Source organism: Mustela nivalis, assembly GCF_964662115.1.
Source record: "Mustela nivalis genome assembly, chromosome: 9".
Taxonomy (NCBI): Eukaryota; Metazoa; Chordata; class Mammalia; order Carnivora; family Mustelidae; genus Mustela; species Mustela nivalis.
Window position 1 is genome coordinate 1,949,756 of NC_139028.1, and position 72,089 is coordinate 2,021,844.

The window sequence follows — 72,089 nt, forward strand, 5'->3', positions numbered from 1 at the left end:
AGCTGGGCTCTAGGGTCCGAGTCAACTGTGCTGTGTTTTGGAATGGGTGAATTTAACATATTCTCATTTAGGCTTCAGTTCAGAGTTTGGGAATTTTGAAAGTCACATCTCCCTGCATAATCCTTTTAAAGCCCATACATTTCCCAGAATGTCATAAGGGTTTCCAGCCCCAGATGGCTGTTTTCCATTCAATTAGCTCTTTAAGAATTGTACATACCCAGAGCTCTGGTTTGGCAGACTTGATGCTGTGAGTGCTGTGATCCAGTTTTTGATCTTGGAACATGAGAGACATGTCCACTTGTTTCCCTCCCTCTCTGGGGAAAATAGGGGAATCGTGTTAGCTTAAGCCTGGTTATGACTAAGAGCCCATGAGTGTTGGTCTGAGAAGGATGAGCGCACCTAAATACATTTTCAAGCAATATTATGTTTCTCAGTAACCTATACTTGGGAGAAATTCTGCATCAGAGCAATTTAGTCTAGCCACTGTGGCACTTAAATGGTCATGAAGTTCAGGATCATTTGTCATTTTAGCATCAGGTTCAAATTCTGCTGCCTTTGGATGTGCACTGAGCTCACATCTGGACCTGAGAATCACAGGCAGGCAGGTGCTTTAACCAAAGACATTTAGTGGTTATTGGGTGGTATTTATACCCAATTTTGTTTTCTGTTTTTTGTGGAAGCTTGCTTTTAAAATCCAGCCCTAATGAAGAATTTCCTTTTCTTCTTGAAACAGTCTTTCCCTGTGGGAAATTCGGGGTGGTGGCGGAAGGGTGAGGTGGATGGTTTATTAAGCATGAGTTCAGATGGCCTGGAACAATGGGATATGATTTATGGGGCCTGGAAATAGATGCCGGGCAGAGAAAACCCTTGTGCCCCGTGGTGGGGGGAGGAGAGATGGATGGGTTTGGTAAGAGTGAGAGCTGCACCCTGGCCAGTCTGAGAGCAGAGAGGCTCAGGCTCTGAGGTTTATTAAAGTGTCAAATATAACCCCACTTTAGGAAGGCAGCTTGGGCCTGTGTTCCATCTTTGTTCCCTGGTTCACTGACAGACGTCAGCGGGCCGGTGGGGTAGGAAAGGGTGGCAAACTGGATGGTGGCATTTGGATCTGTGATCAACCCTCGAATAGGAAAATCCGTAGCAGAAATGGCTGTTGCTGCTAGAAGCGGATGAGGAAAGCAAAGGACTTAGGGAAAAGGTTTCATGCCTGCCTTCTGCTGCAAAAGCGTGTGTGTGTGTGTGTGTGTGTGTGTGTGTGTAGATAAGTGAATGTGTATGTGTGCATAGGTGTCTTACACATAAATATGTATTGCTTGTGCTGGATTGGGCTGGTTGGGGATTTTGGTTTTGATTTTAAATTAGAGATCACAGGTGCTGTCTAGGAGTCCCGCTGATGCCCTAGAGTCCCTGCGCCGGAGAGAGGCATCGGCACTGGGCACCCCTGAGCTTGGATCTGCATCTGGAGTGCAGTAGGGAGGCACCTGGTGCCCAGCCGAGGGGAGGAGGGCAGGGAGGCAAAGGTGTTTCTGTGGTTCAGGTTGAGACTAGTCCACGAACAGCTCTTCTAGTCTTCCAGTCTTCCCAGATTCTTCCTTCTGTTCTGTCCACACATTTAGCTTCCTGGATCAGGCGCTCCAGAAGTGCAGCCAGCAGATAGGAGTGGAGGTACCCTCTCCCTCTCCCCCTTCCCTCTCCTCCCTGGCTTCTGGTTGTGCCTGGAGATATGGGCCCCCTTGAGGTGATTTAAATACAAAGACCATGCTTGCCCTGCTGCCTCTTAAACCCTGTCTGAAGGGAGGGTCAGCTTGGAAGCTGGAGATGCGTGCTGGGACCCCAGGGTCCAGAACCTTCTCCTGATCAGACTTACAGCTCTCCCTCTAAAATAACCCCTTCAAGCTGTCAGCCTCACCTGCCCACTCTGTAAATAACTGACACAGCAGCACAGCAGGCGGGCTCACTCCTTGGAAGCAGCACGAAATTCAGGACGCGCTGGTTTCCGGGCTTCTGCCCTTCTCATTTCCCATTCTGAGCAGTCTTGTGACTCGTTTCCTCTGAGGAGGCAAAGGAACAGGCAGATTCCCAGATGCTCAGGGGCTCCTCTGTGTTTGGCTTTGTCGGTGGTTCCTTTGCCGTGGCTGGCTGCATTCTGAGCTGTTTGCTTTTTCTCTTAGAGGCTGGACATCCTAAGAGGTTTTTTTTTTTTTTCTGTGTACCATGTCAGCAACCCTCGGTAATCATTCAGCAGGGAGGTGTGACCTTGAGAAGCTGAAGACAACCGTAGGCCTTAGGAAATTAACACGGTTAAATGTTTTATCTTAGGGTTTGTTGTTGGTTTACTCGGCTTAAAGTCTTTTTTGACTGAGAAGTAAGAGGAGAAACATCTTAAAGCTAGAGTTAAATGTATATGCTTGTAATGGGTTTGTGAGCTGAGGTACCTGAGCCCTCATCATTGGTGTCCACGGTGAGCCACTGCTCCCAGCTTTAGCTCTGTATGGCATTCGGTGGCTCCGGGAGGAGCTGGGCGTCTGGGCAAGCGACAGGGTACGCCTTATGCAGTGCTCCCTAATAGTCAGCCACGTGCCCCTACCACACAGAATTCAGAGAAGGGAGCTTCCTGGAGGGAGGTGGTGTTCAGGCTGTGGGCATGACGGTGACCACAACCAGCGGACCCTGGTCATAGTGTTTCGTTTCATAAACACGCCAAACCTTTGCGAGTACTCCGAGAGAGCTGCGATCACTTCCACTTCACAGAGAAACATGGTTTCGTCTGAGGCGATGAGATTACCTGGGGAAGTGGTAGCCTTCTCTCGAGGGAGACTTGATTAATCAGGGAAGGTCGTGCCTTTTTAGTTTTTTTTTTCTTTACAGCATCTGAAAACTTTTGCTGTCAGAAATACTTTTGTATTTTTACAGGGAATTGCTTTACAGGGTCTTTTTCTCAGGATGTATGCAGTTCAGTGAGATCTAATGCATGTATGGATTTGGATTTGTGTAACCAATCTGCACAGTCGGATAAGAGACAGGAAATCTGCAATGTTATCTCTTTATTTAATCTGTCTCAGCCACTGTGATGAGCGTCGATAGAGCGCTTCTGCAGGCAGCAGGGCTCTGAATCCATGGGGAATCTGGGAGTTGTGTGGGGTCTGGTACTCAGTTTTATTTTATTTATTTAAAGATTTTATTTATTTTATTTGACAGATAGAGATCACAAGTAGGCAGAGAGGCAGGCAGAGAGAGGGACGAGGAAGCAGACTCCCTGCTGAGCAGAGAGCCCGATGCGGGGCTGGATCCCAGGACCCTGAGATCATGACCTGAGCCGAAGGCAGAGGCTTTAACCCACTGAACCACCCAGGCGCCCCTGGTACTCAGTTTTAGAGTTGAAAACTCACCTTTATTTTTAAGAAGTGTGATTGTGTATTTTTTCTTATTAATAAGTAATATATGTACATTTTAGGGAAAAATGATAAAATTTTAAGAAATCCCATAACCCCTCATGACCTTAGCTAATCATCATTAATCATATTGAGTATATTCTTCATATATCTTAGGTGTCAGCTTGTTGGGTGACCTGCTCTTTAATTGTAATTAATATATTGTAGTCGTTTTCCATTTACATTTTTAAATGTCGATTTTAATGAGTCCGCGGTATCACACAGTTTCCTCTGGGTCCGTGTTGTTGCTGCCTCCCTCTTTTATTTGTTCTGCTGTGATAAATATTCTTGAAACCTAAGTCTGTGTGCACATCTGTAGCACAATCCTTAGCAGAAAATGACCGAAGCAGAATTGAATCAAGGACCCACTGTAAGGTTTTTGGTGTCTGTGGTGAAATAGGTCTCCATAAACATATCTACAATGCTCCTGCCGGCTGTGCACCGAAATCCTTAGAAAGTCATGCTCGGAGGACCTGCTCCAGTGTGTGAATCCTGCCCGCCGGGGCTCTGGGAGGACCGTTGCCTTTGGTAAAGCTTGCTGAGGTGTAATACACACACACAGCACATGAGTCCTAGCATGCGGCACGCTGTGTGTAACTACTACCCAGATGAGGATCAGGAACATTCTGAGCACACCAGAGGTTCCCTCCTGCTCCTTCCCAGTCAGTCACTCCCTGCCCCCTGCTTCTCTTCCATCACCAGCGATCAAGTTTGCCTGTTACCTTGCTCTGGTGGTTCGGTTCCTCAGGACATCTGTGGATTCCTTCTTGTTGTCGCGTATGTGGCATCTTAAATTTCATTATCGTCTGTTGTCTTTCATCACGTAGGTACTGTAGTCGGTTATCCGTTCTCCTGTTAATGGTCTTTTACATGGCATCCAGTTTGGGGCTTCCGAGGATAAGCTGCTTTAGACATTCTTGTGGTTTTGATGGACAGATACATTTCCCTTGATCATGTAAACCTAGGAAAAGGTTTTCCAGGTCCTAGATTAGATGCGGGTCTCCCCTGTCGACCTCGTGGACTGGGTGATGTTTTGCTGAGGCCTGTCTTGTGCATGGCCAGATGTTGGCCACCTCCAATTTGGCCTCTCCCCACCAAATGCCCAGTGGCGCCCTTTCCTCCAATTACATCAACCAAACGTTTCTCCAGGCATTGCCATATGTCCCCTGGGGAGCCAAATCACCTGCAGCTGAGAACAACTGCTTAATTTTTTTCAAATTTATTTTAAATTTTATTTTTTGAAAACATTTTATGTATTTATTTGAGAGGGAGGGGAGAAGCAGAGGGAGAGGGAGAAGCCAACTCCCTGTTGAGTAGGGATCCCGGTGCAGGCCTGGATCCCAGGACCTTAGGATCATGACCTGAGCGGAAGGCAGATGCTTCACAGACTGAATCCCCTGGTGCTCTGAGAACCCCTGCTTCAGTACAGGCTGCCACACTGTGTTCCAGTTCATCCAGCTGCCAGCGATGTGCGGGACATGCCATGTGTTAATTCAGCAACATACTGAACCCTGCTGGGATAAAATGATGAGTGAGACCTGTCTCCTGGGGTCCAGCAGGAGAGACAAAGTAAAGACAAGGAGAAAGAGCCTCTGGGAAGCAGTGGGATCAACGTTAACAGGGATTTATATGGAATTCTGGGGAGGGTCACCTGGTCCAGCGGGGTTGGGGAGGAGGTGGCCCCCTGAGCTGCTTCTGGAAGCAGAGATAATGATTACTCAGGTGAAGAGGAAGGAACAGGGCATCTCCAACTCGGGCAAAGGCCAGGAGGAGAGAGAAGGTATGCCACTCTGCCCAGGGGCGAACCCACCCTTTTCCTACCCTGAGCATCCCGACCCGAGGCCTTATATACGAAAATGTCCTGAAACGCGACATGATGTCCTTGTAACCACAGCACAAGTAACTGTAGCTGGGATCCAAGGTCCCATGTTCAGGTGCAGATACAGATGTTTCCGGCGTTTCCTGGCGCCCACAGGGAGGGGAATATGGTCGGCTCGGTGAGATCTATGAACTTAGGATGGAATCTCTGGAGAAGCCCTGAGCTCTGCCCTCGAAAGAAGGAAGAGGGAAAGGGAAAAACTCAACTTCTGTTGGCGGAAAGAGGCACGGTGTTGTCTCGGGGTGGGAGGGATGTCGTACTAAAAGGATAACAGGCTCTGAAAACACCCTGTAATGTGACGATGATGTTCCGCCCCGACTGGCACGTGGTGCAGAGAGCCCCTCTCCCCTTTTTGAGTTTCAGAAAAAACTTATTACAAAAGTAGGAACCCCGGGCAATAGTTAGCTGTGTGTTTAATAAGCCACTTTACTAAAAAGTTTAGAACTGCAAATCTTGACACTCTCACTGCGACAGACTCACTCCTTGGCCAGGGTATTGGAAACTTCATCTGCTTCCATTTCCAGCTTCTAGGCTCGTGGACACCCCCACCCCATCCCCATTTCTTCTGTGGAAGAGGAGTGATCTTTTACAAATATAGGCTAATCTGATGATTCCCCGCTTAAACCTTCATGTAGCTTCCGGCTGAAACCAAAGGGAATTCCAGAGTCCTTCGCAAGGCCTCCAATGCCGACAGCTGCTCCGCAGCCTTCCTTTCAAGTGTCCCCCTAGTCCCCTGTCCTGCTGTCTGCACATAACTTATTCATTTCCGCCTTCATGCCTATGGGGCCCATACCTGGAATGTTCTTCATGGCAGGCTCTGCTTGTTAGTTTGATCTTGATTCAGATGTCACTGCCTTACCCCATCCCTCTTTGCTGCCACATTTGCTAATATGTTTCCTTTGTGGGATGAGATGCTGGATGTCTTGGTCACAGTTAGGACACGGTGAGTCCTCTATGTTTGTTGAATAAAGGAACTAACAGAAGACCAGATGAACACACAGCTAGATTGTTAAAAATGAGGATGGAATGAGCACCAATGGAGAAATGTCTAAACATTTTCTACATCCCAAATAGTGGAAGAGAGGTTGGACCACTCTTGAGGGAACGGATTCCCTACTAGGAAGGCAGCGAAGCAAGTCTGGGATGTGTTTTACAGGTTTTCTGTCCTGCATAGAAAACTGAACTTGGCCTCGGAGGAACTCTACAATCTTGGGCTTCTGCGGCCTCCCCACTTCCTAAGAGCTAGAGACCCCCAGACAGGAGCCTATTAGAAATCTGAAGGGAAGCCAGCCTCTTGTACCCTTTTATCTGTTTAACCAGTGCTTATGTGTCCTGTACTATGTGCATATAGTGTTCTAAGAACTTCGTATTTTTTAAAGATTTTATTTATATATTTGAGAGAGAGAGAGAGAAGGCAGGAAGTGAAGAGGGAGGGAGAGGGACATGCAGACTCCTCGCTGAGCAAGGAGCCTGACACGGCCCTCTCCCAGGACCATGAGATCATGACCTAAGCTGAAGTCAGATGCTTACCCACTCAGCCACCCAGGTGCCTCTAAACACTTTGTAACGTGTGTGCTCCTCAAAACAATCTTGTGATGTATTGTTATCCTCATTTTTAGTATAAGGAAACTGAGTCACCGATTGGTCAAGTGATCTCAGGTGAAAGAGTTCCTTTGATTAGGGCTCAAGGAAACCCCATCCTTACGGCGTGAATGTGGAACACAGTATATCTGTTCAGATCTGCTACTTAATGGTATTTCCCTTGTGAGGGGCCCTTGAAGGCCAGTGTCATTCTCCAGATCTGTCTGACCTGCTGCCTCTCTTCCTGGTGGCGGCACCTCATTACTCAGCACCCTTTGTAGTGAGACGGGGCCGCTGCCTGGATTCAGCGTGGTGGAAAATGAGCCCAAGGTTGGGCTCCACTCTCAGGCCTGGCCGCGGGGAAGCCCTTGGGAGCCACACGTCAGGGATGTTGGGGGCTGGCAGGCAAAACGACCTCGTATCGAAATCACCATTTGGAGAAAAGCTGCTCCTGCATCAGCCACAGCTCTCAGGGATTAAAGGCTAGTCGGCCAGAAATGAACTTCTTCCCCCGTTGGCTCTTGGTACGTTTGGTGGGGGGTGTTAGAGGAGCCGGGTTTGCAGACACAGACGCTGAAGAAAAGCGGATTCCTCCAGGGAAGTGGATTCAGAGCAGTAGGGCCCACGCGGCATTGCTGCGTGGGGACTCCTGAGGGGCTACGAGGGAAGACAACCCAGAGGATAAAAATCGATTCCCTGTCTCCTTGCTGCGACATTCCCACGGTGATTTTGGGAGCGGCCACGGAAGGGTGCCGGGAAGCCACGTGCATCCTGCGCTCTGGAGATGGGTGCTGAACCACACGTCAGTGGTTTGAGGCTGTAGACGGTTTGGAAGGGGCTAGGGGGTCAGTTTATGGCTGGAGAGGACCTGGGGCAGGAGGCCTGGGCTGTGCGTGGGCTCCCCCTGTGACTTTGCACCAAGGGGCTCCTTCCCAGGGTTCTGAGGGTCAGGAAAGATGTGCGGGGAAGCCCAGAGCTGCTGGCTCATTCTGGGGAGCTTTATCTTTCTTCCTTTAAACTCCCTCTGTCCCGTGTGGCCAAAATGCACATGATGGCTTTTGTGCTACTTAGGAGATTTTCAGACCTTTGCAGCAACCAGGAACCTTAAAGAGGGCAAACCCAGGGTACCTATATGAGGCAGGGGAAAGCAGGCGCTGTCTTTGAAGTTGGGAGTGGGAGGGCCCCAGAGCCCCCCACCCCACCCCAGGGTGCTTCCACACCCCATCCCGCTCAGTTCCTCATACTCTAATGTGAAGGACCTTTGGCTGGGACCTGGGTCAGGAGGGGAGAGAGGCCTCTGAGAGGCACCCAGTCCTTTTCTGAGATGGTGAAGAGGACACTGATAAGTCAATGAGATTCTGGTGTTTTTTTTTTTTTTTTAAAGATTTTTATTTATTTATTTTACAGAGAGCAATCACAAGTAGGCAGAGAGGCAGGCAGAGAGAGAGAGGGGAGGAAGCAGGCTCCCTGCTGAGCAGAGAGCCCGATGCGGGACTCGATCCCAGAACCCTGAGATCATGACCCGAGCCAAAGGCAGCGGCTTAACCCACTGAGCCACCCAGGCGCCTGATTCTGGTCTTTCAAAGCCACCCAAAAGTGTCTATGGCAAAGTGATTAAAAATTGAATTATTTTGGGGATTCCTGGGTGCCTCAGTTGGTTAAGCATCTGCCTTCGTTCAGGTCATGGTCTCAGGGTCCTGGGATCGAGCCCCAAATCGGGCTTCCTGCTCAGTGGGAGAGTCTGCTTGTCCCTCTGCATATGTGCTCTGTCTCAACAAATCACAATTTTTTTTTTAATTTTAAAGATTTTTATTTTATTATTTTGGATGGAACTGGAATGGGAGGACACCTGTTTCCTTCTTTAGGAAACTGTTACAAAAAGAAGATCATGGATTGGGAGAGAGGATGATTTTCTAGGAAGAAAAAAGGTAAATAAGTGTAATTGCCTAAAAGTGGTGACAGTCTTGCTTGTAGATGTTCCTCCTGCATTTTGGGAAGTTGGAGAATCCGTAATACTTTCAATTAAAGTTTTCCTGAGAATCCCCAGCTGACTTTGGGGGTGGGGGGCATTGTCCTTTGTGAAGATTTTGAGCTTGTGTGAGTGAGCAGACCTCCACTCCAGAGTGACATAAAAAGCAATCTGCACCTCCTTCCTGATTTGTCTGTAATGAAACTTGCTTTCCTCAGGTCCCAGCATTCGAGGCAGATAAATATGTTCCCTTTCGTTGGCTCTTACTCATACTTCAGCAAGATTTCCCATGTGCTTTCCTTGGCTGGCTGGGAAACTGGACCACAATTTATGGGATCTTAGGGGACAGGCGCATAGAATTCCAGTGGGATCCCAGAACAGAAACTAATTGGAGATTAGAGACCATTGTGGTGTGGAGCTTTTCTTTGAGATCGAAAGAAGTGCATGTTATGCAAATATTAGCAAGTGTAAGTTCACACTGTCTATTGAAAATTTATAGACTCATTATGGTCACGAAGGCAGGAAGATAAGTAGATTTTGGGAAAGATGCAGGTAAATTCAGGGAGGTGGCAAATTACCCCAGGGAAAGTAGAATGGCTAAAGAGTATGGCCCACACTTTTTTTTTTTTAAAGATTTTATTTATTTGCCAGAGATAGAGAGAGAGAGTACACGCAAGCAGGCAGAGAGGCAGGCAGAGGCAGCGAGAGAAGCAGGCTTTCTGCCGAGCAAGGAGCCCGATGTGGAACTCGATCCCAGGACCTTGGAATCATGACCCGAGCCGAAGGCAGCGGCTTAACCAACTGAGCCACCCAGGCATCCCTGGCCCAAACTTTTTTTTTTTTTTTTTAAGATTTTATTTACTTATTTGACAGAGAAAAATCACAAGTAGATGGAAAGGCAGTCAGAGAGAGAGAGAGAGGGAAGCAGGCTCCCTCCCGAGCAGAGAGCCCGATGCGGGACTCGATCCCAGGACCCTGAGATCATGACCTGAGCTGAAGGCAGCGGCTTAACCCACTGAGCCACCCAGGCGCCCCCTGGCCCAAACTTTTTAAAAATATTTTATTCACTTATTTGACACACAGAGAGCCAGAAAGCACAAGTTGGGGGAATGGCAGAGGGAGAAGGAGAAGCAGGCTCAGGGGAGCTGAGCAGGGAGGCAAATGTGTGGGACTCCATCCCAGGAGCCTGGGATCATAACCTGAGCTGAAGAAAGACACTTAACCAACTGAGCCACCCAGGCGCCCCCTGGCTCCAACTTCCAATTATGGTGTATGAGATACCTTTGGTAGGAAGGAATGAAGATCAGCAACTGTCCTTGATTCTGCTTCTCAGGAAGGCATTGTGATGTGGTGCCCAGGACTTTGGAGACACACACATGCTTGGTGCCCTCCGGCTCTGCCACTAAAGCAACACCTTCCAGAGGGCAGCTGCAGGCACTGGGTGGCGTCACACAGGGTCAGACCCGGGAGGCACTCAGCCGTGTACCCCTTCCACCATCCTTCTGGGGTTAAAAAAATTACCTCTATATATATATAAAAAAGGACCAGAATAGTGGGAATGAATGAAAGATAAAAGTTTCCTATGTAGTAGTGGTAGTTCTCTTGTAGTACTTTCTCTCTCTCTCTCTCTCTCTCTCTCTCTTTTTTTTTTTTTTTCTTTCTTGGTTTGTTTTCTGGGGAAGGGGCCTGCCATGTGGGTTTTCAGTCAATGATGTTCCCTGACTTAAGTCCTACCGCCCCCCTCAAAGGGGTGGGCTCTGAGGAAACTTTTTTTTTTTCAGGCTTTTGTTCTCTGGCGGTTTTTTGTTTGTTCACTTTTTTTTTCTCACTTTGACCGCTTTTGATGGTTTTTGTAGTTTTAGAGGAAAACAAACCGCACCCTGATCTCCCTCTCAGAGAGAAGCCTCAGTCTGGCTGCAGAGCCCAAATAAGTTCCCCCTTGGCCGCTGGCAGAGCAGGTTCCAAGTCGCTGTCCCTGGGGATGGAGGATCTTTTGCTTGTACCCAAAAGCACGGCAGCAGCAGCTTTGGGCACCTCTAGACCGCTAGAGAGGTTCCAAGCATCAATCGCACACTGAGATTTTCCCGCTGTCCCGGGCTGGGAGTGCCCGGTCTTTCTGGGTCTAAGAGCGCCCACCTTACATGCACCAATTTCAGAGAAGGCAGAGGTTCGCGCGCGGGTCTCAGGCTCTGAGAATGGGGCACAGGTCCGAGAGCACCAGGCTGGGCCTTCGCGCACCTCTCTGGGGCGAGAGTTTGGTGCAGGCTCTGAAACAAGGGCGTTTATCAAAGGGCACCGGCTGGGCCTTTATACCTCTCTCAGGGGAGTATCTCAGGCTCTATAGCAGGACTCTTGCATTCTGCCGCCTGGTGTGGCTCCCATTCCCTCACAGGAAACGGACCCCATGCATTCTCCTTGCACTGGCAGCTTAGGGACCAAGAGCTGGTTTCTCTGCCGCACTCTCTCTGACTCAGTGCCAAGGGAGGCTGTCCTGGGACCAGGGACTTAAGCCCCTGTCCCTAGCCGCCCCGATTCCCACTATTTCCCCAGAGATGCTTTGCTCTTTTGGAGTGCTTTCAACCAGTCTCCGAGTTAATGCTGGTCCCCAGACGCAGGGCACTCTCGCTTGTATTGGGGTATTACTTTCCAACTGGTTGCCTCTGGTAGCTCCCTCCCCCTTTTGTTTATTTTCTGATATCAGTTCACAGTTCCCACTCCGCTTTACCTGCCCACTGGCTTCTTCTCCCCCTGTAGAGATCCACACGTGTATAATTCTGATCTCAGGCTGATTTCATGGGTGATTGGAGTTCATGGGTGATTGGTAGGTAATCAGCTCATTTTGGGGTGCAAGTTGAAAAGAACCTCCTACTTCGGTGCCATTTTGTCCCCCCTCTTAACTTTTTTTTTTTTTTTTTTTTTTTTGACAGCACAAGTAGAGGGAGAGGATGAAAGAGAAGCAGGATCTGCACTGAGGAGGGAGCCAGATGCAGGGCTGGATCCCAGGACCCTGGACAGATGCTGCACTGAGGGAGCCACCCAGACACCCTTTTAGACCTAGGATGCAGGCAGGAGAAGCAAGCCAGGGGTTCCTTGGCCCAACACTAATGACCATGGCTCAGACAAATCCATCTTCCACTTCAGGCTTCCAGATACTCTGCGAAGGAGACATTCCCCTTCCTGTCCCTGAATGCTCTGCCAGTTCAAGGCAGATGCATGTTTCTGAGGGTTCCTCTTTGGTCATTCTGTCAGGGACAGCCAAGAGGGCTCCAAGCCTGTGTGGACCCCAGGCCTGGGGATCCCAGCCCTGAACTCTTTGCTCTGCCCTTGATGACCCCAGAATAGATCAATTCAGCAACTGTCAATCCATGCCAGGCCAGGGAACAAGCACAGCAGTACACAAGATCAACTCGCCTTGGTCCCAGGAGCCTGGATTCCCCAAGGAGGGCTTCACCTGGTCTCTGAAGGGGATTCCAGGGGTTCCAAGATGGCCATGGGTGGAGCCCACCAGGCAGAGAGGCCCCTGGAGAGTGTCCACTGGCACTGAGCAGACGGAAGATCCCCTCAGGCCTTCCCTCGCGGCTCCACTGTGCCCTGGGGAGAGAAAAGGGCCAGCCACACCGCACCGGGGCCGCAGCTCGGCCGCCCAGGAGCAGCAGCGGGCCTAGCCTGGAGCTCAAGCAGCGGCAGGGAGCGGCAGGGAGGCCGGGACTGGGCAGGGCCTGGGGTCCTGGAGTCAGCAGAAGAGCAGCGGGAACCAGCAGGGGGCGCAGCCTGCCCCCTCACCGGACAGGACAGAACAGGAGGCTGGGCGAGGGCGCCCAGGCCTGCAGAGGCCTGCACTGCTGTTTGCCGCCCCCCCCCACCCCCCCGCCACAGCTCGCCCACACCTGCCTGCCCCGCCCACCGCCTTCTGTGGGCCCAGCAAACTCACTGCGCAAGTAGCGCCTCCCGGGAAGGCAGGGGTTCTGGGCTGGCTGGGCAAGGCGCGGGGGAGTGCATCGGTGCCCCGCTGACTCAGGTACTGAGGGGCTGGGGAGGGGTAGGGGCGCTAGGCAGAGAGGGAGACTGGGGCCCTGCTGCCCGCTGCCACCTGCTGCTTCGTCCAAGGGAGCGGGAGGGGGGCCTGGCGGACAGGTTCCTGGCGGCCTGGTGCTCCTACACCCCATAGCCCTTGCCCCACAGCCCTCGCTCCACTTCTCGGTATCCAGGGAACCCGTGGGGCCCTACTGACATCAAGGGGCCCAGCACCACTGGGCTCGTCTGGACCCCAGAGAGACGCCTGTGCTGACAGGCTTCTTTTCCAGAACTTGATGGAAAATTTTGTCCCTCAGAATCGCCGGGCTCCCCAGCCTGAGAGGCGCTGGCTCTGCCCGCGCAGCCTTGGCCCCACTGGGCCCCCTCCACCTCAAGTGCCTCTTACCAGGAGCCCCAGGATACCATTTTTTTCTGGCCCATGGACCCCTTTCCCCCACCCCCACCCCCACACCTCTACTTTGGGCCTGCAACCACCCTGGGATCACTTCCATCTCCGGCCCCCTACCCCTTGTTGGTGGTCCTTGTCCACCTCCAGGCCTGACCCCTGGCCCCTCTCACCTCTGGAGTTACTGAAACCCTTCCACTTGGGGGCCACTGGCATCTGTGATCCCAGACTCCCGGGACTCCCCTCCACCTTGGAGCTCCCTACCCTGTTTCCTCTAGGAACTGCTGTGCCTAGAGCACCGAAACCCCACATTCTCAAGCCAGCTGTCTTTGGGCCAAGGACTCAGGTATCCTCAGGGACCCTCCTTTCCGGGACACATACTCCTCTCTGTGCAGGAGAGACCAGAGAGAACAGGCTTGAGGATCCTTCACTCCAGCTGGATGGAGGGGCAGAAGCTGGGGTGTGTGTGAGGGGGTGCTCACAGGTGGCCTCCCTGGGTAAGGAACTTCCAGGAGGAAACTTCAGAGTGAGGCTATGATGTGGAAGCCTCAGGAAGCACTGGCTGCACAGACTCCAGGCTCCTGGCTTGGGAAGTGGGCATTTAGTGGCCAGAGCCCTACAGGACCAACCCTGTCCAAACCCACCCCACCATGGCCGGCTTTTTTGTCTTGAATTTGCACAGCAACCTTTTCTCCAGTATGAAATTGAAAGCTTTGCTTTGGAAAGTTTTGTGTCCAGGAGGCTCCTGGGCATCCACTTACTTTATTTCCGGAGGCTAGTTGAGGAGGGTGGAGTCTTTGGGACCTTAACAGCAGGTCTCCTGATCCTTCCTGACTTCCTTTTTTTTTTTTTTTTGATTTATTTATTTGAGAGAGAGAGAGAGAGAGAGAGAGATAAAGAGCACACCACAGAACACATGCAGGCACAGGTGAATGGGCCAGGTGAATGGACCTGTGCCAAAACAAAGAGTCAGATGCTCAACCAGCTGCAACCACCACCCCCCGTCCACCTTTTACAGATGGGTTACATCTATACACTGTTAGGCGCTTTACCTGGACCCGGCTAGTCTTACAGCAGTCCTAGGACACTGTCTCTTGCCCAGTGTCTCTGGTCAGTACCAACCCATGCCTCAAGTGTGGGAATGACTTCTTCCTGACTCCTTTTTTTTTTTAAGATTTTTTATTTTATTTTATTTATTTGACAGAGAGAGATCACAAGTAGGCAGAGAGGCAGGCGGAGAGAGAGAGAGGAGGAAGCAGGCTCGCTGCTGAGCAGAGAGCCTGATGCGGGACTCGATCCCAGGACCCTGAGATCATGACCTGAGCCGAAGGCAGCGGCTTAACCCACTGAGCCACCCAGGCGCCCTTCCTGACTCCTTCTTAACTCCCTGTCCAGCCTGGGTTGCCCACCCCCCTCCAGGCTGTCCTAGTTGTATATATTGGATCTCTGTAGATAGTGGGCACCATCAGATCCTCACCTGTCGTGGCCGGCGCAACAAATCAACCAGGAACATGAGGCATTGTTAAGCATGTAGTTTATTGATCATCACAAAGCTTAGGTTCTGAAGCATTGCAGCAAGCTGGGGTGGGCTTTGATGTCAGAACTGGTTGGAATCCAGTTTCTGGTGCTGCATGATCTTAGGTGACTTACTCAGCCTCAGTTTCTGCACTGAGTTTGGCAGCCTTGTGATGAGTAGAGCGTGTGACAGTGCCTAGCGGGTTTGGTGCCTGGCGAGTGTTTAATAAATGGTTTTCTCTTCTTAATAATGAAAATTCTAAGTTGTGTTGGTTTTGTTAAGCAGTCCGAATACCTTCCTCATCGGTCAGTTGCCTGTCAGTCACCTTGTAGGTACTTGTGATGAGTCACTTTGGTAAGTCACTATATATAGCTGAAACATTTGGGGGTAGTTGGGGGACACCCCCCCCGCCCCCACTGCCCCTGCATTGAAAGTCTGTAATTTAAAATGTTCCACCTGTGCCCCCTTTTTTTTTTTTTTAAACATAACCACTTTGGGACAGTGAAAGTTATATGTCTTCTCCTTAGGGTTGTGACGGAGCCTTTGGGGACCTGCAACAGGTTACTTCCAGTTTCTGTCTGGCATACTGATGGGCCAGAACTTATTTTAACAACATTCCATCACATTCCAGGCACCTGGAAGGAGGAATATGTTGAACTTCTTGGAAATTATTTTTTGGAACTGTTTTTATCCTGAGGAATAACCCATTTAAAAATTGAATGACCTTTATGGTTGACTTTTCCACTCTACATAATGCAAACTGAAAAACTCGTTGTTTTCAGCTGCTTCTGCAGCAGTGGGAAGAGCAAGCCTGTGGGAGTCCTCCCCCGGTTGGCCCCAGCACAGAGCTGCATCATTCTACACACCCCTCATGCCTTGTCTCCTTGTCTGTGAGGTGGTAATGATGGTGCAGGGAGCTCCAGGTGTTGTCGTGAAGGTTACAGAGATGGGGGGTGTAAACTTTGAACAGTGTGCCCCACATAAAATGCAGATCTGGTGAGCAGAGGCAGCTGCTCACATTAATTGTTGATGCCAAGGCACTGGAGTTCCACAACAGCCTATGCCTTTCTTTCCTGGGTCATTTTTGTCTCAGCCACCACCTTAGAGAAAGTGACTCAGCAAGGCTGGTGCTTGTGGAGCCCTCTACAAATCCAGCTAATTCACACGGGCGATGCCCTGGAGATAAGGGGGTTTTCCTGGGTGGTAGGACCCCATTTCAGAGGCTTAACTAGCCGGTTTCTCCTAACTGGTCCTGTCCTCCAGGGTCAAGTTGAAGGCCTGCCAGGAGACTGGTGGTCTCACCAGAGTTTTCCACTGGAAGCATGAAGGACCCCATGGGGCCTCGTGCAGAATGACATGGGTGTTGGGGGGAGAACAGAGGGGACATCGCCTGTACCATCATGGGCAGGTCACTATATCTGGCTCATGCCGGCTTTCTTCCCATCTGGGAAATGGCAGAAGACCATGCTTTTTCACAGGAGAGATGAGAGTTTAGGGAGGTATTTGATGACTGTGTTGGGGCTGCATGAGTAACAGAGTTGACGGAGGGGCCTTGGAGTCACAGACTTGGGTTCAGGCCCCTGCTGCTGCCACATAAAAGTAGATCGCTTGGGTAAGCCATGGACCTCAGTGTCCTCCTCTGTGCACTGTGGATAATACCTAGCATGTAGGTCTGTGAGGGGTACAAAATAGAAGGCCATATTAGGAGCTTAGAGCAGAGCCTGGTACTCACTAGATTGTAGTTTTATGGAGATACTCTGGCATCACTGGTGTTGCAGACCTGGTCCTACCCTCTGGAAACTTTGGCTGTGTGACAGATGGCTTATGAGGCCGTGGCTGACAGAAAGAAGCGGTGTCTGTCTTTTCTTAAGATTAAGGGTACAGAGGGGTGCCTGGTGGCTCAGTCGTTGAGGCATCCAACTCTTGGTTTCAGCTAAGGTCATGATCTCAGGGTGGTGGGATTGAGCCCTGAGGTGTGCTCTGCTCTCAGTGTAGAATCTGCTGGAGGTTCTATCACCCTGTATTTGTGTGTGTGTGCTCTCTCTGTATCTCTCTCTCTGTCTATCTCTCCCTAAAATAAATGAAGCTGTAAAAATAAATAAATACATACATGCATAAGTTAATTAATTATGGGTACAGAAATCAGTGATGGAGCTGGGCTGATGGGACGCTTGGCAGCAAAGACAGGTGCACCCTGCTTGAAGGCTCGGGGGTAGCTGCGGTGTCACCAGTGGTGATGGGGGTGTGAGGAAGTTGCCTCGTGCAGCATCCAGAGAGGAACTTAGATGGGGGGGTTCCAGGGAGTAAATGCCCATGGGTAGGAAGCATCTTCAGATGAATGTCAGAGGGTGTCCTCATGGATGGGGAGGCACCCTTTCTCCCTGAAGCTGCCCACGAGTGGAGGTGTGCCTGCTGGGGACATAACTAAATCATTGGGGTTTAGCCTCCTAAGCTGTTAATTTATGAAGATGTGGCCAAGACCTTGTCTCACTGCTTTTTAAAGAGAAGTAAATTAAACTGTTGTTTGGGATGGTGTTGTCTTCCAAAGGCTCATTCAGAGTCAGTGGCAGAGCTGCTGTGGGCTTTCCAACTTGTCTTGAAAGCCTGGTCCAGGCAAGGGTGAGGGATATTCCCATCTCTTGGGGTCTCTTGCCCTCTCTGTTTATGGCAGAACGTGGTTTTGTGACTGGTAAATAAACAGGCATTCTGTGCAGATCCTTCAGCTCTTCGTGTGGCTGCAGTAGAGGAAATTCCCATTCACTGGGCGCAGACTGTGGCTGGACGGGCGGTGTGGCGGGGCTCTCACTGAGCATTCTCCTTTCACGTAATCCCCGACCAGATATGAATTTTGTGGTGTTGCCACTTTCCTGCTGGCCAGGAGGGAAGTTGAGGCCCAGGAAAGTTACACTTTCTCGCTGTGGTAAGCGGCAGAGCCATGTCAGCCTGTCCAGGCCCTGGCTTTCAGGTCTGTTTGCTGTGAGCATTTCCTCTTGTGTTTCCAGCTTTTGGCCTGTTTGAGATAGCAAACTACTGATGGTGTATTGATAATTCTAATACTCTCGACATTGTGAAAGATTAGCTCTTCACTTTGTGCTAGAAATGTTTCTTGCTGTATTTTTCTTTTAATTAAAAAAAAAAAGTCAAAGTCCCACGTTTCTGCCCATTTGAATCTCCCTGAGTCTCCCTGTTGTGAAGTGGTTGGGTTTGGGGATTTCTAGGGCAGGGGCCTAGTTGGTGGTGGCTTTGCCTGGAGGAGCCCATGGCTCAGGACTTAGAGTGAGGACTGGAGCAGTGTGAACTGTGGCCTGAAAATGTGTTCATGTGTGCTGAGGTGGTGCCCAGATTCTTTTGGAGGATGAACTGAGGTTTTGATCAGTAGGTTAGAGAAACACTTGATGGAATAACACTGATAATTTTGTTTTTGTATTCAATCCTAATTTTGTGTTTTCGTTTTCGTGTAGTGCAGTGTGCTCTATGTTCTAAGAAAAAATTGGCAATCAATTCATACAGTATCATGATTTAATAATCCTTCCTCACTCACCGGGTCATATTTCAGGTTTTTATAGGTAGTTTTTATATCTGTAGTTCTGTTTCTGAATTCTGCATTTTGATTCATTCCTTCATTTTAAAATTTCTTATTTTAAAGTTTTTATTTATTTGAGAGAGAGAGAGAATGAGCTAGGAGCAGGGGCAGAGGGAGAAGGAAAGGGAGACTCCTCACTGAGCATGGAGCCTGATGTGGGTCTCAGATCCCAGGTCTCTGAGATCAGGACCTGACCCAAAGGCAGATGCTTAACAGACTGAGCTACCCAGGTGCAGCCACATTCCTTCATATTTTTATTTTTACTCCAGTGCTGCACTGTTTGGCTGGTTGCTTCAGTTTCTGGGAGGGAGGAAGATGACCCCCTCCCCTGTTCTTCTAACAAGTTTGCTTTTGCTGCGTTGACTGGAGAAGGGCCAGGCTTCCTGAAGATGAGTAGGATGATTCAGTGACACCCAAAAGGCAGTGGCTATCATTGTTCCCACTGTGCTTCAACAACTTCACCCACTGACTCTTTGATGATGGCAGCCACCAGCAAATCTTCTGCAGAGGACTGCTGCCTTGGGATGCTTTTCTTGTGGTGCTGGACTTCATTCCGCCTGGCAGCCAGTACAGCTAGGATTAGAACCTAGGAAAAGTCCCATTAGAACCCAAGAAAGTGGGGTGCCTGGGTGGCTTAATCGATTGTCTGCCTTTGGCTCAGTTCATGGTCTTAGGGTCCTGAGATCAAACCCTGCACTAGTGTCCGTGCTGGCTGTGGAACCTACTTAAAATCAAACAAACAGAAATCAGCCCAAAAAAGTACCATCCTTTGTGTTGTTCTATACTGTGGATCAGATTTTATTTTTCTTTTCTTTTTTTTCTTTCTTCTTTCTTTTTAAAGATTATTTATTTGTCAGTGAGAGAGCACAAGCAGGGGGAGCAACAGGCAGAGGGAGAGGCAGGCTTCTGGTTGGGTAAGGGGTCTGATGTCGGACTTGATCCCAGGACCCTGTGATCATGACCTGAGTCATGTTAGGCTGCTGCCTAACAGACTGAGCCAACCAGGCATCCCCCAGGATCAGACTTCAATAACCCTACCAGATTTCTTTAGCTTTGACATTTTAAAGGACAATGAAAGCTAGCTAAACCTACAGCAGGATTCTGCATCTGCTGGGGCTGTGCAGTCCGGGCCTATGTGCCTCCTGTTCTTCTAACCCCATCAATTCCACCCATGTTTTAGCCAGAGAACTGTAGGCAGGTGTGGGTGTGTCACTGAAAGCTTTGACTCATCATTCATATCTTTATTGTAAGCTTATAATCTTTATTTTTTTCTTTTTTTGGGGTAAGATTTTATTGATTTGTTTGTTTATGAGAATGAATGGGGAGCAGAGGCAGAGGGAGAAGCAGACTCCCTGCTGAGCAGGAAGTCTGACATAGGGCAAGATCCCAGGATTATTTATGACCTGAGCCCAATGCAGATGCTTAACCGACTGAGCCACCCAGGCGCCTCTTTATTTTTCCTTTATTGATTATCTGCCTTTCTGAGGCAGTGTTCTATCTGGGTTTTCATAACTCCACACTAAGGTATTCTTCCACTAGTGTGGCCTGTTTTGAGGTAATTCCTATACATTCTGGCTATGCTGCTAAATGATGCTATGATCTTGGACTCTTTTTTTTTTTTTTTAACCTCTCTGAGCCTTGGCTTCCTCTGTGCTAATGTGGATAATATACCCTCTCTTGCAGATGTGTGGAGGGCCATGGCTGACTTGGATGCAGTTGGAGTCATCTCACGGCACATGGAATACACAATTTATCTTGCTTCCTGTCTTGATAACGACATCTTGGTTTTCATGCTGTCTTAGAACAAGTAGAACTTGACTTACATGTAAGTTGTGAATTCACGTACTTTTGACAGAGGTGTTATTTTAGTTTAGTTTAGTTTAGTTTAGTTTAGTTTAGTTTAAAGCAGGCTCCACACCCAGTGCAGAGCCCAGTGTGGAACTCAAACTCACCACCGTGAGATCAAGATCCGAGCTGAGATCAAGAGTTGGCCGCTCAACCAGCCTAGTGACCCAGGCATCCCTTATGTTTATCATTTTTCAAAAAATGTGACAAGTAACACTTTCTCTGCTTGGACCTGTCCTCACACCTGCTATGCTGGTCTGGGGGTCAGACGTGTAGCTGGTGTGGTGCTGGTGATGTTGAGCAAGACAGTTGTTAAGTCTTTTTACCCTAATTGCTGTTGTCCTATTATTTCCTTTTTTTTTTTAAGATTTTATTTTATATCGTGGTGATATATGCTAAAACTGTTGCTTCTGGTCCTGCCTTAAAACTTGAATATGTAGGGCATTTTTTAAGGATTCATCCCTGGAGATACAGTATTTGTTTTTCTTTGTCTGACTTATTTTGCTTAGCACAATACCCTCTAGGTACATCCATACTGTTGTAAATATCAGGATCTCATCCTTTTTGATGGCTGAGTAATATACCATTGTGTGTATGTACCACTTTGTCTTCTGTTGCTGGACACTTGGGCTGCTTCCATATCTCGGCTATGGAAAAAAAAATGCTTCAGTAGGCTTAGGGGTGCCTCTGTGCTTTCAGAATGTTGAGTCTGATGTGTCAACTGCCACAACAGTCGTGGCAACTCAGGAAGGGAGCCAGGTGCAGGAGGTAAGAGGAGGAGTGCAGCTTTAGGCAATCTGAGTTGAGGTGTCTGTTGGACGTGCAGGTGTAGGTTCTGGTTGGACAGTCAAAATGTAGGAATGGGTGCATGGGGGAAGAGAGATGCAATCATGCTGTTGCCAAGGGATATATTCCTTGTAGAGAGAGTGACAGTTAAGGATTTAGGGTAATTCCTTCTTTTCTTGGGCAGATAAAGGGGAAGAATAAAGGAGTAGTGGATGGAAGGGGAGGGACGTGGCTTTGATGCCAGAAAGGCATTTTTGCACAGATGTCTAGAGAAGAGAGATTTCAAGGAATGAAATGTCAGCAATGTTCGATGATGTGAAAAGTTGCAAAGCAGCTTGATTAGGGGGTGGGGGTAGATCGAGGAGGTTGTCACTGAGTACTGAAAGAAAATGGGAGGTGAGTAGTGGAGTCCTAAGCCAGACATAGAGATAGAGTGACTGGGCGTGATACCATGGAGGTCACACACAAGAATAGCCTTTTAGAAAGTTTGATGGTAAAGACACAGACGATCATAACTCCAGACATAGCTTGGACAAGGGTGGGTTTTACAGGCTGTGTTTACCTATTTGCAGGTTGACTGAAGGGAGATGACAGATGGTGCATGCTGCTGGATGTTGTGGGTTGAGATAGGATCAGGTATACAGAAAAGCACACAGAGAGGAGTGTATGGATGCCCTGACTGCTTCTGTAGAACACAAGGCCAACATTAGGCATGGAGGGAATGGAACGTGGCTCAAGGAGATGTGCAGTCTCAGATACAGACCACATGGCTCAGAGTCTTACAGGGCTCTCCTTGCCTCCGCGTGGCCCTTCTCACAGGGTTTAAGTTTTGAAGAGCCCTTTGGTTTCTCTGGGTTTGGGGTGTGACTGGAGAGACATAGCAGAGAGCAAGGGCTGAGGAAAGACCAAGAGGGCAGGAACTCACAGAGGGGAGTCTACTACCCTCTCTGCCTTTTCTGGTATGCGCTCTCTCCTGATCTGGATGGACGGATGACCTGCCATTACTTCTTTTAAAAATGCATTTGGCTTTACCCTGCCAGAAAGCAACCCATGTTTATTGAAGAATAGTGGGAAACCCCAGAGAAACTGAAGGAAGAAAATAAGCACTCAGCTGAAGACGACCATTCAAAAGTTCTGGCACCTTTTCCTCCCAACTTTCACTGAAGTTGAACAGATAAATGTATATATATGAAGTGATTTCTGGGAAAGACCAAAAAAAAAAAAAAAGATACCAACAACAAGAAAACAAAAAAGAGAACAAAGCAGAAGAAAACGGTGTTCATTTTCTTCCTGAGGCTGCCCTTCCTCGATACTGCTACTTGGTTTTACTACCTGCTTTTCTCCCTGGGCTTTCTTGACAAAACATGGTTCCACTACTTTTACCTTCTTCAAAGTGTTTGACAGAGTCGTTTGCTTTCAACATGGAGTTTGAGCAAAATGGACTATTGTTTTAAAATATTCTATCATGTGTGCTGTAATATCTCATCCTGGACATGATACAAATGCTATGATAAAAAGAAGAGATGCTTTTAAAGTGATCACCAGAGTTGTGAAATTCATTGGCATGATCCTTCTTTTTTTTTAAAAAAAGATTTTATTTATTTATTTGACAGACAGAGATCACAAGTAGGCAGAGAGGCAGGCAGAGAGAGGAGAAAGCAGGCTCCCTGCAGAGCAGAAAGCCCGATGCGGGGCTCGATCCCAGGACCCTGGGATCATGACCTGAGCTGAGGGCAGAGGCTTAACCCACTGAGCCACCCAAGCGCCCCGACATGATCCTTCTTTTGAGGGTCATAATTCGTTTAATTTTTTTCTGCTCCAGCTTAACCTTCGCAGTCTTCAGTTGTTATGTGCATTAGACACAGTATTAGCAGTAGTGGCAGTAAAAATACTCCTGTCACCCTTTACAGGTACCATTTTACTAGCATCTCCTTACCACTGTAGCAGCTTTAAACCCTGTTTCCACCCTGTTCATTCCTTTAAATGCCTTTTCCTTAAAACCTTTTCTTAGTTTTTGGTGTTCTATAGCTTTACCACAAAATGTTTAATTGAAGAATTCTCATCTTGCTTGGTATCTGTGCATTTCCTGTATTTCTGGATTTATCATTTCTGTAATATCCTCAGCTGTTTTCTTCTGAAATTTTGACTCTGTCCTTCTGCTGTACTTCCCAGGATTCTTATTTAAACCTCCCGTCTGTTGTTCGTGTCTCTCAAGCTGGCGTTCATCCTCTTCTCCTGCCTCTTTGTGTTGCATTCTGGGGAATGTCTTCACTTCTTGGTGCAATGTTGTGAAGTCCTTCATTCGGGGCTCATCTACTGCCCCACCATTCTGGTGTGTTTTCTGTTGTGTTTTATGTCTCAGTGATTTTTGGTCCCTGTTTAACTTCGTTCAGTTCCATGTTCACACTTGGCCTGTTGCTTTTGATAGGCTCTTGATCCTTCTTTATTTTTAAACCTCTTTTGTGTTCTTAAACAATTAACATGTAATATTTTCTATTCTGTATCTGATCATTCCAGTGTCTAAAGTCTTCATTTTCCCTCAGTCTTCTGTCTCTCACAGTGGCCTCATTTCTTGCATGCTCTGTGAAGGGATTTTGAGACCAGATTTATTGGAACTTAGATGTAATCTCTTTTAATTCTGTTTTTTGGTGTTTTTTTTGTTTGTTTGTTTGTTTGTTTGTTTGTCTGTCTGTTTTTTCCTGGAGGGTTTGTCTTTCCTTTGCCAGGAGGCTGGGAGTGTTCTTGGTTGGGATCACTTTGGTTCCATTTGAGGGTCCTGGTTTATTAAGGAAATCTCAGGTTCAGTTCCCCCAACTTACCGTGTGGTGGGAACGGGGTCTGGAGGGCACAGGCCTGTAGAGATCCTGCAGTGAAAATGGCATTTGTTCTCTGGCACCCTGATTTGTTTCTCTTGAGCTTGTTGCTTACAGATCAGGTTTTGGCTCACTTGTTTCTGCCACCTCCCTCTTCCTGCTTCCTTTCCTACCATTTTCTAAGTCCTTTGCTAGTTTTCCGATGTCTTCTAAAGCCCAGAAATGTTTTGTGAATTCCATTTGCCATCACTAATTGCAAGTCTCCTCCTGCAGCAGGAAGGCCAGAGCCAGACACTGTAATGCTCTGCCTCCCACAGAGGAGATTTTAATACCCTCTCCTCGTGTTCAGAAATTCTAGATTGGAGATGGAGTTATGGATACATTACCATCTACAGAGGATTAGTTGCCTATATAATAGAACAAGTATGCATTATTCTAATCTTCCTAAAACTTCCATTTTGCATAATAAATATGAATGAATAAGGAACCCGCATTACTTTAGTTTATGCAGATGTTCTCTTTCTGTCTCTGGCTTTAGATGGTAGGTTGTCATTTGTATGGTTCATTCTGAAAATTGGGTAACTTCATTCTTATTTTCTACATGTTGGTGCCATATAAAGTGATGATTTATGGAGATTCAGAGGTAAATATTTATCAACATCTAAATAATTGGGGAAGGCTTCCTTTACAAAAGGTAGAATTATTAAGACCTGTTTAATCACAGAAGGGATATCCTGTAAAGCTAGCCCATAAATAAAAAGTGGATCAGAAGAAAGCAGAGAGAGGAGAGAATTTGGAAGGAGCACGTGGAGGGACACCTACTGCCTATCCCTGTAAGTCAGGGGCAATCTGGAAGGGAAACCTTGTTAAAGGAGGCAGTAGTGTTTAGATGTAATGAGCTACTGGAAACCTCACAGTGTTCTGGTGAAGCAAGTGGTGTGCAATCAAGTCCGCAGCCCAGTTGAAGCTGTGGCTTCAGGCAGCAAGCGAGCAGGCCTTTCTGTCTGCCTTTATCTCCAGAGGGAGCGACTTGTCCTCCTTGAAGTCAGCCTCCAGACATCTTTTCCTATCGCTACACATCTGTGCATCACTGAGAATTTCTGCGGTTGCTGCTTCATGGAGATGTTTGTCAGTTTTGGGTTTTGTTTGTTTTGTTTTGTTTTTTACCGAGGTTCACTTGCTAACTTTTCTCTTCTCTTAAAAAAAAATATATTTAATCTAGGGGTGCTTGGGTGCCTCAGTGGGTTAAAGCCTCTGCCTTCGGCTCGGCTTGAAGGCATGATCCCAGGGTCCTGGGATTGAGCCCCACATCAGGCTCTCTGTTCAGCAGGGAGCCTGCTTCCCTTCCTCTCTCTCTGCCTGCCTCTCTGCCTATTTGTGATCTCTGTCTGCCAAATAAATAAATAAAATCTTTAAAAAATATATGTGTTTAATCTAGGGGCACCTGGGTGGCTAATTGGGTGGGTTAAGCCTGTTTCTTCAGCTCAGGTTTTGATCTCAGGGTCCTGGGATTGAGTCCTGCATCAGCAGGGAGCTCTCTTCCTCCTCCTCTCTCTCTCTGCCTCTCTGCCTACTTTTGATATCTCTCTGTCAAATAAATAAGTAAATAAATCTTTTAAATATATATATATAATCTCTTCCAGGAAGAGATTATGCTGAGTGAAAAAAGTCAAGCAGAGAGAGTCAATTATCATATGGTTTCACTTATTTGTGGAGCATTACAAATAGCATGGTGGACAAGGGGAGATGGAGAGAAGGGAGTTGAGGGAAACTGGAAGGGGAGGTGAACCATGACAGACTATGGACTCTGAAAAATAATCTGAGGGTTTTGAAGGGGTAGGGGGTGGGAGGTTGGGGGAACCAGGTGGTGGGTATTAGAGAGGGCACGGATTGCATGGAGCACTGGGTGTGGTGCAAAAACAACGAATACTGTTACACTGAAAAATATATATATATATATATTTCATCTCTTATTACCATGTATTTCAAATGGTAGTGAGGGATGATGGTGTGGGACCCCATAAAGTGAATTCACACTGCCATCTTGACCACAATATAAGTGTCGTACACAGCCGTCCTGTGTCCCCTTTCGTTCTGAAATGGATTATCTCTTCCCAGCTGTTATCAATAGAAGACAGGGGTCTTTGTTCTTGTAGGTGACTTGTCCAAGATCGCACAACTTTCGAGGTTTAACCTTTGGTCTGATTGTAGGACCCATTTTCTTTAACTCAGTGCCATGCAACCTACCATGTAGGACTCTCAATATTCTCCTGCTTTTGAAGCTGTACTCCACAGGCCACGTCTACCAGTGCATATCTATTTTTGTCTAGTTCACTCATTTATTGCACACATTTACAGGATGCCAGCTATGTGTTTCAGGCACCTTTCTAGGTGCTGGAGATATGGCAGTGGGCAAGTCAAACACAACCCCCTGCCCTCATTGTGCATGTTCCATTTCCTACTACTGGAAGCATCCACCAGGAACAATGGACTTATGCCAGAAGTCCAGCAATGATATGCGTTCCAGAAATTTCTGAATGGTTCTTTGTGGAAGTGATGATTTGGCGGCAGCCCTCAAGGTAGCTACCTGCACAGGCAAAAAAAAAAAAAAAAAAAAGGAGGGCTGGTGTAGAAATGCCTGATGAATGGGCTTCAAGGTCAAATAACTGAGCCAGGTCTTTAAGGTCTTATTTAGCTCGGAGATTTTTCAAGAACTTTCCATGATACATAAGCATATTATAGAAAAAACCCTATTCAAAGCACACTGTAAATTTGGAGGATGATTGTCTTTGCATTATTTTTGTGATTAAATGACAGTTGATGATACAGGCACTGTTGTAAGTCACTTATCCCTGTGCAAACACTTTGTGGTAAATTCTTTTATCATCCTTATTTTTCAGAGGTAGAGACTGATGCAAAGGGAGAAGTTTGGTGGTTCTCCACTGGCCACAGCTAAGCAAGCAAAAAGCAAAAAGCAGAGCCTGCATTGGAACCAGGCACTGTGGCTCCAGACCCCAACTCTTCACCCTTGGGCTTCTTGCAGCACGCCTGATTTCTTGTCACTAAGAACTTGGTGCAGGAGTTTAACGGTACCTTTAACTTCTAGTTTTTCTTTCTCAGAACTGAATCTGCATTGCAGTGCATCTCTGCATAAACATGTGTTTAATTTTGTCACCTTTAATTTTGTTTTTAGGTAAGATCTGAAGGAGTCAATCTGTTTCTTCTGTGGCTTCAAGCACTTCAGACAAACTTTGCAGAAGAGCAGGTGCTGATTTTTGCTTGCCTCGTGCCTGGTTTCCCAGCGATCATGTCATCCAGAGGGACCTGCATGGTGGAGACACTCATCAGTCCTAGCCCTGGTGGGGCGGATGGTGAGGAACATTTTAGCCAGCCTTACAGGTTGAAATGACTCTGGAAGTTCTCTTGAGGGATTCCTCAGCTTGTCATGATCCTGAATAGAACCCTTTATTTCGTAGATGGGTTTGGAGGAGGAATTATCCCCTGCTCTTGTTCACAGTAATGTCTTACAGACATTAGAATAGAAAGAATCAGAGCCTTTTTTATATGCAATGAGGATGGGAGACATTTACTGAAGTGGTGGAAACAGGAATGGAAGGGAGGACTCAGATGTTGGAAACAACAGGAAGTGGAGACACATCATGTATCTGGAGTGTTTTCTTGGCTGTGAATGAAATTTAAATCTGCCATCCAAAACTACTGTTTATTGTCCTCAGCATGATTGTTTCACGAGTGGACATTCATCTGCTCACCCAGCCCTGTATTTTCATGCCTCATTCATGGATAGATAGTAGCTGCTACCTGGGAAAGTCATGGCAACCATCTGTGTCCCATGAGTTTTTAAGGAACTTGCCAGTTAAGGCCAATGATTGATTAATGCACATCACTTTATTGCCCAAAGACAGGTATTTGATCCTTAGGCTGACCGAAGCAGAATTTGGCAGAGAGAAGAATAGTTTATGGGCAGAGGACATGAACAGACATTTCTGCAAAGAAGACATCCAGATGGCCAACAGACACATGAAAAAGTGCTCCATATCACTCGGCATCAGGGAAATACAAATCAAAACCACAATGAGATATCACCTCACACCAGTCAGAATGGCTAAAATCAACAAGTCAGGAAATGACAGATGCTGGCGAGGATGTGGAGAAAGGGGAACCCTCCTACACTGTTGGTGGGAATGCAAGCTGGTGCAGCCACTCTGGAAAACAGCATGGAGGTTCCTCAGAATGTTGAAAATAGAACTTCCCTATGACCCAGCAATTGCACTATTGGGTATTTACCCTAAAGATACAAATGTAGTGATCCAAAAAGGCACATGCACCCGAATGTTTATAGCAGCAATGTCCACAATAGCCAAACTATGGAAAGAACCTAGATGTCCATCAACAGATGAATGGATCAAGAAGATGTGGTATATATACACAATGGAATACTATGCAGCCATCAAAAGAAATGAAATCTTGCCATTTGCGACAACATGGATGGAACTAGAGCGTATCATGCTTAGCGAAATAAGTCAAGCAGAGAAAGACAACTATCATATGATCTCCCTGATATGAGGAAGTGGTGATGCAACATGGAGGCTTAAGTGGGTAGGAGAAGAATAAATGAAACAAGATGGGATTGGGAGGGAGACAAACCATAAGTGACTCTTAATCTCACAAAACAAACTGAGGGTTGCTGGGGGGAGGGGGTTTGGGAGAAGGGGGTGGGATTATGGACATTGGGGAGGGTATGTGCTTTGGTGAGTGCTGTGAAGTGTGTAAACCTGGTGATTCACAGACCTGTACCCCTGGGGATAAAAATATATGTTTATAAAAAAAAAAAAAAAAAAAAGAAAGGACAAATACCCAACTTTTGTAGCAACATGGATGGGACTGGAAGAGATTATTATGCTGAGTGAAATAAGTCAAGCAGAGAGAGTCAATTATCATATGGTTTCACTTATTTGTGGAGCATAACAAATAGCATGGAGGACATGGGGAGTTAGAGAGGAGAAGGGAGTTGGGGGAAATTGGAAGGGGAGGTGAACCATGAGAGACTATGGACTCTGAAAAACAATCTGAGGGTTTTGAAGGGGTGAGGGGTGGGAGGTTGGGGTACTAGGTGGTGGGTATTATAAAGGGCACGAATTGCATGGAGCACTGGGTGTGGTGAAAAATAATGAATACTGTTATGCTGAAAATAAAAAATAAATTAAAAAAAAAAAAAGAAGAAGAATAGTTTAGAGGGAGAGGTGGCTTCATGAGAGTTTGTACCATATTTCCAACCCCTTGATGCTCGCTGGCCTGGAGTGTAGCGTGAGCAGGTTCCAAAGGAGGGGCAGATGTATTTTAATGAAGGCCATTTTTTAAAAACCCTTTGAACGTTGGTGAAAGAACTCCTTTTTTTCCCCACTCTGGAGCAAAGATATATCCACAAGAATCACTCCACTCTTGCCGGCCATATCAGGGGAAAGGATCGCTGAGGACCAAACATGCTTTTTCCTTCAAGTCCTATTGAACTGTATGGTTATTCAGGTAAAAGCAAAATCTTGGATAATTCAGGAATGGTCTTTCTCTTGATAGGAAAGAGGAAACATTGCTTATTTTCTCCCAGCTCATCCATATTTTGTATGTTTGCTTGTCTGTTTGTTTGTTTGTTTGTTTTTTGAGTTGACTCTTTATGATATTTCACTAGAACTTGAATATGTGCTATATCACATCAGCAAAGACCTGGCATACATAATATTTTGTGTGAGAGTGTATGTCAAGCAAACATTTCAGTTCTCCCATCGGCTTTTATATTACCATATTCACACAGAACACTTCACTTCTAACACTGTGGCTGAGGCTGTGGATTTTTCCCTCACCAGGCAACTCTGCAACACCAGCTGGGTGTCCTGTAGTTTTACTCAGCTTTGACACTGTCTGCCTTGATATGGCATCTGATCCCACAGGTTAAGGGCTCAGTCCCGTGAGACTGTTCCATCACATTCAGGTGCCAGTCATAAGTAGGAGGAGCCCAGGTTACCCACAACTTCTCTACAACTTGGCTACAAATCAGAGGTTCCTTCAACTCCTCCTCCGGTTCAACTGAGTGGCTCGCAGAACTCTGGGAAACATTTGTTTTCATTTGCAATTTATGAAAGATATGATAAAGGATACAGATGAACAGTCAGATGCAGAGACACAAAGGGCACAGTCTGGGAGGGTCCCAAGCACAGGAATGTCTATTCCTGTGGAGCTGGGTTTTATCCCCCTCCTGGTACCTGGATATGTTGACTTACCTGGAAGTTTCCTGAAACCCCTACTATGAGGATTTTTTTTAAAAGATTTTATTTATTTATCAAAGAGAGAGAGGGGGAGAGAGCGAGCACAGGCAGACAGAATGGCAGGCAGAGGCAGAGGGAGAAGCAGGCTCCCTGCTGAGCAAGGAGCCCGATGTGGGACTCGATCCCAGGACGCTGGGATCATGACCTGAGCCGAAGACAGCTGCTTAACCAACTGAGCCACCCAGGCGTCCCTGCTATGAGGATTTTTATGGAGGCTTCCTTACATAGATGTGCTCTGCTTTTAGCCCCCTCCCCTCTCTGGGGGAATGTAGGGGTTGGGGTGGGGGTGCCGAAGATTCTAAATTCTAATCATGGTGTGGTCTTCCTGGTGATGTGTCCCCACTGAGGAGCCATCTCGGAGCCCACCCAGAGTTGTGTTATTAGAACAAAATATTAAACTCAAAATGGATGGAAGACCTCAATGTAAGATAGGAATTCTTGCCAGTTTTCTTAAGGTGATTCTTTCTCTCTGCTATCCCTCAAGATTCTGTCCTTGCCTCCCTTCCTGACTGCACTGTCCTATTGGGCAATCTTGCCTATTGGGCAGGTGGAATGGACCAGTAGGGTCAAAATGCACAGCTTCTAGAAGGCAAAGGGATACTCCAGTCTGCTCTCAGGACTTTGGAGTCTTTGTGTTTTTGGTGCTGGTGAAAGGAAATGAGAGAGGAGAGCAGACAAGAAAGAATGCTAAGTCATTAGAGAGAACTGGTAGGATAAAATACAGGCATGATGAGTAGAATGAGTTTAAAAACATGATACCATTGGGTGATTTTTTTAATACTCAGTAAGAATATTTTTAACAAAGTGAACCATTTAGTTTTGAAATATTCATTCTTAGCATAATTTGAGTTTTAAGATAGGATTACATTACAGGATTGTCAACATTATTTGTCACCATGACTTTTTTTTAATTTCGGATAGGAATTTTAATAAGATAGCATTTTATTTCAGTAGACATTTAAGTTAAAATTTAAATGTATATATGTTCTTTCCCACATATTATCCAAAGGCTACAAATTAGAGTGGAAGAATAAGGAGAATCAAGATACTTGTTTTAAAGTTCTTTTTACACTGTTTTGAAAATATTGTCTTCCTCATTTATTTCCATCATTTACCATGTTAGCAAAATCTACAAACTTGTACTTGGTAAGTACTGATTGGGCTGGGTATAGAGGATGTCCACAGGGAAGCTGCCATTCTCTTTCAAAGTGACCTTTGTTTATTTTTAAGCAAAATAGTCACTTTATTCTTATATTTAATGGTAACTTTATGGTAAGAGGTTTAAAGTTTCCTAATAAATGATTTTACCTATTTGTACAAACTATTTATTTGTACCTCAGGAAGACTGTGGCTCCTAAAATAATTCAACATGTGTCATGATTCTTCTTGGTATAATTATATTTAAAATTAAGTTTTAAAATTTTAATTTTTAATTGAAACTGTTTATTGAAGGCAGTGTTTATTTTCTCATGCAAAGATGTTGAAATAAACATTCTCGTTGAAGTCTTCTCTTAACGGTGTTGAGGTACAGTGACCCCAGACCCCAGACCTTGCCCAGTGGTGAGGCAGACCATCCCAGGCCATGCAACTGCCAAGAGTAGCCCTTCCTTATATCCTGGATCTTTCATCCACTACGTGCTACTTACAGCTTCTTATGGAGGGGCCAATATTTGGGCAACTGTGCAACCTAAGGGCAGTAAGCTCCAGAAAGGAAGGAAACATGAGGGAATTTCTAGTTTCACTGCTCAGGGTTTTTTGGGTTTTTGTTTGTTTGTTTGTTTGTTTGTTTTCCCCTATGAAAAATGAAGGCTCACAGGACATAAGTATCCCTTTGATTGGTGCTGGGGTGGGGAAGCAAATTTTCTTCTCCCTATTATTGGAAAGCAGGCAAAATTAGTTAAAGTGAATAATCAGAAACAATTTGGGAGGGAAAGAGATCACAACAGGCATTAATCCATGTGGTGAATGTGGACTACTAATTCAGTTGTCTTTGGGTGTTTACTTACATACACACAAATGTGCATGCTTGGATCAGGGGAAAGCAGCAAAAACTTGATGCCTTTTGAAATATGTAGAAGTACTAACCTTTAGAGGTACCGGGCTGTGTATTTGTTAGCTATGTGTATATGGGTATTTTTTTCAGAACTTGATTCTGATTTGATAAATAGTCTATATTCACTGTGGAAAACATAGTATACTTTAATATATTGAATTAAAGTTCTTTATTGAGAACTTGTCTGCCTCATGCAAGTGCCTCCAGGTATATAAAAGGTGGGAGGTCGGGGTACCAGGTGGTGGGTAATATAGAGGGCATGGATTGCATGGAGCACTGGGTGTGGTACAAAAACAATGAATACTGTTATGCTAAAAATAAAAAAAAAAAGAAAGTAAGAGAGCTGGACATACAGCAAAGTAGTAGCTCAAGTCCAATACCATGTAACTTTTTGTATTGATTATGAAATTTAAAGGAGAAAGGGACTTTTTTTTATTATTCTATTTCTTTTCAGTGTTCCAGAATTCATTGTTTATGCACCACACCCAGTGCTTCATGCAATATGTGCCCTCCATAATACCCATCACCAGGCTCACCCAACCCCCTACCTGCCTCCCTTCTAAAGCCCTCAGTTTGCTTCTCAGAGTCCACAGTCTCTCATGGTTTGTCTCCCCCACCAATTTCCCTCAACTCACTTCTCCCCTCCATCTCCCAATGTCCTCTGTGTTATTCCTTATGCTCCAGAAGTAAGAAACCATATGATAATTGACTCTGCTTGACTTATTTCACTCAGCATAATCTCTTCCAGACCAGTTCATGTTGATACAAAAGTTGGGTATTCATTCTTTCTGATGGAGGCATAATAATCCATATTGTATATGGACCACATCTTTATCCATTCATCCATTGAAGGGCATCTTGGTTATTTCCACACTTTAGTGACTTTGGCCATTGCTGCTATGAACATTGGTGTACAGATGGCCCTTCTTTTCACTACATCTGTGTCTTCTTGGTATATACCGAGTGCAGTTGCAGGGTCATAGGGCAGCTCCATTTTAATTTTTTTGAGGAATTTCCACACTGTTTCCCAATGTGGCTGCACCAAGAAAGGGACTTGTTATTAATTCTGTGGAGCTGGTCAAGTCAAAATTCAAAGATGAATTTTTTCAGACATAAAGTAGTTTATACTGATTCCCTTCTTCAGATTCATCTACAAGGAAAAGGCTATAAAACTAAAGTCTCATGGATTTGATTAGGGTAGTATTGGATGTTAAAGTACCTGAAATGATGAAGAATGTCTGTACATTCTTCTAGATTTGTTTCAGTCCTAAAATATTAAATTAGTTATAATGTATGTGAAAATATCCTTACTATTAGAATTGCTTATCCTTTCTCAAATTTTCTAGTGGCTTAGTACTTAGTACTTCCACCGCTGTATGCCATAGCTATAATAAGCAAGCAGTAACAGGAGTCACCATCCCACCTTTGTCAGGTCACAAGGCAGAATCAGAAACAAGTCTACCCAAAAATGTCATCCCTAATAATTTCTGGTACTTTGATTTTAAAGTTTTAGTTGATATTCATCCAATCAAATATAGAGCTGAGGTATATGTTTGTGAGAAATTGAACTGTTTAGGGTGGTGGCTTACACTCACTCCCCTAATCATGTATTCTGTTTCCTTCCAGACATCCCCCATTTGAGACCAGCGCCAGTGTATGTACATTACTACAACTCAAGACAATGAAATCATTTATAGTATAAAAATTCCATACATGGCAATTTACATTGTTTTTATTAAATGGATTATAAATTTCTTTTTGGAAAAAAGTATCTAGCTATAATCCAAAACACTCAAAATCGAGTTGCTGTACTCTCCCAAATCATACAGGTATGTCATTCCTCTTTTTCTTATATTTTACATAGGTAAAAATACACTAACACATACCAAAGTAATTGACTCATAGGGGTTTTGGTTCCTAAAGGATGCTGGTTCTAGGGATTATGTTTATGGGTGGGCTCTCTCTCTGTTGCTGAGGCGTCAGAGGGACTTCTGAGATAGCACTTGCCATGCCCTGCTGACATTGCCATGACAAGGTGATCTTGGGGGCCAGGGAGATGTTCTGAAAACATGATGTTGTGTGTAGTCTCCTGGACCCTCTCATTTTCCTTCCTTTGCTCAAGAGCCAGTGACATCAGAGCATAAGACCAGGGGCCTGTGTTGCCTTCACCCATCCCCAGCACCAGGCAGGCCCTCAATAATCATGTAGGTGGGCTGTGGGAAGGACCTATTTGACTGCCAAGTGCCTCTTGGCATCTCAGAGGGAGCAGTGGAAGAGATCTCAGGATTTTGAGGTGCCATGATGGAATGCCTGGAAGAAAAGGCAGACTCTCTTTAGAAGGCTTTCAGTGAAGACCTCTTTCTGTGTGGGGCCCATGGTATACCTTCCCTCTCTTGTGGTCCTTGGTCATAGAGAAATGGGCTTTCCCAGCAGGTTGAGTTTCTTAGAGACTTTGTGCTGTGTAAGGAAGGACAACTTGGGGAGGTTTGAGAGGGGCTGCTTCATGGCAGGGGCCTGCTTTTATGCACAAAGCATGGTCCCCTTAGAGTAGCTTCGCTGATGCCCCAGAGTTCCCAAAAGTGTGACTAGGCCTGAGCTGCAAGAGTTCACACACCTGAGTGGCAGGTAGCATCTTGGTGGAGGAGCACCAAACTGAGGTCCAGAGCCCGTGTCCTCATTGATTAAGAACTGACTACAGAGCTAGACAAACTTATTGTCAAGAAGTCTGAGGGGGATACAGTTACAGTAAAGAGCAGCAAAATACTTACTGAAGATTTTGAAAGGGAGCTTTGGGGTGCGTGGATGGCTCAGTTGGTTAAATGTCTGCCAGAGATCAAACTCTGTGGTTGGGGGTGGGGAGTCCCTGCTAAGTGAGGAGTCTGCTTCTCCCTCTCCCTTTCCCTCTGCCACTCTCCCTGTCTGTGCTCACTTTCTCTCTGTCTCTCTGTGTCAAATAAATTTTATAAATCTTTTAAAACATAAAAATACAAGAAAGATTTGAAACTTAAATTCACTAGTTGTAACATGTAATAGGAACCCTGTAAACAGTAATGATCACTGCTGATAACAAAATTGATTTTTTTAAAGATTTTATTTATTTGGCAGAGAGAGATCCCAAGTAGGCAGAAAGGCAAGCAGAGAGAGAGGAGGAAGCAGGCTCCCCACCGAGCAGTGAGCCCAATGCAGGACTCGATCCCAGGACCCTGAGATCATGACCTGAGCTGAAGGCAGTGGCTTAACCCACTGAGCCACCCAGGTGCCCCACAAAATTGATTTTCCAAAGGAATATCCCAGAACACTGAGGAAAATTTCAAAGAGATGGAAATGAGAAACGAATAAGTAAGATCTGAGGTCAGGTCCAAATCTACCTTGCAAGTACCCTGAGGACAAAAGGAGAAAATAACAGAAGTTATAACTGAACTAATGCAGCATTTACTTGAACTGAAAAACAGTCATGCCTTCAGTTCATAAAGCCTTCAAGTCCCAGGGAGAATTAGCTGAACAGACTCAAACCAAAACAGACGTAAACCTATTTGACTTTCAGGGACTAAGAAAAAATTGTCAGAGTTCCAAACAGAAACCACCAGTTCCTTCTAGAAAATGAGACAGAGTATCATTGAATATTGACTTTAAGCTCTATCCCTCAGAGCTGAAAGAACTCTCTTTGTTAGAACTCTTGCTTCCTATCACATATGTAAGCAGATGTCAGATTGATTAACCTTGTAAATTGGTTTAAGTTCTAACTCTACAAACAAAATGATAAAGAATTTGGAGACAATCTAGGGGCATGTAAAAATTTGGGAAGTGGTAGACTACCTTAGGTAGAGATAAGACCCACAGACCATAGAAGAAATGACATGCCACTTTATTTTAAAAATTTGAAAAAGTTTTGTATATCAAAAAAGAGTAAAGCTGCATGTGGGCAACAGGCTGTGAAAAGCATTTGTAACATCAGCTGTTCAAGGAGTTCATGTCTCTGACGTGCCTACAAATTGAGAAGACAAACAGTCCGATTGAAAAACAGACCAAATGAGAGGAAGGAGAAGTTCATGGAAAAGGAAACAGAAATGACCCTGGATTTCATAGTGAGCCAGGGAACACCATTAGTTCTGGACCATGTTGAGACACCTTTATTCACTCACCCTGTAGACAAAAACTAAAAATCATCAGGTAGACAAAAATTTGCATGAAATCATATATAAGAAACTCAGCCCCACTCTTTGATAAATTTTACAGTCTATTTTGTGTGATTGTTAAGTCAATTCAAAACAATCTGTTTAGAAACTCTGACTGTTCCCTACTTGGTTACAAATTTTCAGGGAACCATCACTGTATTTATTGAGAATAATTTCCTCATTCTTGAAAAATACATTTGAGTGATGAAAAATAGCAAGAATAATGGAATAGCCACAAATTCAAGGTTCTAGTTTTCCCCCCGCCCTTAGTGGGAAAGGAAACTTTTCACACATGTGAGTCATCTACTTTTATTATCTGGATTTCTTAGTTTCCGTAAAGTCTGACCTCCTGAATCAGTTTGGATGGTTGTCTCAACCTAACTCAAACTGTCTTAAAGATTAAAAAAAAAAAAAAAAAAAAAAAAAAAAAACCTTCAATCTCATGAAGAAGCAGCTCATGGCTGTGCTTGCAGAGAATGTGTTTTATTCACACTGTCTCCATGATTTTCTCCATTTTTCCCTACTGTGCCCTTTCCCTCTGGCCAGTTTGTCTTCCACCCCCTGCTGACTGTGTGATGGCTGCCCGCAGTGGGGGCACTGCTTTTCTTGTTCACATTCAGAGACAACCCAGATATTTCTGTAAAGCCCTTCCCGTTTGTGTGTGTGGGACAACCTAGGTTACTGTCTCTCATAGAACAGTAACAAGGCACTGACTGTCGTGCAGCTGGCTGTGTGAATGGCCCACGAGGAACATGACTGGCTTCCATGACAGACCCCTTCCCTGCAGTGTGGATGGGGCCAGCTTCCTGTAAGTCACCTGGGCTGCAGTGGAGGAGGCACACAGTGCACTGGGGTTCAGGGAGGGGGAGGGAGGAAGGATGCTGGCAGTCAACTCTCCAGATCCAGTACTACCACACCCTGAAGATAGTCCTACCTAGAAATGGTCCCTGCCATTGTACAGACTCAATATGTCTCAGTGAGTTCTTCTAGTAGTTTTTAGTGCCACTGTAGCAAATGACAAATTCTCAGTGGCTTGAAACAACACAAATTGATTATCTTGCAGTTCTGGAGGTCAGAAGTTCAAAAATCAGTGTCAGTGTGGTAAAATCGGGGTGTTAGCAGCCTGTGTTCCTTCTGGAGTCTCTAGAGGAGAATCCACTTTCTTGCCTTGTCCTGCTTCTAAAGCTGCCTGCATTCCCTGACTTGTGGCCCTTCATTGCACCACCTTTTATCCCTCTGTTTCCAACTTCACATTGCCTTCTGATTCTGATCCTCCTGTCTCCTTATGGATCCTCATGATTACATTGGGACCACCGAGGTAATCCAGGATAATCTCTCCCCCTCACACCTTAATTTAATCATGCTTGCTAAATCCCATTTGCCAGGTAAGGTAAAGTACTCAGAGCTTCTTGGGCTCAGGATATGGTCATCTTTGGGGCAGTCGCTATTCAGCTGGTCAGTTGCCTCCTGTGCTCCCTTTTATGCCTCACACCTCATCTCACATGTGTCTGCTGTGTTCCTCTCTTCATCTGCATTGCAAATGAGAAATGCAGCAATTTAAACCATTGAATATTAGATTTTGGAGATAGTTGCAGGAATAAAAGCACATATAATTTTATTTGTGTCCTAAAAGTTTTTGTTTGGAATTTTAAATTTTATCTAATTGTCCCTAGGTAAATTAAATATGATTCAATCAGTTGATCTGAAAAATCTTTTCAAAGAGTATACCGCTCTTGTAAAGGCCCTTCAAAACAGTAGTTTGAGTGCTGTTTCCAAATAAAGTTTACACTTTCACCCTTATCACTGTATTAAAGGTCATGTTGGAGGGTTTTGTGTGTGTGTGCTTTTTCCAAAGTGAACTTGCTTCTCTATCTAAAACTAATACCTCTAACAGTATTTTTCACCAGGGAGGAGAGGAATTAGTGTATCTTCTAGACTAAGTTTTCTTTCCACGTGAAGAATCTGTTAGGACTAATATTCATGGGAGAAGGAAAAGACAGTAGCTCTTACACCCCATATACTATGTTGACAACAACAGTATAAGCCTGACCAAAGCTGTACATCTTGGTGCATCATTTCAGCTGAAACGTGTTCAGTGAAGTATGATTTATTCCCTAGTAATTCATTTTTGTGTGAGATAAAAGTACATCAACAGAAATTAGGGAAAGCAGAGTGGTAATTTTAAAATTTCATCATTGACTGTTTTTTTTTACCAGTTCTATAAGCACATTAATTGATATTAAAACCCATAAAAGCTCATTTGGGAATGAAAAAGAAAGTTTGAGGTGGTATTGATTTTTTAATGATATTTGTATTTATTTGTATGATTACGCTTAGTTACACTTTGGTTGAGTCCGAATGTGCCCTTCAACAATAATCCATGGGCTCTGGGTTTCCTGAAGTTGTATGTCATGGGGTGAACAGTTAGAAAAAGTGAATCCCACCAATTGACAACCCTATGGGGGTTTATATATTACACAAACACATTTGTTTGTTGACTGCCACTCCAGTACTTTCTGTGTCCTAGAGCTCCACCCACGTGGTGCAGGCTGCCCCCATCTGTGCTGGAGAATCATGACCGGGCATTCAGTGGCCTTAGGCATCCCCAGAGAGCTGCAGTTGCATCCTCTCATTTCCCACCTAGTTTGTGGGCATCCCCCTTTAGCTTGACCCTGACAGTGGACAGGTCTAGTATGAGCTGTCTGTGGGAAGAAACAAGATGTTGGGCGGGGCAGCGGTAGTTGTTGATGGGAAGTTTTAAGTGTCAGGTTGTATCTTGCAATTTTCTGAACCCTGGCAGTGCAGGCCTGGGCCAACCTGGTATGTCTGTTTCACCAACCAAATCTTCCTCATGTGCCCAAGAAGTGAAACCATATTTGCATTTGCCACCAGAATCAACTAATACTAAATAATAGTTGAGAATTCCAGCTTGATTATAGTGAGTGGAAAATGGACCTCTCTCTGGTTAATTCTTACATTATGATTTTACTGTTCATCTTCATAAAAGGGATAAGAAATGAGGAAACGTGGATTATCAGTTTGTTTTCACTCTCATCACTCACTGCAGTTATAATTTTCAAAATACCAAGATGTTTTTCAAAAGTAGTTGTTTTTTTGTTTTTTGTTTTTTTGTTTTGTTTTGAAATTTTGTTTTTGTGGAGGGAGTAGGGACTAAGACTAAGGAAAGCATTGTTCTATCAAGAGAAGTCGTTTTCAATTTATGGTATGATGGGAAATCCATCTCGTATGTCCTATTTGGATAACAGAGCTCACTCTTAATTTTTTTAAACTTCCTTTGATTTTTTAATTGAATTATAGCTGACCCACAATGTTGCATTCGTTTCAGATATAAAACAACAAGATTTGACAAGTCTGTATGTTATGCTGTGCTCGCCGTACTGTACCACCAACCATATTCCCTATGCTGTGCCTTCGTCCTGCAACTTATTAATTTTGTAACTGGAAGCTTGTTATCTCCCACTGTATTTCACGCATTTTGCCTGTCCACCCGCTGCCTCCTCTTTGGAAACGATCAATTTGTTCTCTGTAGTTATGGGTCTCTTTCTGTTTTTCTGTGTGTTCAGAGAACTTTTTAAGATAACTTGGTGCCTTTAAACATATTTCTTGATTTCCATTAGTTTGGATACGTATTTGCCATGTTACCCAATTAGTTATGTAATGACTTCAAAATTTGGGGGCTTAAAACAACCCTTTTGTCATATTACATATGTTTTGGGGGTCAGAAATTGGGGCAGGATCTCATGGGGCAATTTTTATGCTTAATACGGCATTAACTGAGGTCAGTGGGTGGTGGCCTTCAGCAGGCGGCTGCTTGGTCTAGAGGATTCAGGATGACTTTATGCACATGCCTGTCACTTTGATGGGTACAGTTGGGAGACGAGGCTCAGATGGCCCTCCACTTCCGTGCAGTCTTTGTAACATGGTTGTTGGACTTATTTCCTGTCCACTCAGAGCTCCAATAGCAAATGTTCCAAGAGAGGGGTTCCTTTTGGACTTGGGCCTGAAACTGACACGTTTATTTCACTGTTTAACACAGTCACATAGCCCATGTGAATCAAAGGGAATGGGGAGTCATAGGATTTGTGATCATTTTTTAACGTGCTACATATGTTCATATGTGCATTTTTTCCCATTTCTCTGACCTGTGGGAAAATGGAAGTTATTGATCAAAGAGTCACAGGTTATCAAGCGGTATGAGAGACTTCAGACTTAATCCAACCTCCATACTTTATAGATTAAAGAATATATATGTAGGTGCACATGTACATCTCCATATCAGTTATTATATATACACTTGTATATCACTAAAAATGGTATCTGTGGATTAGCCAATTCTTCTATCTTCATAGGAATGAAAAGGACTCGTCATTCCCCGGCAAATCTGAAGAAAGAAGCCAGAGCAAGAGTAAGGGAGAAAGAGAGTGAGAGGAGCATCTGATGGGATAGGATTTCTTACAAAAGGACTCCTGAAGTGACCAGAGAAAACAGACCAACAGAAAAGGGCAGACTTTGACCAAGCGGTGCTCAACGACGTGAATATCCACATGGAACAGAAGAGGTTTTAACGCTATTCCCTACTGATGTAGCCTACATACTAAAGAGGACATCAGAAGTTTTCTGGAAGATACCATAGAAAACCATTTTGAGGACCTGGGGGCGGTGGCAGAGATGAGTGGAACAGAACACCAAAAACAGGAAGCCCAAGAAAGCTTGGGTGCCGCTTCCAGATGGCGACGAGAGAAGAATTAGGCACGAACCAGTCAGCTGGAAAAGACTGGGAGCAGGGGACAACAGTCGAAAAGGACGTCTGCCAAGAGCAACTCGACAGTCTCACTTTTATTGGATAGAAAACAATAGCCAAAGAAGGATTGAGGAAGGTCAAATGTTAATCCCATCTTGCTGACAAGCAAGAAGGAGGATAAAGTTTATAGTTAAACAAGCACATTGAAAGAACTTTTCTAACTAGCAACAGGCACTTCTGGGAAGAGAAAGGCTCTATGGCGGATAAGGGAGGCAGGCGGTTTTCATTCCACCCTGAGCTAACCTGTCGTTCCCGGGTGCTCCGCTTTCCTGAAGCAGGCGGCATTCCGCCCTGGGCCGGCCGGGCTTCCAGCCAGCGCAGCTTCCCCGAGGGGGCTGCATTCCGCCATGAGCAAGCGAGGTATCCCCCGCTGCCCAGCTTCTGTGAAGGGGCGGTGTTCCGCCCTGAGCAAGCTGGGCATCCCCAACTATAAGTGCTACCATTTTACTTAAAACTGTGAAATTGGGTCAGATTTAAATTTCAATTTATGTTAAAACATTCTGTAAACTGTGTTAAACTTTGACATTTGTTCCCTCTGTTCAGTGAATAACACTATATCATATTCTGAAAAATACGCTAATTTTCATTTTGAAAAATATCCCTTTTTCCTCTTATGGTAATTATTAATATGAATTAATAGTAGAATTTGATATGGTTCCATATGCCCATAAATACTTTATTGTATATTATCAAATTTAATAATGAATATAATGTACTTCTTTGGACAATTTTTAAAGACCAGTCTACTCTTAAAACAAAAAAATGGAGACGCACTTCTTTAGTTCACACAAATTTCATTTTATTATATATAACCTCAGATAAATTTCAACAAATCATAATTTATTAAAATTATGTCTACTTAAAAATCTCATAGAAGAGTAAAATCATCAAAAATTATAATAAACACACACAACACACACACATCACCCATGTATTGGCAAATTACAATTGCTGTAACAATACATTAGGCATTCCACTGTTAAGGGCTATCAAAATTTCCATCAGTGACAAAAAGATTTGTATCCAAATGGACTGATTTTCCAGAATCCAAGAAAAAGTCTCCTAGGGTTTATTTAAAGATAAATATTTGAACAAATACTTCTTAAATTTAGGAAATTCAGAACATACGATTAAAGAATATTTGCAGTGCAGACTATATCCAATCCTTCCTTCAAAATGTGCCTTTGAGTACATAATTCTGTTTTCTCTATCTAAATTGAGCTGTCCTCCAAGGAAGTTTTCTAAAATGTGTGTCTCTGTGTGATAAATGTTCTAAGACCTAACATGCTTCATTGTATTTTTACTGTGCTCTCAAATTTAATCAATAATTTGGCTTGATGTATAATATCTAGTTTCAAATATCTTTTCCATCTATACAAACCCCCAGCTGTCTCCTTTATATGCTATTACTATTGAGAATTCTGCTGTCAGTATTATTCTTGTACATTTTAGGTGATCTGTTCTTCTTTTGGGCATCATTTATGCTCTTCTATGTTTTTGATATTCTTAAAACTCACCATAATGTATATGAGTGGTTTTGTGTGTGTGTGGATTTTGTTTTGTTTTGTTTCTGATTTCTCATGTTTGGCATCATTTAAGTCTGGTAATTTTTATCTTTCTTTAATTCTCCAAAATTTATCTCAGTACTTATTTAAATATTTTCTTTATTTTTTTTTCTTTTCTGCTGCATTTGGGCAGAAGTCATTAATTTGTTTGTTTGTTTGTTTTTCCCAACTCATTTATTCATTTTACAGCTATATTCATCTTAGTCTCCATTTATTGTATTCTTTATTTCAACAATTTTCACTTAATTTATATTCACAGTATAGTATCTTTTCTTTGTATATGTATATCATTTTATCAAATACTTTTAAGCTATTTTTAAAAATATTTTACTTATTTATTTGACAGTGAGAGATCACAAGTAGGCAGAGAGGCGAGCAGAGAGAGAGGAAGGGAAGCAGGCTACCTGCTGAGCAGAAAGCCCGATGTGGGGCTTGATTCCAGGACCCTGAGATCACGACCTGAACCTAAGGCAGCGGCTTAACCCACTGAGCCACCCAGGCGCCCCTTTCAAGCTATTTTTTAAAAGTACAGTCATTCCATTTTTTTTAAGATTTTCTTTATTTATTTATTTGACAGAGAGAGATCACAAGTAGATGGAGGGCAGGCAGAGAGAGAGAGAGAGGGAAGCTGACTCCCTGCTGAGCAGAGAGCCTGATGCAGGACTTGATCCCAGGACCCTGAGTTCATTACCTGAGCTGAAGGCAGTGGCTTAATGCACTGCGCCACCTAGGCGCCCCTAAGCTATTTTTTTAATTCCTGTTCCAATAACACTTGTATTGCCATATAAAGTTAACCACATCATCTTTTTTAGGTAAGTAATTGTACTTTTTATATGCATAGTTATTTTGGTCCACGAGTTCAGCTCCTCTTCGGATCATCAAATCTCTGTAAAGTCTGGGTATGCTAGGATTTTCTAAGCAACAATAAAATACATTGAAACCTGGTAGCTTAATTATAATAATGTTTTCTTTCTCAATCATTCACAATAGTATTACATTCTGAGTAGCTTCCTTCTATTTTGCAGCTATAGTGTTTGGAAAAACTTGAATTGTGATATCACTGTGATAATGTGAATTAGTCAGGGTTTTTCAGAGAATCGGGAAGAGAAAAAAAGGAAGATATTCTCCAGGGCCAACTCTAGAAGTGACTATTAAAACATCTGTCCAAATTCAATTGAACAAAACTCAGAAATGCCATCTCCAGTGAAATACAAAGAAGATTATATATAGTTCTGGGCACACACATCTCATTTGACCCAATGATGTACATCAATGAAAGACTGAAGGCCAATCACCACTCCATGGGAGAATTTAAAAATAAATTTACTAATGAGGCCAAGAATTCAAAATCACAAATACTTCAAAACTAATAATAACTGCCTTCACTTGATGTTATTCTATAAGATAAATCCTACGATCAAGTTTCAATTTTAAATACTTACAATTTTAAATTCTTAAATCCTTATGAAGAAGCATCATTTGGAGGGAGCAGTTTTCATAATTTATCATCCATCAGCCTTTTTTTAAAAGATTTTATTTATTTATTGGACACAGAGAGAGAGAGAGAGAGATCACAAGTAAGCATAGAGGCAGGCAAGCAGGGAGGGAAGCAGGCTTCCTTTTGAGCAGAGCCCGATGTGGGGCTGGATCCCAGGACCCAGAGACCATGACTTGAGATGAAGGCAGAGGCTTAACCCACCACCCACGTGATGAGAGAGCCACTCAGGTGCCCCTCATCCATCAGTCTTAATTGATTGGAGGAAAACGTGTGGAGGAATAATGCCTTAGGGAGCTAATCTCTCTAAAGAATTTTCAAGTCTTTACCCCTTCAAGGTTTTTGTACAGCTCTGATAGCCTCTAAACATCCAGCTGATTTCTACAGTGACAGGCCTGTTAAAACCTGTCTTCAAACCAGGAATAGAGCTTGAAACATACCAGTCAAGAGCAACTTTGAGTCTTTTAAGGAATTTATCATCATTTCTTTGTTTTTGGTTAATATCTGAAATAGTTCCATATTACACTTGCATAATTTCTCCAGAGCTGACTTTGAAGGAGGCATTCAGTTCCAGCTAGTTCCATATTTTGGCAAGAACTATAATTTTATATATATATATATATATATATATATATATATATATATATATATATATATATATATATATATTAAAAAAAACCATATTTTAGAGCACCTGGGTGGCTCAGTGGGTTAAAATCCTTGCCTTCAGCTCAGGTTATGATTCGAGGTTCCTGGGATTGAGTCCCACAGTGGGCTCTCTTCTCAGCAGGGAGCCTGCTTCCATTCCTCTCTCTCTGGCTGCCTCTCTGCCTTCCTGGGATCTCTGTCAAGTAAATAAATAAAATTTTTTAAAAAACATTTTATACCAGTTATTCATGTTTATTAACAAAGATATCACAATACAAATAATACAAACAGTTGCTCTTTATTAATACCTTCAACCAAGATAAAAAAATATGTAATATTTTCTCCAAAAATTTTATATCATCTGATAGGTCAGATATATATAAAATTACATTTAAAGTTTTAAAAATATCATCAAATATTTTCATTTAAATGCAAATTTGAAAAAAAATCTACTTTTCCAAACACGACTTTTTATCCTATTTTTTTTGAATTTTGTCGACAACTGATAAAATGTTTAGCGAGACTATAAATGTTAGATCGAAAAAAATGATTAATACATGTAGGTTCAAATTATTATGTTCCATTAAAAATGATTTAGTCTTTGATGAACATCTGTTTGGTAATATGTTGTATCCAGATATAGTAAATTAATGATATATATAAAATTATAGGGAAATGACACCTTCCGTTCCATTATGAGTAGAGCTTTTAAAATGCTATTTGTCGCAACCTGTCATCTTGTCATTATGTAGCATTATGTAGCATTTAAAAAATGTATACTCTTCACTTCAAAGTCTTTTAGAAATCTAAAATATGACTTTCTATGGTTTGTGTTTCCATATTCCTTTATTGCCAGTTTGAACAAATCCACATGCTTGGATTCAAAAGTAATAAATTCCTCTTATTTGGAAAAATGATGTTTATTTTTGTTCTCTCACCCTTTGCAGGTGGATTCATTTTAGCACACTTCAGAGTTATAATTTCATGCTTATTAAAAACATTTATTATGATCTACATAGATGAATGAAACTTTTATTTTATTAAATTATTTGACAAAAAATCTGTTATTTTTAAAAATGTATTTCCTTTGAAGGGTTAATTTAGAACGTTCAGAGAGGATCTAGGAGTGTGGTATTATGCAGTTTTTAAGTAGGTATGAAATGGTTATTTATATGATTGTTTCTTTAAGGCTTATGTATATTTTCCATTATATACTATAAAATATTTTGAAAGTAAATTTAAGGTATGTTTTACATAGTTTATATTTTGGAAAAAATTATTGAAATGACTTATGAAATTCAGTATACTCTCAACATTAATTTATTCTGAAATTTACCAATTGTCTATTGAACCTATTATATGGCAGATATTACTTCAGACTACACTGGTAAATGAAATACTTGGCTTTGTAGAACTTTTATTTTCATGGGTGAGACAATTAAAAGCTATAAACCTTAATAAAAATTGCATAGTGCATTCAAAATTGATGAGTATAATGAGGAAAAAGAAAAATTCGATCAGGGTGAGAAAAATCAAGGTTGCTAGGCAGGGGATGGGGAGTTAAAATTTTTAATAGGAAGATCAGGGTAGTTACAATGAAGCTGACAATTGAACAAAGGTATGGAAAGGTGATGAATTTGCCCAGAACTATCAGCAATAAGGTCACTCCAGACAAAGGAATTGGCTATCTTGAAGGCCATAAGGTTGGATCATGCCTGGCATATCTGAGGAATAGCAAGGAGGCCACTGTGAGTGACTGAAGAGTAGCAGGGAAAGAGGTCACAGAGGTTAAATGAGTGGCTAGATCATGTAAAAGCTTAGAAGTCATTGTAAAACTCTGGCTTTTATATTTGGAAACTTACTGTGTGATAGAATTTCTGCTAATAACTGAGAGTTCAAATGTCCATAAAATTTCAAGGATTCTTATTCTAGTAAGACAGAATAAAGAAAAAGAGTTCATATTTTCACATGGTGTAACAAATGCTCGGAGATCCAAGTGTAGGAAGCTATGGGAGCACAGAAGAAGGCACTAAAATCTCACCAATATATTTGGTGACTGTGACTATATATAAATTTGTATTTTCTAGATTTTTTTATAGTCATGGAATCACACAGTATATACTATTCATTGCCTGGCTTTTCTTTTCTCAGCATCATTATTTTGAGAATCTCCAACTGTAAATAGTTCATTTTGATGTTGAATAGTAATCTCTTTAATGAATAGATCATAATTTGTCTTTGCTCTATTGATGGACATTGATGAACATTTCCATTGTTTTCAATTCTTAAAAATAAAGCTGCTATGAAATTCATATACAAGTCCTTGTATGAACATAGGGTTTGTTTCTCTTGGTTAAATGCCTAGAAGTAAAATGGCTATTTGTGTAACTGCAACATATTTTGCATTTAAAAAAAATGTTCAGACTATTTCCCAAAGTGGTTGTATCATGATATATGCCAACAACAGTTTAGATTTTTTGTTGCTTCTCAATCTAGCTCAGACGAAGTACAATTAGCCTTTATAATTTTAGCCATTCTAATAGATATGTAAGCATGTCTCATTATGATTTTAATTTTTATTTCTTTAATGTCTAAATGTTGAGAAATTTGTCATGTGCTTATAAGCCATCCATATCCTTTTGGTGACATGTCTCTGCAATAATTTTCTTCACATGTAAAATTGGATACTCTGTTTGGTTATTAGTAAGGTTTTTTATTTTTATTCATTTTTTAATAATCAGAGTAGATGTCCATTATCAGATATATAATTTGCAAATCCCTTCTCCATCTTTACGGTTTCTCAATGGAGCTTTGATAGCTGTGTCTTTCAAGAAATATGCTACTTCTTTCCTGGTACACGGAGGTATGACTAGAACATTATCAATGTTGACCTTTGCAAAGAAAATCATGGCTTAAGATATATGTAGTCCAGGCCTCTTCCTGAAGAGTTAGCTCTGATCAGAACGTCACTTTCCTCGAAGACTTTGCAAAGTTAAGGGAAAACCAGGTAGACAGAGCCCTAATCCCTTAACCTTGTGTTTCAGAACTCTAGGAGATGAGGACAAAGGCAGTACCATATATCCATGCCCTCACCTTTTTCCTCAAAAAGGCACTTTCTGTCCGTTAGTCATCACTGACCCGTTGGGAAAAGACACTGACAATGGACTTGCTCACCCACAGGATGACAAACCCAATGGAGAGCTGTTGGTACCCAAGATGCCTCACTGTTTCTTGAGATCTAGAAATTGTAGTGGAAATAGGACACCTTGCTGTCTCTGGAGAATTGTTGGCCTAAAGGAAGGTATAATGAACATCATTTTTTTCCTATTTATCTAGAAAGGGGAAATGGGACATTAACCCACAAGACAACCTGAGTTCCTGATCAGGCTCAGAGGGCTCTTGTTCTATCCTTCCCGGGGCTTCCTACCTAAAGCCATAGGATACCAAGGTCATGGGAGAGGGACAGCTGCTTCAGTGAAGCCAGCATCTGTGATGTCACAACGCTTTGAGGTCATAGCAACCAATCCTCATAAACCCATGCCTGATCACTACACTTGGTTGGAGTATTCATGGGTGTGCCAATAGGACCCCTAGCCATCCCAAACCGCTGGAGCCGCCTGGGTCTCTCACCAAGGCAATTTGTGAAGCGAGTCGGTATCACCATCTCCATGGCCCGATTCGTAGTGTTTGGTCCTGACTGTCAGCACCAGCCCTCTGGATTTCGGAGAAAGGCAAGAATCCACCATTCCATCTTAGCCAGGAAAGGTCAAGTAACAATCAGGCCTCAAGCAAACCTCAGGGGAGGGAATCTGAGCCCTGCACAAGGGTTAGGCCCTCCCACCCATTCACCAATCTTCTGAACAGGAGAAGGGCCACCCAAGGAAAGCTCAAAGGGAACACCCCCAATCATGACATAGACATGTCTGGAGTCTTCCACAGTGCAGACACAAGTGTTAGGGTTTTTAATCAAAGGAGCAAGACTGATGCAAAGCGAAGGTCAAGCAAAGCTTAATTTCATTCCAAACATCGAGAATCATACTGACTGGTCAGGGCCTTCTCTTCCAAATTCGACCCCCTCCAGCATCACAGACTAACATGTATAGATGTAGTTTAGCTGGGCTATACACAGGTGGCCTTGAGATTGCAATACACAGAGAAAACTGCACAGTGGTGCTAGGTCTGCCAGACATAGAAAAAAACTGCTAGTAACACACGGATGGACAATTAAATCTCAATTTACCTAGTAGATATAAGCTCCCCACTGACTGGATATCTTCATCTGCCCTGACCTGCCCTTATATCTAGGCTTTGAGAGTAAATACCTTTGGAAGGGGCAGTATCAATCTAAATTTACTGCATGAGGTCAATCTATGTATACTGCATAAACACAAAATGATTCCCTCTGGCCACCCAGGCTCTTACATTCCTCCCTATTCTTTGGAGATTAGTCCAATCCTTGACTTTTCATCCAGTTCTACATTCTCTGGTTATAAAGGGTTTATTGAGCATGTAATTCTAACATTTTTATCGCTCTCATTTTCTTTTGTACATGACACTAGTGTACAGTCGGCTGTATATTTACACTAGTGTAAGTGACACTAGTGCACAGTCGGCTGATGACTTACCCATTTACCGCTTCATAGAACCCTTTCCATTTTTTTTTCTAATTTCCTTTATCTAATTAACTACCTATACTTTACATAAACAGGTAAAAATAGGAGCAACAACAAACTCATAGTCTTTTCAGTCTTAGATTTAGTCCACAGTGAACGGGATCTTTGGCTGTGGCTTCCACCTTTTGGGGTCATCTTCATCCTTGGCTCGTTTGATGTGACATGCTTGAATCCAGGCCCTGATGCATTCTACTTTTACTGCTGTGGTGTGGTCAGGGTAACAGTAAAAGGTCCCATCCAGCGAGGCTCCAAGCTCCCCACTTGATAATGTCATATCCAAACCAAGTGATTGGGTTGGAAAGGAAGTGGTTCCACCTCCGTCTCCATACCAGTGTGGGCAGTCTGGATCCCTGCATTTTTTTTTTAATACAGACTGTAATGCCTGCAGTGACTGGAGTACAGACTGATCAGTCATTTCTGCTAGGGCAACCTTTTGTAGCTGAAAACAGAGCGGGAGCAGGGGTTCTCCCAAACATTTCAAATGGGGTCACCCTGTTTAAATAGTGTGTACATCTTGCCCTGAGTAGGGTGAAAGGAAGCAGATCCACCCATCCACTGCTCCTCTCCAGGGTTAGTTTTGTCAAGGTCTCTTTAAGAGTCTGGTTCATTCTCTCTACATGCCCAGAACTCTAGGTTTGATAGGCACAATGTAGTTTCCAATTTGTGCCCAGGGCCTTGGCCAATTCCCGTGAGACTGAACTCAAAATGCAAGGCCATTGTCTGACTCAACCGTGAGAGGCAGCCCAGACCTAGGAATTATTTTTCTTGTAGCTTTCTGGCTATCACTCCTGCCGTCTCATGTTTCTCGGAAAAAGCCTCAACCTGGCCTGAAATGGTATCTACAAAAACTAACATATACTTGTCCCCATATTTTCTGGGTTTTATTTCTGTAATATCTATTTTCCAATAAATTCCTGGTACCCTACCTCTTTCTCTTTTCCCTCTTCCAATTCTAGTTCCTCCCACATTAACTGCCTGGCACTGAGTACATCTATCAACTATATCCTGAACCATACACCGTAATTTAGAAGCCTGGAAGTTCCTTGAGTTTGAGTGACCCCAGGTGAGTACCCTGATGTATCTGGTCTACTAATTTTTTACCTAGTCTTCGAAGAAGAATTAAATTTCTTCTTTAAGTCTTAGCCCAGTCTCCTTTATAATATAATTTAGCCATTTTTGTAAATACTTTAAATCTTCCTCTGAATACTCCAGTTTATCTGGTAGGGATAGATCCAGGTGTCTAACCAGCTCTTGCATTGTTTCTCAGGCTGCTTGCTTTAAATCTCGATCTGATAATTGGTTTCCTTTTGAAATCAGATCAGTCCCCTTTTGGTGTCACAAGACATGCATAACAGCCACCTCTTTTGGGTCCCAATATTTCTCTTCTGTTTTAATTCCTTTTCCTTCTGCTGTTAATAGGCTCCTTACTTTGTAAGTAGCTCCATGTATATGGAGAGTAGCAAAGACATTCCTGTGGTCCGTATTGATGTTGGTGGTTTTACCTTTAGCCATCTGCAGTGCCTTAGTGATTTCAATCAGTTCTGCTTGTTGTGCCGAAGTTCCATGTGGCAGGGTGCTGCCCAGAATTCCTGCTCAGGATAAACTACCACAGCCCTCACATACCTCACATACCTCTTTCCATGAACAGAGTCATGTCTGCATCTGGGAAGAGCATGTCTCTGATATCCAGTCTTATTCCTGTGACTTGGTTTTGGTTTAGGACCTCCGCACAGTTGTGTGGATGTTCAGCCAGCTCCTCTGGGAGCAGTGTGGCTGGATTTAGCACCACTTGTGGCTGTGAGATCACTCTTGGTTTGTTGAGGAGGAGGGCCTGATACCCTGTCACTCGGGTGTTCACCATCCATCAGTCAGTTGGAGTCTACGAAGGTCCGCGATAGCGTGTGTGGTGGTCAAGATGAGATTTTGACCTAATGGTCTAGCATTATATCTCATTTGGTTAAGACCTACATGTCCAACAAATTTAATTCCATTTGTCATTCAAGCAACCCTTCACAGTTTCAGGTTACCAAAGACTTTGGAAGCCACTTTAACAATTACCCATTAAAACCTTGAGACAGACAAATAACTATCTCCACTTCAGATGCCATGCTCTCCCGCCAACAAGGGGGAGGGGCTAGGCAGTCCACATCAGGCCAGAGAAGGCAAAGAATTCCCCCCAAAACAAAGGGGGTTTCGGCAGCTGCTGGGGAATATTTTTTAAAGTCTTTGGCTCAAGGTCGGTTCATCCCACAGTGCCAGTTCTGCTTACCAAAAGTGGTCCATTAGGCACTCCTATCCCATGCTCAGCTCCAATGAGCATCAGCATGGGCACCTTAACTCACTCTTAGACTAACCCCAGTTGGCTACAGTCATAGCCCTTAACACACGAAATGAGTGAGTGAGAAGCCTCACATCTATTATGAAGAACAGAGAGATGAAAGTCAGAGTCCCTTTACTCTCTGCTTGCCCCATTCCTTCAATCATACCAAACAATACAACAGACAACAAAAGGACCAGGCAAAGACAACCGTAGGCCCAACGATTCTTACCCATAACCTGCCACTGGTGGGGGCTTTCTTTATCCCCTGATCGCCTAGGAGGACTCAAACCCCCAAACCGCCCAAGGGGACTTGAACCCCCTGAATGTCTAGGGGTACTCGAACCCCCCTGACTATCCAGGGGGACTCGAACCCCCTGGAGTTCACCTAGGGGTATTTGAACCCCCTCTAACCGCAAAGGGGAACTCGAGCCCCCTGACCATCTAGGGGGACTCGAACCCCCTGACCACCCAGGGGGACTTGAACCCCCATATGATCTACCAGCAGAGGATGGGGCATCTCCGCATCCACACCAGCTCTGGGGAGCATGGTTGCTGCCAACTTCTACCAGTGGGCCATAGCCTGCAGCTCCATGCAGGATCCCATGATCTTACCTCCAGAGGCTTTTCCAAAAATTCCAATGCTGTTTCAGTTCTCATCATTTGAATTCGGGTGGCCCTCCAAAGATAGGGTCCTTATTCAAAGGAGCGAGACTGATACAAAGTGAAGTTCAAGCAAACGTTAATTTTGCACAAAGCATCGAGAATCATATTGACCGGTCAGGGCCTTCTCTTGCAAAGAGGCAACCACTCCCAGCCTCACAGACTAACATTTATAGCGGTAGTTTAGCCAGGCTATACAGAGTTGGCCAATGAGATAACAATACAGAAAAAACTGCACAGTCGTGCTAAGTCTGCTACACCACAAAAACAAAAATGCTAGGTAACACATGGGTGGACAATTGGATCTCAATTTACCCTAGTAGATATATGCGTGCCCCTCTAATGGGATGTCTTCTCCTGGCCTGATTTACCCTTGTATCTAGGCTTTGAGAGTAAGCTCCTCTGGGAGGAGTAGGGTCAATTTAGTTTACTGCATGGGTTCAATATAAGTTTACTGCTGAAACACAAAATGACTCCCTCTGGCCTAGCGGCCCTTATAACGAGTACTTGTAGTTTCTCTAGAAATCGAGCCAAAATGACTTCTAAATCTTCAAAACTGACGATGTACCAAAGGCAGATTCTACATCCTAGAACCTTAGGTCCAGAATGGACTCATGTACTTGGAGTCCACAGGAGCAAGCATGGAGCATGTTGGAAAAGACCCATAGCCCAAGAAGCCATCTGAAAGACGTCCGTACCCGTTTCAGGAAGACAACTTCTATCTTCAAAAGGACGCATTGAAGATGATTCAAATGTCAAAGAACCTGGAGCATTCCCACAGGGTCCTGCAGATACCCTCTGGAGAAGTACATGTAGATGTGACAGCACAAGCCTGCCGTCACCCTCTCATGAACATCCCCCAAATGGTTTCATGGGATAAGCAAACAATGCCTCTTGTGGAAGATGGGCGTGTTCTAATGGAGGCAGCAGAAGATGAACAGTGGGACAACAAAGGGCCATTAGAGAGCCACAGACAGCGTATGCTACAGGTTGGTGAGGATATTCAGGAAGACAAGGAACTGGAGAATGAACATTGGAGCTCTGAGCGAAGGTCTGGCATTTGAGGATGATGGGAGGTTCTCTGAACCTGGCTGCCTTCCATAGAGATCTAGGTCCAAATTAAAGAAAACATCCCCTGGCCACAGTCAATCCTTGTACCCTGGTTATGTTTTTGTCTTTTTGTCAAACAATGCACATGCACATATTTGACAGAGAGACAGAGAGATCACAATCAGGGTGTAGAGCTGGAGAGGGAAAAGCTGACTTACCCCTGAGCAGGGAACCTGAGAACAGAGTCGATGCCAAGACCCTGGGATCATGAGTTGAGCTGAAGGCCGCCTCTGAACTGATAGGCACAATCCATGACACAATCTTTGACTTCTGAATACGTCCTAGTTCTAGACGTGAACCACTGCTCTGTCATTGTTCACAAATGCAGGGGAAATGGATTTTGGCTTGGGCTGGTGTTGCTTGAGCTATCTGGCCTGCTTCGAGAGCTGGTATATTTTGTCCTCTTGAGGTAAGTGACTTGGCTATGTACAAACTACACTCCCACGCATATTTAGGTAAAGAGAATTCCTCCATTGATAGCTTTTGCAGAGGGAATGAAACTATGTCTTGTTGTTCTATGCTTCTGTGGATGGTGATGTGAGTCCTCCTTGCCTCTGAATCTGGATCTCTGTTTCTGCTCCCAGATGAGGGACAGTTTTAGCTCTGAATTCTCAAATCCATGTTCAGCCCTCTTTTTTTTTTCTCTCACTCCTACTTCTCCTACAATAAGCACCTCTTTCTATTCCTTGGAGTCAATGACTTTCCTAAGCTCATTGTCATGTTTCATCATTCTTCCTTCTTTCTTTGGATTTGTTTCCTTATTTACCAATCCTTTTCTGCCAGGTCAAAAATTTGGTCCTTTGCTTCTGCCAACTTCTTGGACTTTTCCTTCAGTCTGCTACCAATCTTTTAATGATGATTCTAAATGTTATTTAGAGAGACATTCTGTTCTTAATATATTTCAAATATTCTACACAAGGCAAAGTTGATCCAAGTAATCTGTAGGCAAAATAAGATTTTAGAGAAGTATATATTTCCAACAGTATTTATAAAATATTACCTTTATGTAAGGCATCATCCTGGACTTTGTGGAAAACACACAAAGGAGTAAGAAGTGGCCCTTCAAGAAACATATACAATATCAAGGTTTAACATGAAGCAGCATGTCTTCTCTAAGTAAAAAAACATTGTACCAACTGACTTTACTGAAACTTTATATTTATTGCTCTCGTTTTAGGTCATAGTGTCCTTCTGCATGCAGGCTGCTATAACGGACATGATATAGACTGAATAGCTTATAAAGAACAGGAATTTATTTCTCACAGTTCTAGAACTGAGAAGTTCAAGATTAAGGAATGGGCAGATCCAGGGAGAGCCCACTTCCTCATAGATGGCTATCTTCTCACTGTAAACGTACATGATGAATGAATCAAGAGAACTCTCTGGGGTCTCCTTTAAAAGGACTGTAATCCCACTTATAACCTAATCACCTCCCAAAGGCCCCTATGTTTTAATACTATCACTTCCAGAGTTAGATTTTGTAATATGATTTTGGGAGACATAAACATTCACACCATAGTATATATAAACAAAAGAGACACAAAAACAACAAACAACAAAAATTATTTTAACTACCTATTATTTTCAACTAAATAAAATTTTAATTTGTTTCTATATAATATTAAATAACTCATTTGAGTGATTCACTTATATCCAATGCATCTGAGTGCAATTAAATTTGCTTACCCAACATATCCAGCAGCATATTTCTTCAGACTATCCCATTCCCCACCTTACAGGATTTACCACAATTAGAAGACAGGGGATAGAGGATAGATAGATAGATATATACATAAACACACTTGTACATACACATATGCATATTTTTTCCTGTTAATGATACTCATGCAAATAAAATTTAAGCTCAAGGAAACCTGTCTTGTGTGTTACTTAATATCCAGTTTTTAGTCAACATCCAAAAACAAATAATCCAATAAAAACATGGATAGAAGACATGAACAAGTGTTTCCCCAAAGAACACATTCAAATGTTCAGTAGATACATGAAAAGATGTCCATCATCATGTATCATCAGGAAATTGCAAAGCAAAACTAGAAAGAGATACCACCTCACACCTGTCAGAATGGCTAACATCAACACTACAAGAAACAAAAGGGGTTGGAGAGGATGTGAAAAAGTTACACTTGTGGGGGCTGCCTGGGTGGCTCAGTGGGTTAAGCCTCTGCCTTCAGCTCAGGTCATGATCTCAGGGTCCTGGGATCAAGTCCCACATTGGGCTCTCTGCCAGGCATGGAGCCTGCTCCCTCCTCTCTCTCTCTACTTGTGATCTCTCTCTGTCAAATGAATAAAATCTTAAAAAAAAGAAAAAGTAACAATTGTGAACTGTTGGTGGTGATGCAAACTGATACAGCCATATTTGAAAACAGTATGGAATTTCCATAAAATTTAAAAATAGAAGTCCTTTGTGATCCAACAATCCTGTTGGTGTGTATTTACCCAATGGATTTAAGAAAACTTATTCAAAGGGATGCACCCCTATGTTTATAGCAGCATTATTTGTAAAGCTAAGATATGGAAAGAACCCAAGTATCCATCAATTCATGAATAAATAAAGAATAAGTGGTATGTATATACAATGGTATATTATTATGCCATAAAAAAGACTGAAATCTTGCCATTTGCAATAACATGGCTGGAACTAGACAGTATAATGCTAAAAGTGAAATAAGTCAGAGAAAGACAAATACCTTTACTCATATATGGAATAAAAGTAACAAAACAAACAAGCAAAGGGGAAAATAATAACACATAGAAAGAGAAACAAAGCTAGAAACAGACATTTCATAATGGAGAACAAACTGATGGTTACTTGAGAGGATCTGAAAGGAGTGATGGATTAAATAAGTGATGGGGGTTAATTAGAGCACTTGTCATGATGAGCACCGAGTGCTATATGTTATATTGTACACATGCAACTAATACAACCATATATGTTAACTAACTGGATTTCAAATGAAAATTTTTTAAAATCCCAGTTTTTAGCTCACATTCTGGCTTACAAAAGGGATTTAGTCAGGAATTTGGAGATTAGTTAATGAACAAATAAGGGGTGAACAGGCAGTTGTTAGATAAAATTACTATCCTTTCTGGCATGACTTATACCTTTTATCTAGAATTAATTTTAGCACTTTAGACTCTTCCTACTTTATTTTGAGTCATTAAACAAAAATTTCCTCAAAGGACCTTAGACTCCATCCAATTTGAGCAACAGTGTGAGAGAGGAAATGGTGTCCAGGAGGAAAAAAAATAAAAAAGATAAAACTACTTTTGTTTACTAGTGAATGCATAGTTCTTCCACAGAAGAAGCTCTAAATGGTCATGGCTCCAGCTTTATATGTGTTCAGTCATATGTTCAGAAGTAGGTAACACTATCAAAAAATATAAATCATCTGAGATTATTTTCTCTTATTTGAAAGCTGGTGTATGAGTCTGCCGTGGTTTCTTGGGTGTTGATAGAAGACGCAGACTCATGGTTCAGAAATAATGTAGTTTATTATTCACAGCATTAGAGGTAGCCAGAATATTAACAGTATTTGTGTTTGTGTGTGTTTCTGTGTGTGTGTGTGTGTGTGTGTGTGTGTGTGTGTGTGTGTGTGTGTAGGGGTGGGAGTTATATATCAGTTCTGAGCCTCAGTTCCCACAAGAAGAATCAAAACAGAGGCAGATAATATTTGCAAACACAACAGGTTAAGTTAAAAAAAAAGATACTATTTCTGTCCTCCAAGTCTATTCAATACATCCATCTTCAAAGGATGGTCTAGAACAAATAATAAATGCAGAAATGTAAGCAACCAATTGAAAAGTGTCTCCCAAGAAACACACTTTGAGAGTCTTCCTTTGACAAAAATACTATAGGATATTACATGAATCAGGTGCATTGAATACTGGAAGGTTAAAATTACAAGGGACCAAATATTTTTAAGCAAACTGTCATCCAGTAGAGTTCAAATAGGTTTTATAAGATTGAGGAAAGAAGCCATCAAAACCTGGGCCCAGGGGCACCTGGGTAGCTCAGTGGATTAAGCCTCTGCCTTTGGCTCAGGCCATGATCTCAGGGTCCTGGGATCGAGCTCTGCATCAGGCTCTCTGTTCAGCAGGGAGCCTGCTTCCCCCTCTCTCTCTGCCTCTCTGCCTACTTGTGGTCTCTGTCTGTCAAATAAATAAATAAAATCTTAAAACAAAACAAAACAAAACAAAAAACCTGGGCCCAATTTTCCCAAAAGTATGATTCTGATTCTAGTCTCTATGATGGTATCCCTTGAAGACAATGTCTCTAATTGAGTTGAATTAGTTTACTAAAGAGCATACCCCCATTTGTTGTAGGAGATGAACAATATGCAAGAGGCAAAATGCCACATGGAAGCCACCTGGTCTTCAGTGGAATATAGAATCAGTTCCTTTGGGATGAATTTGTTCCACATTTGACTTCCCACTTAAGGGAAAATAAGAGTGCCTTCCAATAGATTATAATAGGAAATGACAACGGAAGCTTATACAAGATTATAAAATGGGAAATTTCATTTAGATAAGCAATAATTTCAAAGTCATCTTCTTAATATTACAGACTCTTCACATAATCATAATTTTATTTTGGTATTATATGGTAATTTCAAATATAGTAAATATAAAGAATTTACCTCTGTAATTATAGCGATTCTGGTCGTAGTTTAATGGCAACAAAACTTCAAGTTAGAAGTATGGTCTACCAATTATGAATACATTTGGAAATGGTGTGTCATCTTCACTCCACTTGTCTCACTAAAACAGTGAGCCAAAAAAAGTAGGTCCAAGCTGTTTACTATGGTCAAAATGAGTTGCTTTTTCACTTGGTAAAGAAGCAGTCATATTTTGGAAGAAGAAACTGAGGCTATTAATATTTTCAACTTATTTTCAGAAAAGGAAAGAAAGGATAATCTAAGCTAAAGCCAAAATCTTACACAAGGTGGCAAGAGAATGGTCTTTTCCCAGATAAAGGGTTTTTCAACTTAGCCATGTTAGGAGGAAGAAGAGATGAGACATTGTGGACTTGACTAACGTTTGTACACTGTTCAAAAAGTTTTCAAAATAATGTGTATTATTTTTCTTCTTTTAGTTGAGACAAAAACAAACAAACAAACAAAAAACCACTAATGATCTTACTCTTAAAAGGAGGTAAACAAGAAACTAGCAAAGATTGAGTGTTAGGTATTGTCCCCCTCCTTTTTTTTTAAATTATGTTATGTTAGTTACCATACAATACATCATTAGTTTTTGAAGTAGTGTTCCATGATTCATTGCTTGTGTAAAACACCCAGTGCCCCATGCAATATGTGCCCTTCTTAATACCCATCACCAGGCTCACACATCCCCACATCCTTCTCATCTTTAAAACCCTCAGTTTGTTTCTTGGAGTCCAGAGTTTTTCATGTTTCATTTCCCCCTCCAATGCCCCCACTTCATTTTTCCTTTCCTTCTCCTAATGTCCTCCATGCTATTCCTTAGGTTCCACAAATAAGTGAAACCATATGATGATTGACTTTCTCTGCTTGACTTATTTCACTTAACATAATCTCCTCCAGTCCCATCCATGTTGATGCAAAAGTTGGGTATTCATCCTTTCTGATGGCTGAGTGATATTCCATTGTATCCATAGATCACATCTTCTTTATCCGTTTGTCTGTTGAAGGGGATCTTGGCTCTTTCAACAGAATGGCTATTGTGGACATTGCTGCTATGAACACTGGGGTGCATATGGCCCTTCTTTCCAGTAAAATAGAGCTAGCCTATGACCCAGCGATTGCACTACTGAGTATTGACCTCAAAGATACAGATGTAGTGAAAAGAATTAGGTATTGTTAAAGCACAAATGCAGGGGATAGAAGTTATGGTACAGAAGAGGGAAGGGCAACTATATGGCAGAGTAGAATAAAGTAGCTCAGGAAGAAATTAGTCATATCCAGATATTGTAAGGCATGTGGGGTTGGCAGGGAGAGCATGAGAAATCATGAGAGAAGAGAGAGAAAATGGACCAGGCAGGAGGGTTTATAACATTTTAACATCTAAGGTAAGCATATGCAAAGCAGAATAGGGAAAGAAATAAAAGTTTTTATAAGACTCAATACATAAGGAATAACGTGGAGGACACTGGGAGATGGAGAGAAGTGTGCTGGGGGAAATCGGAGGGAGAGACAAACCATGAGAGACTGTGGACTCTGAGAAACAAACTGAGGGTTTTGAAGAGGAGGGTGGCAGGTGGTTGGGTGAGCCCAGTGGTGGGTATTAAGGAGGGAATTTATTACATGAAGCACTGGGTGTGGTGCATAAACAATGAATTTTGGATCACTGAAAATAAATTAAAAGAAAAAAAAAGACTGACTACAGACATGGACCTCAGTGTAACACAGATATGGAACTCACTGGAATACCAGCCACTTCCCACCGACACACACAGACTATGATAATAATAAATAATAATTCAATTAAGAAAATTGCCTGCCAAATAATTTTTCCTCTTTTATTTTTATGATTATTATTTTTATTTTATTTTTAAAGTTTTTATTTAAATTCCAGTTAGTTAAAATAAGGTTAATATTAGTTTCAGGTGTACAATATAGTGATCAACACTGCCATACAACGGCTTAAATATAAAAATGAAAAAAAAATTTTTTTAAAGATTTTATTTTTAAAAACCTCTACACCCAAGGTGGATTTCAAACAAACAACCCCAAGATCAAGAGTTACATATTTTACTGACTGATCCAGCCAGGCACCCCAACAAATAAAAATTTTATAAAATTGTTGAGTTTGTGGGAGTCTCATTTGCTCAGTCAGTTAAGTGTCTGCCTTTGGCTCAGATCATGATCTCAAGAGTCCTGGGATCGAGACCCATATTGCTCATGCCCTCTTTCTCTCTCTCTCTCTCTCTCTCTCTCTCTGGCTTTTGCTCTTAAATAAATAAATAAAATATTTTTTTAAAAAATTGTTGAGTTTGTTTAACTAGTTTTAAACTAGTAGACAGAGATCAAGATAAAGTATGATCTCATGGCAGGGAAAAATACAACTTACACGTTTTAAAAATAAAATGTGCAATGCAAGTTACATCACTTCTTTTATCACCACACAGGGACTTTCCCTACTGAGTTGTTGTAATGTAAGGACCTATTTTATATTTTTATATTTTAGCAAGAGGCTTCCATTGAGGTTAACCCTGAAACTGTCCTTGCTCCCCTTCCCCCAGGGGATTCACTTAAAAACAAGACCTGGAAATCAGCTCCAGGTAACAAAGCCCATATACAAGGGTGGGTCAGGCCAGGTGGAGACATCAATCAGCGGGAGGGGGGGGGCGGTGTTTGCATATCGTCTCCCTAGATACTAAGGAGTATGCCCCACTCCTCTGCCCTTTGGGAACCGTTTTGGCACCAATCCTAATCAAGGTGTAATAGGCTGGGTCAAATGTCTATACTAGGGTAAATTGAACCTCAATTGGTCACCTAGCTTCACTGTGGAGTTTCCTGTGTGTGTTAAAATCTCATTGGTCACCTGTGCGTGGCCAGGCCTGACTTCATGGCCTTTGCCCTTAAAAGCTAGACTGTGAAACAGTGAAGGGTTGCCTTCTCTCATAAGAGGTGTGGCTCTGAACGTTCGGTTAGATTCTTGATGCTTGGCATGAAATAAGGCTTTGCTTGACCTTCGCTTTACATCAGTCTCGCTCCTTTAATCATAGACCCATTATTGGGGCATAACAGTATTAATCTTATAGTTATAAGTCCACAATGCATCCATCATCCATTCTACCCCTTATCTTTCCCCTTTGGACAGACCCATGATCTAGAACAAGCCTTATTTTATAGTGCCTTGTAGGAGATTTTTGCTGCTGCCTAAATTGCCTACTTTCCTCTCACCATTACCACAGAAATTGGGTCCACTGAAACAAAGGGGTAGTGTAAGAAATTAACAACTTCCATAAATCTCTTTAAATCATAAAGTATAAGATAGTGATACCTTTTTTTCTGCCACATAACCAATTCTTGCAAGAATAAGGTCATATAAGAGAATTTACAACACATGCTAGCATTATCCTACTGGACCCAGATCATTTGTATGTTTCTCTGTCTCTGAGAAATGTAGTTATTTACATGACTGAAACCTACAAATTGTTTGATATGACTACTAATATCACCTACATTATTTTAAAGCCTGTTTAAGGCTTCTGAAATACATAGGTTTTGTAAACACTTATTAAGCATCTTGTATATATCAAAAAATTTAAAAAACTCTGCTTTAAAAACAGAACAAAAAAACTCTACCTCAATGGAACTTTGAGTCTGAAAAAGATACAGGCAATATACAAGGCAACAGATAGAATAATTACATATTTGATTATATACTCCGAGGATGTCACATTAAATTGATATGAAAATGATGAGAAGGATCTGGATTTCTTGTCAAAATTTTTTGCCTTAAAAAGAAATTGATATTTAGGGAAAGTTGTTACTGAAAGAGGTCCTGTGTCAACCCAAAATGTTAAACCATGATCTGAATAAATTTTCCAGTTGTGATCATTGCTTTGTTTAGCTGTCTTATATTAAGACTGAATTTAGTAATTCAGTCTCAGATTTCAGTAAGTCTTTTTTTAATGATTTTATTTATTTATTAGAGAGAGAGAAGGAGGGGCAGAGGGAGAGGAAGAACCAGACTCCTTGCTGAGCAGGCAGCTGATGCATGACTGGATCCTAGTACCCTGGCATCATGGCCTAAGCTGAAGGAAGACACTTAACCAACTGAGCCACCCAGGCACTCTAGACTGTAAACTTCTTAAAGGTAAAAAAGTTTATTCTTCTAGAAGTTCCACAGACATTTCTAACATCCATAAGAAAGCATGTACTGATGTAAAATGCCAGCAAATCAAATTATTTAGAAAAGAAAGAAAGAAAGAAAAGATATATCTGGATAAAGAGAAAAACATAAAATCTAATAATACATTGAATTATTAGAGCAAAGAGTGGAGGAAGAGAAAATAAATATGAAATAGAGATTTCCACTAAAAGAAAAAAATTGAATAAGGCAGGAGATTTAGAAAATTATTATGACAGACTTGAGAAAAAATAAAATAGGAGTTTTTAGAAAATAGCAATGAATGAAAAGGTAAATTGTTCCTACCTCTATAATATTAGCTGTTTGTTGTTGTTGTTGTTGCTAATTTACCTATTTAAGCTAATAAACAAAGAAAGGTTTCATTTAGGGATAAGGTTTCTATATATATATATATATTTTCCATTTAGGGATAAGGTATATATATATATATATATATATATATATATATATATATATATAATTTTTTTTTTCATTGTTAGAAAATGTGTCACAGAAAGTGTTTAAACTTTAAGATACAGATGCAACATGTAAAAAACTACATTGTTTGAACGTCTAATTTGTAAATGCTGTTAGAGGAAACTTGGTGGAAATGTCCTTATGTGGTTGTGTTTCTGGAACTAAGTATATTTATTAATAAGGAATAGTTTAAAATTATGAAATGACCAGGAGTGGACAATTTTCCTAATCCTATCAGCTCTTTGCAGCTCTTTTATTAGCCCCCTTCAGGAATACCAGCTTTATTTATCTAATTAAATTTTATATTAATATGCTTTTGACTTTTGGCCTTTCTCTTCATTCTGTTCTTTTTTTTTTTTCCCGTAAATTGCATGTTTCTGCTTAACAGCTACTATCAATTCTTTGATATGAATTCTCAGCATCAATTTACTAACTCCAGAGATGAAGCAGCATCAATATTTAGAAGTGAAGAATACAAAGCCTTGGGCATCTGGATGGCTCAGTCAGTTAAGCATCTGCCTTTGACTCAGGTGGTGATCCCAGGGTCGTGGGATGGAACCCCAGTTTGAACTTTCTGCTCAGCTGGGAGCCTACTTCTCCCTCTCCCTCTGCCTGCAGCTCCCTTTGCTTGCGTTCTCCCTCTCTTTGTCAACTAAATAAAATAAAGTAAAATAAAATAATGTAAATAATACATTTATTTATTTATTAAAATGCAATTATTACACAATACATAATGTATTGCATAATTATAATAATGATTAAATAATTTATTAAATATTTATATTAAATATATCGATTTAATTAAATAACTATTTTTTAGAATTTAAAATATTTCAAATTTAGATTGTTAAATATTAAATCATTAATTTAATAAATAAATATCTAAACATAATTAAATAAAATAATTTATTTATTAAAATAAATAAAATAATGTTGTCATTATCTGAGCATGTATTTTTAAATAGTCTAAAAACAACCATCTAATAAAGTCTAAATACATTGAGATCAGATATTTATACAAGTTAACCCAGACACTCAACCCACAGACAGTTTCAAAACATTTGTTTTTTTTTAAAGATTTTATTTTTTTATTTGACAGAGAGAGATCACAAGTAGGCAGAGAGGCAGGCAGAGAGAGAGAGGAGGAAGCAGGCTCCCTGTGGAGCAGAGAGCCTGATGCGGGACTCGATCCCAGGACCCTGAGATCATGACCTGAGCCGAAGGCAGTGGCTTAACCCACTGAGCCACCCAGGCGCCCCTCAAAACATTTGTTTTTATCTACTACTCAAAATATGATTGTAATGTATTTATTTATAACTTTGATTTAGCAAGGAAACTTGGAGGAAAAGGAGACATTTGCTTTTAATATTTGAAAATTATTTTGTTGATTTAAAAAAAATAAAAACCTTAACACATGAGCATTTCTTCTTAAATAACACTGAAGTTTCTGAGTCGCATTCTATTAAAAGTGCTGATAAAATGGCCTCAGTTACTCATTTAAATTATCAGCTGAATGGGTAACAAATGAAGTAGAGAGCTTTTCAATTATTTATGAATGTATTGCTTGTGGATGGAGTGCCACATAGAGTCACCTCTCTTTTTGGCTTTGTTTTGTGAGCAGCAGTGGAATCGATGAATGAGATTAAACATAAGGACATTCACAGAAATTCTTAATGAACTTCTGGGGAAGGGCAATAAGTGCAAGGAAAAACTGCAGCAAGACTAATTACAAATTTCAAGTGGTCATTGCTTAATTATAGAAGCTTTTAAGTTCAAGTAATATATCTTTTTTATGAGCCTATCATATTGTATTAATTACCACAAACTGCACTCTTGAACACTTATCTTTTCACATATTTCTTATTCTTAGTACTTAAAATTACCCTTATGATTGATAAGTAAATGGATTTTACTGACAATGCATTTATTTACATAAATAAATAATGCTGTTTATATATATAAAAACAATTGAATATGTGTATGTGTTCAATGAAATTTTTTTTTCAAATTAACATCTTAATTCTACCACATTGGTTACAAATAGATATAGACTTTATAGATTCATCAAATATTTTATTCTCAAATTTATATCTCCTTTGTGAAGTAAATGAAACTGTATATATTAAATATAATCCTATCACATGTAACAGTTACTAGTGCATCCCAGGACATACATAGGTCAGGTCCTACTCAAGGCATCACGGATAACTGGATTTAACTTTCTATCCTGGGAGTCTTCTGTATATTTCTGTGGCTTTTATACTACAATCAGGAGGAAGAATTCTTTTGCTAAAAGCTTCCAAATCGGGCGCCTGGGTGGCTCAGTGGGTTAAGCCTCTGCCTTCGGCTCAGGTCATGATCTCAGGGTCCTGGGATCGAGTCCCGCATTGGGCTTTCTGCTCAGCGGGGAGCCTGCTTCCTCCTCTCTCTCTGCCTGCCTCTCTGCCTACTTGTGATCTCTCTCCGTCAAATAAATAAATAAATAAAATCTAAAAAAATAATAATAAAAAAATAAAAGCTTCCAAATCACTATGTGAGTAGATTATTTGTAGACTAGTGATATAATATTATAGTTTAATATGTAAAGCATGATAAAATAAAATGCTATTGCCATATTTAATTTATTCAGAAAAGCATTCATTTAGTTATCAAGCATTCATTTGCTTTTTTTAAAGATTTTATTTATTTATTTGACAGCACAAGTAGACAGAGAGGCAGGCAGAGAGAAAGGAAGGGAAGCAGGGTCCCTGCTGAGCAGAGAGCCTGATGTGGGGCTCTATCCCAGGACTCTGGGATCATGACCTGAGCAGAAGGCAGAGGCTTTAACGCACTGAGCCACCCAAGAGCCCCAAGCATTCATTTTCTTTATACAGAAGAGATAGAACAATATTATATAGTAGAAAATACAGTAAATAATCTAGAAACCTTGATCATTGTGTTTTGGCAATTTTAGAACATAAAATTAGCTAAAGCTCAAGTGCAAGTTACATTTGTATCCTAGGAGGAAAAGTTAATTAAAAGTTTGCTTATTACCATAGTTTAACACTTCAACAAAATGATAATGAGTCAAAAATTAATGAATATATGAAGTATACAATAAAAACAATAATCTTGAGTGTATGTGACTCACTGTAGGTATTGATAGGCTAGAAATCAAAGGGAAAGTATCTATAGGGTTTGTTCAGTTCCATGCTCATCAGATTAATAGGCTTTCTCATATTGCTTCCTTCATCACATTAATTTGTCTAATGAAGTTTTCAAGAGTTAAAGACAGTGATAGGTTCATGGCTGGAGAGAAGGTAGAGAATCTAAGATAGTTCAGCAGTGCTTATTATTTAAGAGAAAGACAGCATGGGAGGTGAGGGGTGGAAGGAAAGGGATAAGAAGAGAGAATCTTAAGCAACCTCCTTGCCCAGCACAGAGCCTAAAGGGGCTTCATCTCATCGCCCTGAGATAACAACCTGAGCTGAAATCAAGAGTCAGATGCTTATCTAATTGAGTCACCCAAGTGCCCCATTTTTTTCCCTGTATCTTTATTTTCATCTCTTTCTGTAACTGAGTTTCCCTTCAAAATCAGGACTTGCATACACAACCTAAATAATTATTTTGGGATTTGATCACGTGGAAGAGGAGAGAATGAGAAGAGCTAAGTGGTCCAGGAGAAACATATATGAGTTCAGACTGAGTGGATTATGATTGTGGACAACTGAGCATCAATCCTAATGCACAGAATACATCTCAGAATTATTTTCCTGAAACAAGAAAGAATCTGTTTAACCCACTGGCTTCTGCATCCTATCCACAGTGGTTAAAATTCATCCCAGAAGTAATTAATGTCCCTGACTTTTCTATTACTGGGCATGAGAGAGGAGCTGAGTGGGCTTGGTCAGTGTCCCACCTAATGAAAGGCAGAGCAGATTCAGGCAAAAAAAAAAAATTATTAGTTCTTTCCAAATTAGATTTAATGGGATTCTGTTTTTCATTCATGAATTCATTTTACATTTTATATTTTATCGATTTTTCTAAGCTTTGGCCAATATTCACTACATTTTTGAATAGCTTTTATCTATTATTGTAAATCATTTTTCTGCTACATTTGTTTAGTCATGGTTATCCATTTCTTCTTCCAAGTTTTTCAGATATGTGGTATCAAATTCCAAATAAATTATTTAAAATGATTATTTTTTATACTAAACTTCTATGAAAAACATTGATATACGTATTATGGCATATTGTTCCCCTTTCAACTTATTTTTTAAAATGTGAATGTGCCTTGGCAAATATATATTGTTTCATTTTATGTTTATGTAGATTCTTCATAATTTTCCCAAGTTCATTGGCTTATGGTTTATATTTTTTTAATAATTTTCCTACTGCCAATTAATAGATTTTTTTCCATTACCTTGTCTAAGTTGCTATTGCCATTATAAGTAAAAAGCATCTGGAAATCTATATCCCTGTCCAGTTTCCTCAAATCACTCATTATTTTCAGGATCTAGTTGGATTTTCTTACAGGTTCCAGGTGGACAAGCTTTTGAACTGGTGATAATTATTATTTGTTTGTTTCTGGCTTCCTGCATTTACCAGCTTAGGGATCATTTTTAACAATTATGATGAAATGAGGCATCATATTCTTATTCTCAACTTCATTAATAATGATATTAGTGTAACATGTCCTACAAGATAATGATACATGTAAAATAATTTCATTGACCAAAAAAGTGGTGGAAAATGTAAATAAAACACAGTGGCAGCCAACTAGTCATTTCAAGTTGAGCTATTTTTTCCCCCTTTATCTCCCTGTCTCTTTAATTTCCTGTAGCACATTCCTACAAAGTATTTTAAGGTGTTTTATATGCACATACATAGAGATCATCATGGAGTCTAAATCTAATAATTCCTTGTCAGTTTTAAATATTTTAAGTATTGTTCATTCCTATGTCAGTTGTCTAGTAACTTTTTCTCCACACTGCACTTAATTGCAAGGAAATATTTAATTTTAATATAAATTAATTAATCACTTTAATAAATATTTTTACCTTATGGATTAATCTTTGATGCTTATTTCTTAATTTTTTTTAACTTTTAAAATTTTATTTATTGAGAGAGAGAGTGAGAGAGAGAGAGAACAAGCACAAGCAGGGGAAGCTGCAGAGGGAGAGGGAAAAGAAGAAGCAGGTTTCCCACCAAGCAGGGAGTCAAGCTCAGTCTCAGGGCCTTGGGATCATGATCTGAGGTGAAGGCAGAGGCTTAGCTGACTGAGCCACTGAGTCTAATTGTTATCTTTGATATTTAAGGAAATACTTTATTATCTCTAATTGATCCCCTATGTCACAAATACAGTTTTCTCTATGGTGCTATTAATTTTATTGTCTTCAAATGAGACTCTTTTTCTAGAAGCATTTTTAATCAGTCTCTTAGGTCTATAATTTAGTTTTTATACATTTCATTTAGTATTTTATTTTATCTTCATCATCTCTGAGTATTCCTGACCAGTACTCATTGGTCAAATCTTTCTTATTAATCTATTCCAAAAATTTGCTTGTTTCTATAATATTTTGTTATGACTGCTGTCGTTCTTAGGTTTTGCCTTTATATTCTTTTTGTTTTGTTTTGTTGTTATATGCTTTGGTGTTTTTGTTGTATTGTTTTGTTTTTCTTTTGAATTAATACAATTAAACCTTTATATTTCTTTCATACCTTTAATTATTGTCACTTATTTTCACAAATGATATTACCGTAGTACAGTAATTCTAAATATTTCTGAATTAGCTGTATTTCTTTTTAGGTATAAAGTTAACTTCCAGTTACATGGACTTAATATTTTGGTCATTCTATTCTAGTTTTATTGCCTTATCATTGGAAAATATAGCCTGATACTTAACTCTAGGGAATGATGTGGGAGAGCTAGGTTGTGGGAGAGCTAGGTTCTTGTCTCTTGGAGTCAAAGAAGGAATCTCGTGGGCAATGGAGAGTGAGGAAGTGACAGAAGTTTATCAAGTGAATATATAGAAAAAGCTCTCACAACTAAGAGGGGTCCCCACACAGTTAACAATGAGTGCCTTCAGGGTTTATTTTTTATAAAAAGGTAACCAGGCAACTTTAATCCTTTTAACATCTCTATCAATAACTCCTGCAATGGCTTACCTCCTTTTGAGGGTCTGATTATTCTTTTTTGGTTACAGGTGTTTATCATAGAGACACCCACCCCACATGACCCACTCCATACACCTAGGGCAGGGTGGTCCTCCATCCCACATGCCTAGATCAGGGTGCTCTTCCCTGGGATAGGGTGGTCCAATTTATCTCTTTACTCTGGTTTTCCCACACCACATTTTGGGGATTTCTGAGAGCCTGTTCACAAAGTTCCCTATGGATCTCTTCCTCCCTAGCCCCACCTGTCCGTTACTCATTTTGAGAGTTGATATTACCAAAGTACTGTAATTCTAAAAATTTCTGAATTAGCTGTATTATTTCTTTTTAGGTATGAAGTTAACTTCCAATTATATGAATTTAATATTTTGGTCATTGTTTTCTAATTTTATTGCCTTATTCTTGGAAAATATAGCCTGGTATTTAACTCTAGGAATTTATTGGCATATACTTCTGGCCTAAATAATGGCCTGTTTGTGTAAATGTTCAACTTATGCTTATATACTTACTGAAGACTATTGTTTTGGGATGGCTACATCCCAGGATGGCTACATTTATTAATAGATCAGGACTATTAGATTCTCTAAATTTTGATGTCTCTTAATTTAATCTAATTAAATTATCAGTTAATGAAAGAAGTTAAATTTTTTATGTACTACTGCATCTAAACTTATCAAAGTCTTTTGCTATTATTAGACAAGTATGTCATCCTGTTTTTATACCAAGTCTTACATTAAAAAAATCATACTATATGAAATATTACTTATTATTATTATTATTATTTTTAAAGATTGTATTCATTGGGGTACCTGAGTGGCTCAGTCAGTTAAGTGTCTACCTATAGCTCAGGTCATAATACACGGGTCCTGGGATAGAGCCCCGCAGGGGGTTCCCTGCTCAGTGGGGTGCTTCTCCCTCTCCCTCTGTTATTCCCCCTCCTGTGTGCATGTTTTTCTTTTCTCACTCTCTCTCAAATAAATAAGTAAAATTTAAAGATTATCTCTCTCAAATAAATAAGTCAAATTATTTTTCTCAATGGGAGGGAGAAGCAGACTCCCAGGACCCTGGGATCATCACCTGAGCTGAAGGCAGACAACTTGAACCGACTAAGTCACCCAGGCACTCCAGTTGTTTATTTATTTATTTATTTTTATTATGCATATGTTTTATCTCTCTTTTCTTCAAGTCTTTTTTTCGATCTTTTTACTTTTTTACTTTTTTCATAAAACTGAATTATTTCAAGATGACTTGGTCATCCTCTTTTACCCCACCCCATAGGTCATAGAGTACATTTTAACTGTTAAAATATTAGTATTTAAGTGCTGCCTACACAAATTAAGGCAAATTATCTGTGGTCTGTATTCCTGAAAATATTTTTTTTTTATTATGCCTTCCTATTCCAATGACATTTTATAAGGATCTAAATGTTTACATTTGTGATTATTTTTTTTCAAAATAATAAAGCTATTACTTCATTCTTTTTTATATCTAATGTTATTTAAAAAATTTCTGTCAGTCGGATTCTTGTTTCTTTATTAATGAATTATTTTTTTTCTCTCTAACACTTATGATTTTTTTTTGTCTTTGGTATGTATGCCCTAGTTTGGGATTCATAGAGTTAACTATAGTTATGAATATTTTCTTTCTTTTTTTGTATGTAAGTTTTAATCCAGTGTCTTGACTATTTTATGCTTGAGAAATAGATGTACATTAATATTCAAATATTTCTTTCCTTTTTCTTCTTTCATTAAAAAAAGTCATTTATTTTATTTTATTTAAAAAAATATTTATTCATTTATTTGGAGTAGAGAGAGAGGGTCATGAAGAGTAGCTGATTATATACTTTCAATTTGGGAGGAGGTTAGGGATAGCACAAGCCTCCAAGGTATTTTATAAACAAGGTTTCCAGGACCTTGAGGGGGCTAGCAATTGTTAGGGAAAGGTCATTTATTACTATTTAGTAAAAACTCAGGGAAGAGACTCTTCTGATGTGTATCAGTGGGTATATGCTTGGGAGATGATTGCCAATGTATATCTTGAGGGCAGGGGTGGGGAATAGAGATAAAGAAGTTTCCAAAGTAATTTTTACATGTGAAAGTAGATTTTCAGTATCCTGGGGGGGTGGACTAAGAATGCTTTTTTCCCTGAGTAGATGTGTCCACATAGAAGCAGCTGAGTCCCCAGAGGAACTTCAAGGACTTGTCAACAGTCTATGAGTAGTAAGGAAATCTAATTTTTTCTCTAGCTTTTGTTCCACACGTATCACCTACATCTTACACCTCTTTTATATTGATAATTTTAATGCTTTGCTGGTATCCAGATGACTATATCCTTAAGTGACTTCTTATCTCTATTGAATCCATTACGTATTCTATCCATTGTATTCTTAATTCAACTAGATTACATATATTTAATCTATTAGTACCACTAGGTTCTTATTCTTGTTTTTATTTCAAAATCTTTCTTTAATTCCTTACATTATTTATTGGGTATATTTTAAATCCCTGATATACTCACTTATTATATATAAGCTGTCAACCTTATTCTTATTTTGAGGTAGCTATATCTTTTTGGGTTTTAGGACATCATACCAACAATGCCAAATAATTTTCAGACAACAGCAGGATATCCAAGAATTCAACTAAATTCTGACACTATCTACCTGAACATAGTGTAAGATTTCATCAGTTAAGGGATCAGTCCTCCAAGACTATCTCCAACCCCATCTCAGATGCCAGTCTCACTGTAGGCCCCAGGTTATTACCTGTGCTTGTGACTGAGCAACTACAGGTTGGAGGTCCCAATGGCCTACTTCTTACGTTCTTTTAATTTGCTACAGGGGCTCACAAAACTCAGAAAAATACTTACTTTATGTTTGCCAGCTTATTAAAAGATATAATAGAAGATTTAAATCAATAGATAGATAA